At 43.9% G+C, this 72089-nt stretch overlaps 1 protein-coding gene and 1 long non-coding RNA gene across 8 annotated transcripts; one reads left to right on the plus strand and one right to left on the minus strand.

The window, feature by feature from the left end:
* Positions 1-12145: 12145 nt before the first annotated feature.
* LOC130206530 (uncharacterized) lies at positions 12146-13301 on the minus strand. Its single transcript, XR_008834138.1, has 3 exons — positions 13233-13301; positions 12874-13021; positions 12146-12491 (listed from the first exon to the last, which is right to left on the minus strand). It is a non-coding gene; the product is annotated as an uncharacterized LOC130206530 (long non-coding RNA).
* A 2361-nt stretch (positions 13302-15662) lies between these two features.
* On the plus strand, positions 15663-42235 carry vegfaa (vascular endothelial growth factor Aa). Of its 7 annotated transcripts, XM_056433642.1 has the most exons (8): positions 15663-16217; positions 17650-17692; positions 33292-33488; positions 34105-34181; positions 34265-34297; positions 36405-36536; positions 36747-36825; positions 37287-42235. In XM_056433642.1, the coding sequence occupies exons 1-7, from the start codon at positions 16152-16154 to the stop codon at positions 36778-36780; spliced, it is 582 nt and encodes a 193-aa protein (XP_056289617.1). In that variant the 5' UTR covers positions 15663-16151; the 3' UTR covers positions 36781-36825; positions 37287-42235. The 7 variants fall into 7 exon arrangements, 5 of the variants coding, with proteins under 5 accessions (XP_056289617.1, XP_056289618.1, XP_056289621.1 ...); XR_008834013.1 differs by having other exon boundaries at positions 36405-36825; positions 37287-37306; XM_056433643.1 differs by lacking the exon at positions 36747-36825.
* Positions 42236-72089: the final 29854 nt, after the last annotated feature.

Genomic DNA, 72089 nt, shown 5'->3' on the forward strand with positions numbered 1-72089 from the left:
GTACCATCTGCATAACAATGAAAGTGTATGGAATTTTTCCTGGTTCCGATATGAGGGTGAGGAAAAGTTAGTGATGCTGGATTTTGGGCTAAACAAAATACAATGAATTTATTATTAACATTAACAGTCTGATGAGAATACAGTAACTGAAATAACTTTAAAATGCTTCAAGTTTTAAGTTGGGTCACAAACTGACAGTTTAGATAAATGGGACAGGACAACTAAAGTTTTTCTTCTCATATACTTTGGTGTTGTGAAATACTGGACACTCTATGGTACTTCTTCTCGGTGCTGGATGCACAGAAATGGCGCCGTGCCAACGGCTGCTTGTTTCAGTAGTGGCGTTTTGCTTTTATTTTATTGTCTTTTTTTGCACTTTTCCTCTTTGCTTTTTCTTTTCTTTTCTTTCACGTTTGTCTTAGTTACGGTCGGACACTGGACCATAACTACTTTTTTCGAAACTTCTACTGTGGCTTTTGTTCACTTTGTCGTGTGTATCGGAGAGCCACAGCAAAACAATGACGGGGACTGTCGCTCACTGCTCGTGCTCAGCTGATCGCGCTGTGCAGGCCGCAGCTTCTGCCTGGAGACAGACCTGTGATGCCTCTGGAGCTACGGAGAAGGGCTCGCGGCTGCAGATCGGGTGTCAAGCAGAGGGCTAAAACGAGGAGATACAAACCCTCGGTACCGTCGATCATAACGGGGAACGTGAGGTCTTTGGCGAATAAGACGGATGAGCTCGGCGCGCTGGTAATGACTGAGAGGATCTTCCGTGAGAGCAGTCTCTTGTGTTTTACTGAGACGTGGCTGCACGCGGACTTTCCGGATCACAGCGCGTCTGTGCCCGGCTTCAGAACTGTTCAGGCTGACAGAGACGCTACACAGAGCGGTAAGAAGAGGGGGGGCGGGATCGCTGTTTATGTGAATGAACGGTGGTGCCATCCGGACCATGTGTGCGTGAAGGAGCGCTTCTGTAGCCCGAACATTGAACTGTTGGCCGTGGGGATGCGCCCGTACTATATGCCGAGAGAGTTCACGTCCGCCATTGTGGTTGTCGTGTACGTGCCACCATCAGCTGACGCTGAGGAAGCTGTGGACACCATCCACTCCACTGTGTCTGCTCTGCTGAATCATCAGCCTGGAGCATTCATGGCTATCACTGGTGACTTTAACCACACCACATTGGATAAAGCTCTGCCAACCTTCCATCAATACATAGACTGCCCAACAAGGAACAATAAAACTCTGGACTTGCTGTATACTAATACTAAGGATGCATACAGTGCCACTGCCCTCCCCCCCCTCGGCAGGTCTGATCATGACCTGGTCCGGCTGACACCCAGGTATGTTCCTCTGGTGAAGAGGCTGCCGGTGACCACCAGGACTGTGAGGAGGTGGTCTCTGGAGGCTAACGACGCTCTACAGGACTGCTTTGAGTCAACGGACTGGGATGTGCTGTGTGGACCGCATGGGGAGGACATCAACAGGATGACCGACTGCATCACGGAATACATCAAGTTCTGTGAACACACCACCATCCCATCACGGACTGTGCGCTGCTTCCCCAACAACAAGCCCTGGATCACCAGGGACCTGAAGGCACTTCTTAACAAGAAGAAAGCTGCTTTCAGGTCTGGAGACAGGGATGAGCTGAGGAGAGTCCAGCACAACCTAAAGGTGAAGCTCAGGGAGGGCAAGGACTCCTACAGGAGGAAGCTGGAGGCCAAACTCCAGCTGAACAACACAAAGGAGGTGTGGACAGGAATGAAGCAGATAACTGGCTTCAAGGTGGGAGGGAGACAGCCAGGGGGCTCCCTGGAGAGGGCCAACGAGCTGAACTGTTTTTTCAATAGGTTCAGTTCACAGCCCTCTCCTGTCTCCTCCACACATCACACCTCCCAAACACCTCCCCCTCTGTCCCCCCTGCTGAGCTGCACATCCACCGAGCCCTCAACAACAATGGGCTCCTCCACCCTCCCCCTCTCTCTGTGACGACTGACCAGGTGAGAAGACAGCTGGAGAAACTACTCCAGCGCAGAGCTGAAGGTCCTGATGGCATCAGCCCCAGGGTCCTAAAGACCTGCGCCACCCAGCTGTCTGGTGTCCTGCAGCGCCTCTTCAACCTCAGCCTGAGGCTGGGGGAAGTCCCGGTGCTGTGGAAGACGTCGTGCCTGGTCCCTGTCCCAAAGAAGTCAGCACCATCTGGCCTCAATGACTACCGACCGGTCGCCCTCACCTCCCATGTGATGAAGGTGCTGGAGAGGCTGGTCTTGGCCCACCTCCGCCACAGGTGAAATCGTCGCTGGACCCTCTGCAATTTGCTTACCAGCCTCATGTGGGAGTGGACGACGCCATCATCTACCTGCTGCAACGAGCTCAGTCGCACCTGGATGGAACCGGTGTCTCTGTGAGAGTCACTTTTTGACTTCTCCAGTGCATTTAACACCATCCAGCCACTGCTGCTGAGTGAGAAGCTGCGGTGGTCGGTGTGGATGCGTCCACCATCTCCTGGATCACTGACTACCTCACAGGCAGACCACAGTTTGTCAGAATGGGCGTGTGCTGTCTGGAACGGTGGTCAGTGATGTTGAGCCCCACAGGGAACTGTTCTGTCTCCTTCCTCTTCACCCTGTACACCAGTGACTTCCAGTACAACACGGAGTCATGCCATCTGCAGAAGTACTCTGATGATTCTGCAGTGGTCGGGTGTATTAGGGATGGACGGGAGGAGGAGTACAGGGCAGTGGTGAGTGACTTTGTAAAGTGGGCCGATGAGAACCACCTGCGGCTGAACGTGGCCAAGACCAGAGAGATGGTGGTGGACTTCAGGAGGAAGGCGACAGCTCCGACACCTCTGAGTGTCCTGGGAGTGGACGTGGACATGGTGGAGGAGTACAAGTACCTGGGCGTCTCCATCGACAGCCGACTGAACTGGAAGGCCAACATCAACGCTGTGTACAAGAAGGGGATGAGTCGACTCTTTTTCCTGAGGAAGCTTCGATCCTTCAACGTGTGCAGCAAGATGTTGGAGTTATTCTACCAGTCGGTTGTGGCCAGTGTACTGCACTTTGCCATTGTCTGCTGGGGGAGCAGCATCGGAGCCGGTGACACCAGCCGTCTTAACAAACTGGTTAGGAAGGCTGGCTCCATCATCGGCTGCCAGCTGGAGCACCTGGAACAGGTGGTGGAGAGGAGGACGTTGAAGAAACTTGTGTCCATATTGGACAACCCGGACCACCCTCTCCACCACCTCCTACAGGGACAGAGGAGTACTTTCTCCAGACGTCTCTTCACGCTCCGCTGCCACAAGGACAGATACAGGAGAACATTCCTGCCGGCGGCTATGAGGCTCTACAACAGATCACCTCTTGCCAGATCATAGTGCAATAACTTCAACAATAACTGAATACTCACACTATGTTGATCTGCACTTCACACATCTCATTTGTTTGCACTACACACACACACATTTCATTTCATTTGCTCTGCACTCATACACACACTTTGCTTTTTGCACTCTGTCTATATTTAATATTTTTTTTATTTGATTTGTCAGTGTTGTTGTGTGTTGTGTATGCATGTGTGTTGTATATTTACATATATATTTTGTTTTGTGTTTTACTTTTATTTTACTTGAATACTTCTATATCTTTCATCCCTGTTTCTTATATTTTGTGTTTTGTTTTTATTCTTGTGTGTTGCTGCTACTGTCACGACAAATTTCCCCTTGGGGATTAATAAAGTATATATCTATCTATCTATCTATGCACCGATAAAGGATGTCCCTGAGGTTCTCCAATGGATTGAGGTCTGGGGAACATGAAGGCCAGTCAATGGCGTCAATACCTTCTATCCAATGTGAGGTCCTGGGACAGGGGTGATATATGTGTTGTGATGTCATCAGAGGAAGAGTGCTTAATGGGAGGTACATTCCCTCCCGGTGGTTGCAGCAGGGACTACAACCAGCCGGGGTGAAAGACTACAATTCCCACTCAGCAGTGCAGGCGGAAGAAGGCAGCCGCCCAGCTGAAAAGGATGAAGCTGATGAGCCGGCGGGGAACTGAAGAGAGTCCGGGACATTATGTTTGTTGTGTACACCGACGGGTGGTGGAGTTAAGTTTTGCCTTTTGTTTGATTTCGAAGAACCAAATTACAAAGACTTGGATTTAACGAAACCTTCGCCTGTCGTCTTGATTTGTGCACCCGCGCCTCACCCCACGATCCCGTCCTCTAAAGACATCACAGTGTACAGATGATAAAGCCCTGTGAGGAATATTTGTAATTTGTGATGTTGGCCGATACAAAATATACTGAATTGAATTACTAATCAAGTGCACTCAATGACACTGACAACTTTGAGTTTTGCACGGAACAAACGCAAGTTACGTATGTAACTATGGTTCTATGAATCCTGGATGACCGCCAGAGGCGGTGCTTAGCACTGGATATCTTCCGTCTTGCGCATAGCAGGTCGAGTATTAATAACGACAGTCACCCGTGACCTCGGATGACCCGCCCACCGGGTATAAGTTCCGGTGTCATCCCGAGATCAGTTCTACGGAATCTTCTCGCGAACTCACGAGATTCCGAGTGACCAAGAACTCTGGCGGTCATCCAGGATTCATAGAACCATAGTTACATACGTAACTTGCGTTCTATTTCATCCTTCCTGACCGCCAGAGGCGGTGCTTAGCACTGGATGACTTATATCAACAGAGTCACGAGGAATCCCAAGGAAACTACCTCATATGCCTCAAGCAGAGGATCTGGACGGAGAACCACCTGCAATGCATGGAGGGTGTTCCCGTTCACTCTGTAGTCTCTGGTGAATGTGCTCGTGATGCCTCTGAGGCTGTTGCATACATATGCACCTATATTCCCTCCGGGCATACCTCTCAGGGTCACCCGTGATGTGGGAACGCTGTTGGTAGAACAACACCCTGCTCTGGATGGCAGAGCACGGACGTTCACCACCTATGCACAGGCAATGGCCTCCACTATCTAGTGGAACAGGCACTGTTTTGCAATGGCATAGCCCTTCTTAGATCCACCCTAACTGACTAGTTATGGTGGTCAAGCTGTGCAGGCTGGACAGGCTGGTTGGGACCCAGCGTGCCAGCACCTTTGGGGAAGCCACTGCTTAGGCCGCAGTGTGACACCCGAGCCATCTGAGTTCCCCTCAGACAAGGCTCATTGACCGACAGGGCGTGTAGCTTGCCTACTTGCTCTGCCGCAGCTATGGCAAGGATGAAAGGTCTTTGCCGACAGCAACCACAGCTCTGCCTCTGCCAAGGGTTCGAAGGGAGGCGAGCATAGGGTGTCCAGTACCACGGGCGAGTCCCTGGAGGAGCCCTCGGGGGCTCAGGGGATAGTCACTGAGGCCCTCCTTATGAAGAGGGACACCAGCTTGTGGCTGTTCCGCATCATTGTCGGCTTTAGCATGCTGCCATGAAATGGCAGCTATGTAGGCCCTCAGGATAGAGGCAGACATGCCCTTAACTAGAAGGGATGATGGAGGCGTGAGTACCGTAGGCACGAGGCACCGTACTGGGTCCCTCCGTCCGCCGGTCGGGAAGCGGCTTCGGTCTGCACATGTCTTGTAGACGGATGGCACTCTGGCATTTAGAATAGTCCTTTGGACTGATTCTGTTCAGCTGCTTCTGCTCTCCTGCGGCCAAGCCCTTTGTTGGGCACGGCCAGGATTGGGATGGCAGGTCCCACCATCTAGCTGTGCTAGGGTCCCGCATGTCAGCGAGGCGTCGTCACAGCGAAGTCTGTGCAGCCAGGGGAACCAAGTCCTGGCTGGACGCAAGGGGGCCACCAGCAAAATTCGATGGCCCTGTTGAAGACCCGAGTAGTTGGCAAGATCAGCGGAAATGTGGGAACGCCTGGTTCCGTTCTCCTGGTCGATACCTCGCCCGACAATTGGTCAGGTGAAGGGTTACCGAGTAAGAAAGTCAGAAGGGCACGGGAGCTCCGTAGCAGCTCTGCAGCCCTAGAGACCCCTGGAGGTTCAAGCCAACACGTGGTTGAGGCGATGTCTCGCCCAACAAGTACATATTCCCTCCCAAGTATGGCAGGAACTGTATGAGCGCTAGGTGCATCGCTCCAGACCCAAGTGTCGCGAATAGACTGTCCTCTGGAAGTCCTGTACCACCAGACTGCGCCCCACCTTGAGAGGCGGGAGTCTGCTGTGGCGACCTCCCGGTGGGGCGGACTCCTTCCCTGGGGATACCCTCTGACGGTTATGCTCTCACCCTCTACGGGGATAGAGCTGAGGACACCACTGTGACACACATCTTGTGCCTGTGGCCCCTGGCGAAGGCTGTTAAGCCCTCCATGCGAAGGGCGCAGCGACAGCAGCCCAAGCATTTGCCCGATAGGCAAGGAAAAAAGGATAAAAGACCACTGCCTGCCCCCTCAGAGAGGGGAAGGCTGCGGAGGATGCCGTCCACCTGCTTGAGTGATGGGCAGGCCCGCTTACTGGCTGCATCTAGAGCTATACCAATGAAGGTTATGCTCCGAGAATGGCTCAGAAAACTCTTTATGTTCACGAAGGCCCAACCGGGCAGCGTGAGAAAAGAGTGTAAGACAGCTGATGCAGCTGCTAATTTACCCGATAGGCAAGAAGAGAGGATAAGAGACAGCCATCTGCCCCCTCAGAGAGGGGAAGGCTGCAGAGGATGCTGTCCACCTGTCTGAGTGACGGCCAGGCCCACTTAGTGGCTGAATCTAGAGCTACACCAATGAAGGTTATGCTCTGAGAATGGCTCAGACAGTTGTTTGTTCACGAAGGCCCAACCGGGCGGCGTGAGAGAGAGTGCAAGTAATGCACTGTGTGGCCCTAAATGGGTATGGCGCACATATCAGCCAGATCGTCCAGGATGGCAGTTTCCTCACGCCCTGGTGATTGCAGGGCGGCAGTAACGCCTTTTGTAAAATCTCCTGGGGAAGTCCATATGGAAGAAGCCTGGGAATAACGGCTTTGGAAAGCGAAACAGAGCAACCGTCTGTGAAGCATTCTAGGAACCTGACAAAAGGCCTCCCTTAAGTCGACAGACGTTAGCCGATCTCCTCTGGAGACCACACGAAGGATGTCTGCTGTGCTCAGCATGAGAAAGTCAAGACGTGGCGCCCCCGAGTCTGCGGGGTGTGGACACGGTCCTGAAGACCAGATAACTGCTGCCTGGTCTAACCGGCTTGCACCGCGCTGCTGCGCCTGTAGAGCAGGTCCCCTGATTTCACTGGGACAGTAGGGAGGTTGTTCCTACATGCCTCCGACAAGGGTGCCTGCGCCGCCACACAGCTGGTCTGAAATCTGGAGAGCAATTAGGCGCCCAGGTTCTCTTGTCGTAAGTGCAAACGCCTGCAGTGATGCATCACTGAGGCTGTAGTCAAGTATGACATAGGAGGGGAGTTGCCGTGTAGTAAGCACGGTAAAATGGTCACCTGAGAACCGACTGGGCCGAGGGCACCGGTCATCCGCCTCGGAGTCCCCTTGGAAAAAACCGATGGATGCGATAGTCAGCTCAATGGATGGCATGGGACGAAGGCCACATTTGGCCATGTCCTGCATGGACGCCAGGGTTCGGTGATCTGTCATAAGATGGTAACCCCTCAGTCTCTGGAGGGGAGACTGAAAAGGTGGCAGGGCCGGGAATGCCCCTGAAGAATGCACTAGCGTGCGTGGGGTTCCAGCTGCTGTATATCCAGCAGTTCCTGTGCCCTGCGAATGACGAACCCGATGGGGCCGTCGACTGCCCCCTACAAGGGGCTATGGCCTGAGGAATGGGAACCAGGCCCAGAAGCGTGCAGGGCCGCTTGTCCCCGTCCTCCAGTAAGGAGATTGGTGGACACTGCCACTGGGATGTCCTCCCTTGGGAATGGATCAGCCGTGGGTGGATCTGATGCTTCAGTCCTCCCTGCACTAGGGTGGCGACTTATCTGAGCTAGTTCTGCGGTCAGCAGACCTACTCTATAAGCTAGCATGCCCGATTGAACTGCTAGGGTAGCCCCTGCGGCTCCTAGCCGGCGCTTGCAACTGGTCGGCTGGCCTGGAGCTGACCTGACCTGTCTGTTGGGGTCCTAGCAGTAGCCAGAGCGAGCGCACTCCGCTACTGCAGCCCAGGTCCTGTGGAGCAGGACGGAGACAGCCCGTCTAGTGAGGGTATCAGCCACCACTGGCCTCACTAGTACGGTAGCTGTAGCAGCTAGGGTCGCAGCAGTAGCACTCCGCTACTGTGGCCCAGGTCCTGTAGGACAGGACGGAGACAGCCCGTCTAGCGAGGGTCGAGCGCGGACGCTGGCCTCACCAGTACGGTAGCTGTAGCAGCTAGGGTCGCAGCAGTAGCACTCCGCTACTGTGGCCCAGGTCCTGTGGAGCAGGACGGAGACAGCCCGTCTAGCGAGGGTAGAGCGCGGACGCTGGCCTCGCTAGTACGGTAGCTGTAGCAGCTAGGGTCGCAGCAGTAGCACTCCGCTACTGTGGCCCAGGTCCTGTGGAGCAGGACGGAGACAGTCCGTCTAGTGAAGTGAGGGTGTCCCAAAACCACCGCTGTCCTCACTAGCACGGTAGCTGTGGCTGCTGGGGGTCGCAGCAGTAGCACTCAGCTACTGTGGCCCAGGTCCTGTGGAGCAGGACGGAGACAGCCCGTCTAGTGAGGGTAGAGCCACAACTGGCCTCACTAGTACGGTAGCTGTGGCAGCAAGGGTCGCAGCAGTAACACTCCGCTACTGTGGCCCAGGTCCTGTGGAGCAGGACGGAGACAGCCTGTCTAGTGAGGGTAGAGCCACCACTGGCCTCACTAGTACGGTAGCTGGAGCAGCTAGGGTCGCAGCAGTAGCACTCCGCTACTGTGGCCCAGGTCCTGTCGAGCAGGACGGAGACAAGAGCGAGGACACCTCTTCAATACAGTAGCTTCAATTACAAGCATCCCACGAGTAGCCTGGGCGAAAGCCTGTGCTACGGGGGAGCAGGTCCTGTGAAAACAGTCGTAGTGAGAGGGCAGGTCTCTTCGAGGACCCTCTCCACTAGTATGACCACTGTACTTACTGGTGTCCTCCCAGTAAGCCTGAGCGAGAGCTCTGCGCTACTGTAGACGCTGATCCCGTGAGCACGGGTCAGAAAACAGCATGTCTAATGAGAGAGTGAGGACACACTTCACTCGTCTGGTAGCTGTCAGCATTAACGTGGCATTAGTTAGCCTGAGTGGAGACGCTCTGCTAGCTGCAACAGCAGCGATGTCATGGAGGTACATGTGCACGTATGCATCAGTATCGACTTATAGCCTCCTTAGCGTCCCACCGGTGAGCCTGAGCGGGACGCTCTGCTCACTGGAAGCCGGTCGCGGTGTAGCAGTGTGGCATCCAGCCGCAACGAGCGGACGCGCTCTCGTTAGCGCTGTAATCGCCCAACAGTAGCCTGCGCGAGAGCACTCCGCTACTTGGGCCGAGGTCCTGTGCAACAGGAGGTAGCTGTCGGATTTAGCGTAGGCTCCATTAGCCTGAGTGGACACACTGCTAGCTATGCACGGCGGCAATGCTACCAAAGTCAACACACACGCTATCCCAATCGCTACAGAGAGCCGGTCGCGCCGGTGTAGCAGCCTGGCGACACCGAGCGGACGCGCTCTCGTTAGCACACAGTTAGCAGGAACGAGAGCTCTGCTCCTGTGGGATATGCCATCATAGACAACAATTGTATTCGATCTCACCCGATTGAAGCTTCGCGGTGAAGGTGCTCTGGTGAAGACCGAGAAAGACCCGTCCGTTCTCCGGTCCGCCTCGACGGTCCGCCGTAGAGAAACGCAACGTCCTCCTCCTCAGAGGAGAGCTCGTCGCAGCCTCTGGAGGGCGACGGATCGCAACTCCGACCATTTGGTCACAAGGCTCCCCGCGACGAGCTTCAGTTAAACTTCAGCTTTAGCTGATGCTAACGTAGTAATTCCGTTAGCCTGCGTTTGCGAGAAGATGAAAAAGAACTGATCTCGGGATGACACCGGAACTTATACCCGGTGGGCGGGTCATCCGAGGTCACGGGTGACTTTGTCGTTATTAATACTCGACCTGCTATGCGCAAGACGGAAGATATCCAGTGCTAAGCACCGCCTCTGGCGGTCAGGAAGGATGAAATAGAACAGTGGCCCTGGATGAAAGTCCTGTATTTGTTTGAGTGGTTCTGATTAGGTAGTGTACCAAAACACCAAAGCGAGCTGAAAGATTAGTAGGGTTAGTAACAATTCTGTTGATTTGCAAAAAAATATATATAACAGTGATGAATTATATACGATGAGGTACATTTTTCCTTCATTTATTTGTTTTGATATTAATCAAGGGTAACTTGTTCAAAAAGAAATGATATAATGAAAATGAATTCTAACTATTAATAGAAAATCTATTTGTTAACTACACAGTAAAATTGGCTGAGTAAATTGTACTCAAATTGAATAAAATGTTACTCTAAAAAAGACAACATTTGGTCCCAGTCCAAATAGAGTAAAAGTTACTCTTATGACAGAGTTAAACTTTCAGAGTTAAATTTACTCTATTTAGTGCAAGAATTTTACTCTACCTGATGATAATTCACTCCGTGTAGCATAAAATAAAAACAACTCTACCCTAGTTTTACTCTGTATAGAACTGAATTGTACTCTACCTGATGATAATTCACTCCGTGTAGCATAAAATAAAAACAACTCTACCCTAGTTTTACTCTGTAAAGAACTGAATTTTACTCTACCTGATGATAATTCACTCCATTTAGCATAATATAGAAACAACTCTACCCTAGTTTTACTCTGTATAGAACTGAATTTTACTCTACCTGATGATAATTCACTCCATTTAGCATAAAATAGAAACAACTCTACCCTAGTTTTACTCTGTAAAGAACTGAATTTTACTCAATACAGAAATCAAAATTATAAAAGGTACATAATTTTACTCCAAATAGAATTTATTATGAAGTGAATGTTACTCTAAAGAGTTTAACTTTATTATGAATAGAACAGAATTTTACTCGCTATATAACTTTTTACACTCAGTCATTATACACTGCAAAAATGTTAAAAAGGTGAAATAAATAGATCAGAACCCAATACCTTAACTGACACCTTTACTTTATTAAGTGTTCACAGGAAACAGTATGGCACAATATAAAAACTGGAGTCATGATGACTGCAAGACACCTGTAAATCGAATGCTTTGTGACAGAAAAGATCATTGACAAACACAATATGAGGTCCGTCTGTTGTGTACAAAACTTGAAATGTATTAAAATGCTCGTTGAGATACACCGTTTGAAGTGATAAAAAAGTAGCAAAAAACAATGTCTCATCCTTCACAACAACATGGTGGATCTTATGAAAAACTAGCATGTCACAATGAATTTGAACACATACAACTAAATTAGCATTTGTCTGGGAGTTCTTACAAATGAAACACAATATTTCAGAATACCTCAGAAAAAGACAAAAATCTACTCAACGCAGCATCCGAGCCCTCAACTCTGCAACTCTAGGATTCACCTTGGTTGTATCAATATCGATTTCATAAATGGTTGTCTGAAGGAAGTTGTACACATTGACGAGATCGTGGTTGTACGAAGTGCCAAAGACAAAGTGAGCTTTGAAAAGCTCATCAAAACAAGCAGGAGAGCCAGATGACTTACAAGATATTACATGTTTGTCAATGACAATGAAGTACTTGTGAATCACATTCCTCTGAGTTCCCACTGCAAGCAGGTATGGTTGAAGGCTGTCTGCGATTCCATCGAGATGCCCCTGGATGCTGGTCCCTGTCTGTGACAGAAGAAAAAGTTTGAGAAAACATCTTCTTTTTTTTTTAAACAACAAAAGAATGTGATGTGATATAGCTAGTGATGTTTCCCGAATGGCAGCCTTGCCTTGATGAACTTCGCAAGATTCTCACTGGCTTGTCTGGCGGGGAGCTTTCCTGGTCTCTTGCGGCCAAGAGGTGACGGCAGCAGCAGGTGCACAAGGATCAAAATGGAAGACATGTCACTGTCCCATCCTACAAGACTTCTATGTAGAGCTGCAACAATTAATCAAACAAAAATTAATCAACTATTTTGATAATCGAATAATCGGTTTGAGTAGGGTTTTTTGAAAGAAAAAAAAACTTTTAAGATTTCAGCTTCTTAAATGTTAATATTTCTGGTTTCTTTGTTCCTTTATGACAATGGACTCAATATCCCTTTGGTTTGTGGACAAAACCAGACATTTGAGGACGTCATCTTGCGGTTTGGGAAACTGACATTTTATTGACCAAACAACAAATCGATTAATTGTTTAAAATGTAAACTTTCTGAAAGCGTGTAGTGCAATCGGCATTGCTTACTTTGGCAAGAGAGGTGTTTTCAGCTCTCTGTCTTGTGGCAGGACTGCACTGCAATATTACGGTGTCATCAGAGTCCCCTTCAATATCCCCACTGGAGCTGGTAAAGGAGCTGCTTGCAGGGGAACTCAGGCAATCTGTCAAACCATGTAAACATTCAGCTGGTGTGATTAACACTAAAACCATACAATTGCCAAAAGTATTACAGTAACTACCAAAAAAATATCACACAAACAAAGATTATTGGAACTATAATGAACAAACAATTCAGCAGATGTATCTGCTTGTCATAAATAGAACATGTTTGGCTCGCCAAGACTCAAAGAATGAATGACACTGGTGTGCTCAGTGGCTACGTGGTTAAGCACATGGTCCATGTTGGCAATGCCCAATGCAGTGATCATGATCAATTCCTGACTGTACTGATCATCATTCCCCCAATCTCTCTCCCTTTCACTATCCACTCTACACTACCCTGCTCATTAAAAAAGAAAAAATGAATGACACTAAGAAACTTACCATCTAGATTTGGACCTTGTGCGAGACAAATCTCGAGCACACCAGGTTTTGTTTTTTCATAAGGAAATCAAAGACCTCTTCATCAACCTCAGTCTTTGTGTCATCAACGACTCTTTGTCCAAGGTTGGGATGCTGAACTTCTTGGAAGCTGTGAACATAAAAAAAAAAAAAAATGCACTTCAAATTTAATATAAACTCCAGAACAAGAGACATTTAATAAATTAAGCAATATAAACCTCAACAGTTAAGGTATATATTCTCCTTAGTAATAGTTCATTAATATTTGCACCATGCCCCCAAACTGACAGCTTCAGTATGTTTACTGTGTTAGACTGAAATTCATTAGGTTTTCCACTCACCACTTTCCAAAAACAATGTGTAGGTAACTTGGCCCTCAAAACAGATATTTTTGTTGATCACTGTATTTCACTCGAACAGCCTGCATCCTACATGACATGAAAAGGTTATTTTTATTAGCTTTTGCACATCTATTTCCAAAGTCATTCATTAACATTCATAATCCATTGTCCACCTTGACTTATTCCATTTGTATTGTACACATGTTGTCTATGCTGCTCTGATAAGTAAATCGGGTGAACAAAATAATGGCCAACTCTATAGCAGCAACAAGTTACGTAAATGACAGGTCTATAAGGTTTGTATGATGCTAGTCCAACACACTGGCCCTGAAGGAATGTCAGTAGAAGTATATACCTGCGAACCAAACTGCAGATCAAAATAGAAGTAAAACACTCAAGCTTGCTAATCGAACAGCAGAGCGAAAACGGTCAATGTACAGGACTCAATTCAGAGTAAAACACATGTGTTTGCTAACCAAATAGCAGGTGTAACAAAACAGACATCATTACTAACTGGGAAGCAGGTGAATTAAAATACCACATGCTAACTAACCGGACAGCAAGTTAAATAAAACGCCACTCGCCGTGAGCGCTGCGCGTGCAGACATCATTTAACGGAGCGGGGCAGCGCGTGCGCACTGATCGTGTGCTCTTTTAATGAAGTATCGATACTAAAAATATGCTAAATCACATTGTTTTTAACCTACGGGTACTCTGTTAGTATCGATACACCGTGCAGCGTGACAGCAGTAAATGTAGCGGGCTAACATTCAAGCTAACCTAACTTCCCAAACGCTGTCGACATCTGAACGCTGATTGGCCGAGACGCGACACGTCCCATCAAAGATGTTTTATTGCGAAGAGCACCACTTCACATTTTCTCCGAGTCTCACTGCAATCTCAACGGCAGCGGGCCAGGTGAAAAAAATAAATAAATCGGAACGCGTCTCTGGTATTGTTCAGGGGGCCGGGCCAAATGTGGAGGCGGGCCGGAGTTTGGGGACAACTGAATTGTACACCATTCAATTTAGAGTAAAACACATGTGCTTGCTAACCGAACAACGTGAGAAAATGACCCTAACCCACAAATTCGCGAGCTATCATGTAACTCACAGGCTTTACTTTTCAAATAAGCTAACAAAAAATTCTGATGACATTTTATCCTATTGTAACGTCTCGGACGTTATGGCACTGATGACACGGAGACGGGACGACGTTATTACTCCTCCTTTATTGGGCATCCACCAACACAGACAGCGTGCTCCTCTCAACAACAACGGTTCCCGTCAACCACCCTTAACTCCCCTTTTCCGACAGGTTAACCCCGCCTCCCCTCTACTCCGCCAATCACAGGCCCGCCCCCTCGAGCAGCATGCACGGTGCCACACTGTGATTGCCAGCCACTTCACAGGGTCGCTACACTATTAAAATCGATATGTAGTACTTTGCAGACTTACCTGGCTCACTGCCGTCTACCGCTGCCACTCACCTCGACCTTGCACTGCGGGATTAGAAAATTCCGGCAGAAACGAAACTTAACAAACATTAGTGGGCGTGTTCTTAATATTACTCCAATACGATTTACTCTGTTTTTTTACTCCCATTCTAGTGGTCATCGGAAATAATTACACTCTGAACTGAATAAAAATTACTCTTTCAGAGGAAAAAAATATTAACTCTGGAAAAATTACTCTCTCGTTTTTCCTGTGTATTCATTATTGTATTTTCATTATTGTATGTGTTTTAATAATAAGGAATACATAAAAGAGTAATTTGTACAAATAAACTTGCTATAATGACAGAAAAGAGAACATTATAATATAAACTTATAATCGAAGATGCATGTGTTAACTATTCTGTATGATAGTAAGCAAATGAGTGAATACGTTATGCTCCACACCACACTGTATATCTTTTTAGTTTTCAGTCACTACTCTAGTGAATGATTGTTGAGGGAAATGCATTATGAGGCTTTTGTGTCTTTGTACCTTGTAATGATAATCTTCAATGTCTTAAAATATTAATTGTGTGTTTAGTTATTATCATTATTATAATACTAATTTGAATTGACAGTATAAACATAGCAATTGAACAAAATAACTCCATGCTCAACCAAGAAATAGCCAAGATGTTTAAAGGAAACTACATTTAATGATATAAGGCTTTTGGAAGCCTCAACCGTGTGTGTGCGTGTGCGTGCGTGTGTGCGTGTGTCTACGCGCGCCCGTGTTTTTAATGTGCGTGTGAGAGAGAGAGTGAACAGCAGATACAGATCAATGCCCGCCCCCTCGCTGCCATTGGTTTCTCATAGCCGCCCCGCCTCCAGATACAGGACTGGCGGCTTCTGATACCCCACCATTATTAACTCTTGAACTGTAGCAGCAGCAGCCAAGAGGAGATAGAACGCAAGAGACTGGTGCTGCTGCCGAGCCGGGTACAAGCCGCTCTCGATGCTCCCACAGAGATCTTTAGAGAGAAGAGAAGCCGCGGAACAGACAGGGGCGGACCGTCAATAAGAACCACGAGAAGGGTGATGACTTTATACCGGCAGACAGTGGTACTCAGACACAGCTTAATGTTGTGGGATGTGTGAAGAAAGACAGTCTCCCTCTTCCCGCTTCCACACTCAACATTATTACAGTGTTTTTTGAAAGATCGCTCTGTTTCTGAGGTCCTGGTTCAAGAACCTTTCATCGTGTCTTTGTTTGTGGACAAGCACGGCTTGTTGGATGGTAATGTTTCCAGCAGAAGTACCACATGCCGGTGGAAAATATGGATTTTACTTTGCTGTAGCTCCGGGTTTTTTAAATACGTATTTTTCATTTTTCACTGTATGCGTGTTGTTTTGTTGATATTGTCAGATTTTGAACCCTTAAACAACCGCAGAGATTTCAACACCCATTGCGCGGAATTCTAACCATGAACTTTGTTGTCAGTTTTGTACACATCCTTTTGGCTGCGGTTCTTCAACTATGCACTGTTAAGGTGAGTCTTGGACTTTATTTGTTAAGTCTTATTATTCATCTTCATTATTTAGTATCAGACAGGGATATCTGTTCCCGTCACACGTCCTTTTAAAGCTTAACAGCTGTATCTATCCTCAATTACGTTTGATGTTGTTACTGCTGTTTTCCAATGAGCATAACCTGGAATGTAGGTGATTAATTAATATAGTTTGTGTTGGCCAACAAGCTAGTTTTAGGCATATATGTCCAGATTACCTCTTTTTGTGAATTCCTTTTTGCTAAAACCTTCTTTTATTTGTTTGCAAAGCCAGACTTTGTTCAAATCGGATATGTTTTAACCAAAGTAACAAGAGACACGCTTCAAAAAGTAACGGTCTTGACTCGTGACTGTCTAGATTCTTTTAAGACAATTATTTAGTTTTATGTTTTTCTCATAACTAGTAGGCTACTTAGTAGAATCGAATTAAAGCCTCATGGCAGGCTTCGGCTCAATACAGTGGGTGGAATGACGTTGGGTATACGTCATCAAGTTATTAAATGAATGCTGTTTGCCGGATAACATCTATGCCGAAAGGGAATAGTAACTGTTATGAAGTGCATTACACCAGGAAATTTCTGAATAGAGTGTATTATATATGTAAAGTCAGTCCTCTGACCATTCAGCCACAGGGTTTAGTCCCAGATACCCAGAACAATTCTGATATATAGTTGAGACCCGGTTCCTCCTGTGCTGGCGCCCTGCAAGTTGCCCATCTCGTTCCCACACAGGCCGATCCGCTTTCTCACGCAATATCTACGCTGGTTACACAGCCACATAAGGTGAACAGAGGTCTGTCAGAGATGCCGGTTCGTCACGTCATCTTTTTACAATCAAAACAGTGAGCGGTTCCTGTTGCTGCTTTCAAAATAAAACTCAGACAAGCAATTTGAAGAGTTGGAGTGACGCATTTAACGCTATGTAGCCGACTCTCCTTTTATCTGTAAAGAAAGTCAATCTGTTGATGAAAAAGTGTACCGGCTCTTTGCATAATTTGTTTTAACAGTTTGAACATATGGACGCATGGAATTAAAACCAGTAGAATACTTTACTTATTCCAAATGATCTTTGGGCCAATATCTATAACATTAAAACTTGACACGCTGCTGCGCTTTTATTTTGAAGGTAAATTAGCCTTGTTCCCTAGCTGCATGTTTGTAACTTGACATGGCTGATGAGTGACTTCACTTGTTAACGGCAGTGACAGAATGGAGAGTAAGTACTTTACAACAATTCTGATATCAGTCTTTATAAAATGAATCAGATTGCTGATCTAGCTTATTTAATGAAGTGTATTGGGCTCAGATAAAAACCTTTCCATACTTCCTTGTAGGGGCCTACTAAGTTGTAAAATCTTTTTATAGATGAGAAATATATAATATTTATCCCCTGGTCTGATGTGCATCTCTTCCAGACTGCCAGCATTAACAAGGGAGTGGAGAAGAGTACAAATGAGGGTAAGTGTTATGTCTGTTACAGACTTCTTCCTTTCCTCTGTTTGCAGACCAAATGTCTGAAGGGCCACCTAGTGGACATGTGATGGACATTTGTATCTCTGCCTCAGACTGACTTTGTTTCTGTAAAAGTTTGACATGAGTAGCGGGGATTGTTTAGTGCGAGTTAAGGATTTATGTTCTATACACAGCAGACAGGAATCAACCTTTCCAGTGGTGTAAGGTCTGACTCTAGATTTTAGAGTTGTCTTAAAAGTAGGGCAAATAAGAAAAATAAAAAAAAGTTAGTCTGGGAGAAAATGCAGAAATCATTAGCAGTGTTAATTTTGTTGTGTTTCTGTTGTGGTTGGAAGAACACAGTCAATACATGAACAGACAGACAGTCAGCATTGGTTCAATGCAAAGGTTGGACCTGTTGGCTGGAGACACATATGAGTCACTCCAACATCATCAATGGGCAGGTTCTGTGGTTGTTGTAAGTGTTTGTAAAGTAGCAGGATGTCTGCCATTGGCATGCTTCAGATCTTCACACAGCCACACTGTCGTAGATGCTTGGGGATCTAACTGGAGGGCTCAGAGGGTTCACCTAAGCTGTCATCAAGATTTAAATTTTTTTTCATCAACGACACATCCTCCAAAAAGATACAAATTTACAGTGTGTCTATAGTCTTACAACTATCGGACAGTTCTACCCTGATTGTGAGGATTTGCAGTGCTCTCTCCTTCTGTTCCCCTTTGTTTTGTGTTTGTTATTGTCTATCTGTCTTCCGGGCTGGGCGTGGCTGACCCACTTTTGATTCCCACCAACTCTCCTCCTCAGCTGCTGCTCATCCTCCTGATTACTACTCACCTCCACCTGCATATATACCCGGTTCCTTCATCCAGTATTTACCAGTTCGTCGTTTCACCACGCTGGTAAATCGACTCGGTAAAACGTAGTTAGCAGTACCTTGTACTCTCAGTATCTGTCCAGTACCCCCGTGCCTGCTCCTCTGCCTGCCACGTCCAGCCACCATTCTTCCGTCTGGGTTCCTCCGTGCTTCCACGCACACCTGCCCCAGCCTACCAGCTCACGTCAGCTCTGGAACCCCGGCATCGGACCTCCGCTCCTCCTCTCCTCCGTGCTTCCACGCACACCTGTCTTAGCCTGCTAGCTCTAGTCAGCTCTGGATCCCCGGCTTCAGTCCTCCACTTCCACCTCGGAGGAGACTCGCTGCTGGTCCGGGACTTTGTGGATTATCAGTTCCCCTGTCGTCAGTGTAACCGGTTTTTGGAGGAATAAACCTGTTTCCCTTCATAAATTCTGTCTCCTCGCTATAGTGTTCAGTATTGTGGGTTCACTCCTGGAGCTCTCGGAGAGCGTAACAGTACGAACTGGTCAATATGAACCCCTCTGACACTGGATCGGATCCCGCCGCTGTCCAGCACGCCCTGTCTCATCAGGGAGGTCTTCTGGGCCAACATGAGCAGATGATCCGAGCCTTAGTTGATTGCCATCAGTCCATGGCACAACACATCTCGAACCTTGCTGCTCAAGTCACAACCCTGACGTCTTCTGTTGCATTTCCTGCCCCCTCCACTCCATGCCGGGATTTCCCCATTGCCGACCCTGAGCCTTTCCATGGAGAGGTGGAGAGATGCAGAGGATTTATTTTCAATGCAGCAAGGTATTTCGCCAGCGCCCCTTGTCCTTTGCTTCTGATGTGACAAGAATTAACTATGTGTTGAGTTTGCTTCGTGGCAAGGCATTAACTTGGGCTGAAGCATTGAGTTCCGCTGTGGACTATGACTCTCTTTCCTTTGGAGATTTTTCTGAACATTTGTCCGATGTTTTTGATCACCCCGACTACTCTGGCTCAGCTGCAAATTGTCTGCTAAATGTGCAACAAGGGACTCGTACAGTGGCCGACTACTCTATCGAGTTTCGCACACTGGCGGCAGAGGCCCGCTGGGACGAAGCGGCGCTAAAGTCAGTGTTTGTTAAGGGGTTGAGGGATCAACTGAAGGATGAGCTGGCTGCACGAGACGAGCCGGCCGACCTTCAATCATTAATCACCTTGGTATCTCGTCTCGACAGCCGTCTGCGAGAGCGCCATGCGGAGCGAACGCAGCGGTCTTCATTTACGTTGCCAAGCCAGTCAAACTACTCACCCAAGTTTGCCCCCTCTGAATCCAGACCGGCGGGCGTTACCTTGCCACCTCGCGTGCCCACCGTTGCTAAGGAGGAAGCGATGCAGTTGGGACGTGCCGGACTATCCCGGGAGGAACGTCTTCGACGTATAAAGTCTGGAGATTGCCTGTACTGTGGCAGATTGGGGCATATCCTGGCTGGCTGTCCGGTCCGCCCAAACGCAAGAGCTCGTCAGTGAATTTGGGGGTCCTGACGAGTCCACATCCTACTACTATTGTAGCCCCAACCTTGCGCCGTTTTCTCATCCCTGCCAGACTTGGTTCTAACTCTCAGTCTTTGCCCCTCTCGGCCCTCATTGACTCTGGAGCAGAGGACAGTTTTGTGGACCTGGAACTAGCCAAACAACTGGGTCTCCACTTGGAAACATTACCGGACCCTATGACTGCTTATGCCTTAAATGGTCAAAGGATTTCTAAGGTAATACAGCAAACACAACCCGTAACCCTGATTATTTCTGGTAATCACAGAGAATTAATTCAATTAAAGGTTATTTCTGCCCCAGCTACCCCTTTGGTTCTTGGTTACCCTTGGCTTCGCACCCACAATCCACATATCGATTGGGCTGGAGGTAGAATCATTGAATGGAATCAGTTGTGTCACCTTAACTGTTTGCAGTCTGCGGTGCCTCCCGTCTCTGATCTCCCATGGTCTGCTCCTTGTGTCTCAGCTGTCATAGATGTATCCGGCGTTCCTGAGGTCTACCACAACCTGAGTGGGGTCTTCAGCAAGGATAAGGCTCTCTCTCTCTCCCTCCTCATCGTCCTTATGATTGTCCCATCGATCTTCTTCCTGGGTCTCCTTTACCTACCAGCAGGCTCTATAACCTGTCCCGGCCTGAGAGACAGGCTATGGAGAGATATATAAGTGACTCCCTGGCTTCAGGTATCATTCGTCCTTCCTCCTCCCCTCTGGGTGCTGGGTTTTTCTTCTTGGGCAAGAGAGACAAATCACTCCGGCCCTGTATTGACTTTCGTGGGTTAAATAACATCACAGTTAAAAACAAGTACCCACTTCCCCTGATAAACTCCGCTTTTGAGCCTCTTCAAGGTGCCACCATCTTCTCAAAACTCGACCTCAGAAATGCTTACCACCTGGTTCGTATCCGCCAAGGAGATGAGTGGAAAACTGCCTTTAACACCCCACTTGGTCACTTTGAATATCTAGTCATGCCTTTTGGACTCACTAACGCCCCAGCTGTTTTTCAGGTCCTAGTTAATGATGTCTTGCGAGATTTTCTCAATCAGTTTGTTTTTGTGTACCTTGACGACATTTTGATCTTTTCCAAGAGCCTGGAGGAACATCAGAACCACGTCAGCCAGGTTCTTCAGAGGCTGCTTGAGAACAAACTGTACGTCAAATCTGAGAAGTGTGAGTTTCACCAGGAACGGATAGGCTTCCTGGGATACATCATCAAGCAAGGCAGGTTGGAGGCAGATCCTGGAAAGATTAGAGCTGTTACTGAGTGGCCAGTCCCCACTACTCGGAGAGAGTTGCAGAGGTTTCTGGGTTTCGTAAACTTCTATCGCCGGTTCATTAAGAACTATAGCAAGGTTGCAGCTCCACTCTCCAGTCTCACTTCAACCAAAGTCAAGTTCTCCTGGACCACTGATGCTAACGATGCTTTTCTGAGACTAAAATCACTGTTCACTTTGGCCCCCATTCTCATCCAGCCAGACTCAAGCAAGCAGTTTGTGGTTGAGGTAGATGCATCAGACATCGGGGTTGGCGCTGTTCTGTCCCAGACAATAAACTTCATCCTTGTGCTTTCTTCTCACGCAGTCTTTCCCCAGCTGAGAGAAACTATGATGTGGGCGACCGGGAGCTGCTGGCGGTGAAGATGGCGTTGGAGGAGTGGCGACACTGGCTCGAGGGCAGCGAACTGCCATTCCTACTTTGGACGGACCACAAGAACCTCAAATACATCCAGTCAGCTAAACGGCTAAACTCCCGACAAGCCAGATGGGCTCTCTTCTTTGGTCGTTTCAACTTCTCTCTAACCTATCGCCCTGGTTCCAAAAATACCAAACCTGATGCCCTGTCCAGGGCGTTCACTTCGGTGGGACCAGTTACCTCTTTGGACTCTATTCTCCCTCAGAGTTGTGTTGTGGGTGCCCTCACTTGGGAGATCAGTAACTCGATCCGAGAGGCGCTTTTGGAGCAACCTGACCCTGGTAGCGGTCCGCCTAATCGTCAGTTTGTCCCCAACTCTGTCCGTTCCCAAGTTCTTCAGTGGGTCCACAGCTCCCGTTTCGCCAATCACCCAGGTGCCAACCGCACACTCTCCCTTCTCCGGAGACATTTTTGGTCGCCAACAATGGACAAGGACACTAAGGAGTACGTTGCTGCCTGTACTACATGTGCCAGGAACAAGGCCTCTCATCAGAAACCTGCAGGATTGCTTCAGCCCCTTCCAATCCCTAGTCGACCCTGGTCACACATAGCACTGGACTTTGTCACCGGCCTACCGCCTCACAAGGAAACAATACTGTTCTAACCATTATTGACCGTTTCTCCAAATGTGCCCATTTTGTAGCTCTGCCGAAGCTCCCCTCAGCCCTGGAGACCTCCCAACTTCTCACCCAGCATGTTTTCCGCCTGCATGGAATCCCGGCTGACATCGTCTCCGACCGTGGCCCTCAGTTCATCTCTCAGGTCTGGAAGAATTTCTGTCATGCACTTGGTGCGTCTGTCAGTTTAACCTCTGGTTATCATCCCCAGTCAAACGGTCAAACTGAAAGGGCCAATCAAGACCTGGAATCTACTCTCCGCTGTGTTGCCAATCGCAATCAATCTACCTGGAGCTCCCTGCTACCCTGGGTTGAGTATTCCTTCAATTCACTCACGTCCTCCGCTACTGGTCTCTCACCTTCAAGCCTCCTTGGGGTACCAACCTCCCCTGTTGCCTGAGGAGGAGAGTGAATTGGCAGTTCCGTCCGTCCAGCAACACATTCGACGGTGCCGTAAGATTTGGAGGGACACCCGCTCTGAACTCCTCCGGACGTCTGCCAGAAATCAACGGTCAGCCAACCTTCACAGACATGCCGCTCCCCCTTACACCCCTGGACAATCAGTTTGGTTGTCTTCCAGAAACATCTCCCTCCTCACCGAGTCTAAAAAGCTGTCTCCTCGGTTTCTTGGCCCCTTCCTCATTGAGCGAATCATTAACCCCTCTGCTGTCCGCTTGAAGCTCCCCAGAACCATGAAGATTCATCCCACGAGTCATGTGTCCCAGATCAAGCCAGTCCACACCAGTGACCTGTGCCCTCCGCCAGCTTCCCCTCCTCCCCCCCGGGTCATTGATGATCATCCTGCCTACACCTGCGTCGGCTCATGGATGTCAGGCGCCGGGCAGGGCTTTCAATACCTGGTTGATTGGGAGGGTTACAACCTGGAGGAACGTTGCTGGGTGCCTCGGTCACGCATCTTGGACCCGGTCATGTTGAGGGAGTTCCACAGGGCAAACCCTGACAAGCCTGGTGGTCGCCAGGAGGCTCCCATTGAAGGGGGGGTACTGTGGGGATTTGCAGTGCTCTCTCCTTCTGTTCCCCTTTGTTTTGTGTTTGTTATTGTCTATCTGTCTTCCGGGCTGGGCGTGGCTGACCCACTTGATTCCCACCAACTCTCCTCCTCAGCTGCTGCTCATCCTCCTGATTACTACTCACCTCCACCTGCATATATACCCGGTTCCTTCATCCAGTATTTACCAGTTCGTCGTTTCACCACGCTGGTAAATCGACTCGGTAAAACGTAGTTAGCAGTACCTTGTACTCTCAGTATCTCTGTCCAGTACCCCCCTGCCTGCTCCTCTGCCTGCCACGTCCAGCCACCATTCTTCCGTCTGGGTTCCTCCGTGCTTCCACGGACACCTGCCCCAGCCTACCAGCTCACGTCAGCTCTGGAACCCCGGCATCGGACCTCCGCTCCTCCTCTCCTCCGTGCTTCCACGCACACCTGTCTTAGCCTGCTAGCTCTAGTCAGCTCTGGATCCCCGGCTTCAGTCCTCCACTTCCACCTCGGAGGAGACTCGCTGCTGGTCCGGGACTTTGTGGATTATCAGTTCCCCTGTCGTCAGTGTAACCGGTTTTTGGAGGAATAAACCTGTTTCCCTTCATAAGTTCTGTCTCCTCGCTATAGTGTTCAGTATTGTGGGTTCACTCCTGGAGCTCTCGGAGAGCGTAACACTGATGATGTAAATCTTGAAAATCAACTCACAAATAGAAATTATTATTTGTGAGGATTTGGGGAAGCAGGATGGTGTGTTAATTGAGTCCAAATTAACTATAGTGTGACAATTCTTCTTCATAGAGCTTTCAACCACATCTCATGGTTTTCATGATGAGTTTACTCAGTTTTCATGCCTCATCTGCTGATTTGAGATTTGTTCACAATAAGAAACACCCTATCCTTGGTAAGAGGGTAGAAGCTGTTGAGTGTCTTGCCACTGAGGCTGCTATTGTAACTGTTCATGTCTGCTGTTGTGGATGCCCATGTCTGTTGTTGTCACTGCTCATATCTGTTGTTGTAGCTGGTCATTTCTGGTGTTGCAATTCCCTATGTCAGTTGTTCATGTCTGTTGTAACTGATCATGTCTGCCATTGAAACTGTGCATGTCTATTGTTGCTCATGCCTGCTGTTGTAACTGCTTATGTCTGATTGTTTGTTGTTGTAACTGCTCAAGTCTGTTATAGCTGCTTATGTCTGTTGTACCTGGCCTGCCCATGTCTGTTGTTGATCGTGTCTGTTGTAACTGCTCATTACTGCTGTTGTAGCTGCTCATGTTTGTTGTTGCAGCTGCCTATGTCTGCTGTCGTAACTGTTAATGTATGCTGTTATAGCTGCTAATGTGTGTTGTTGCTGAGTCTAGTCTGTTGTTTTAGCTGCTCATGTTTGTTGTTGTAGCTGCCCATGCCTGTTGTTTCAGATACTCATGTCTGTTGTTGTAACTGCTAATGTATGCTGTTGCTCGCTGTTGTTGTAGGTGCTCATGTCTGTTGTATCTGCTTCTGTCTTTTGTTGTAGCTGCTCATGTCTGTTGTAACTGCTCATGCCTGCTGTTGTAGCTGCTCTTGTCAGTTATTGTATCTGCTTCTGTCTGTTGTTTTAGCTGCTCATGCCACCTCATATCTGTTGTTGTAACTGCTCATGCCTGTTGCTGTAGTTGCCCATGTTACATTACATTACATGTCATTTAGCAGACGCTTTTATCCAAAGCGACTTACAATAAGTGCATTTCAACCTAGAGTACAAACTAAGAACAACAAGAATACAGGAAGTAACATTTCCTCAACATAGTCGAACTACAAAAGTACCATAAGTAAGTGCCACTGAAGTGCTAATCTGTGTTTTAATCCAGATATAGTCGGAAAAGGTGTGTTTTCAGTCTCCATGTCTAGTGTACATGCTCCTGTATGTTGTTGTAGCTGTTCCTGTCTGTAGTCGCTCATGTCTGTTGTTGTGGCTGCTTAAGTCTGTTCTAACTTCTTATGTCTGCTTTTGTAACTGCTTATATCTTCTGTTGTAGCTCCTCATGTGTTGTAGCTGCTGTCTGTTGACTCTCAGAGACCTGAGTGATACTTGGTGCTGCAATTGTCACATGCAGTCTTTTAACTAAGTAAGATTCCCTCTGACCACAAACGATCAATATGTTATTAGGGCCAGAGACCCGAATTTGGTCGAGGACCTATTGTTATTCTAATGTATTTTAGTCCGAGTGACTTACGAATTCAGTCTGAGAGGACCCTATTGTGTTTGTTAGAATTATTATGATTTTTCTTATTCTGCTCTTTATTTTAGAACATTGGGAGCATATTGGGGGTACTTGGCATACCCCAAAATTCACCAAGCTTGTCAGGCTTGGTAAAAACAGAGGTATGATATAGATGTCAAATTTGGGTCTAAAAATATATTTTTTCGAAGTTTGACCATGGATGACCCAGGATGTCCTATTGACTTGAAATACGCTCTGTCTCCTTCAAAAACACATAATTGGCCATTTCTTCTACACGCTGGGTCCGATTCATACAAAACTTTCTGTGGATCATGATTCAAACTATATCAACTGGACATAAACAGCTTTTTTATATCTCATTTTGTTAAGATTATATGGCTCAATGAACCTCTTAGGGGGGTGTCTTGTTTTTTAATGCTCATAACTTCAACATTATTGGTACTAATCACTAAAAACGTAGTATATGTGCACATTGCATCCCGTAACATACACAGGAAATTGTGTGTGATTTGAACACACACGAGGGGACCCTACAATAATCCACCCAATTTGGGTGTATTTTGCCTGTTTTTGTCATTTTTCGCCATTATACAGTTAACCCCCTTATCCAATCGACTTCAATCTTGTTCAAGGATAAAAGCAGCGGTGTCAAACAAATTTTCACCGTGGGCCACATCAGCCTCATTGGCTGCCCTCAAAGGGCCAGTTGTCACTGTAACACAGTATAATTGTAACTACTCCAGAATATATTGTTAACCCTCCTGATGCCTTCGGGTCAATTTGACCCGATTCAATGTTTAATGTCGGTGTTCTTTCGGTAGTCAACAAACAAACATAAAGTACCTCACACTTAAACTTGGAAAACAATATTAATTCTAATAATTTTCTGGAGATTTTAATACCTGGAGTCATATTGACCCCAAGGGTAAAATATGTCAGTAAATATAAAGGTAACAGGAGGGTTAAACATTGAATCAGGTCAAATTGACCCGAAGGCATCAGGAGGGATAACTGTCTTTGCATTTTTTTATTGTTTATTTAAGTGTACTTATATAAATGTATAAATATATATGCAAATGTATTTAATATTATAAAATAAATCTATTATATTTATGTTAACCCATATTACTTTATCAAAGATCAAACACACATTATTACATTAACTTTGTTCAAAGCTTTTTGGGCACAGTTGAGACAGTTGCTTCGCCACTGGTCTGGGGCAGTGGTTCTCCACTGGTCTGGCTGTGGGACGCGCTATCACCCCTGAATAACAAGCTGAGATCTAAATCGAGGAACATTGTCATCTTCTCAAATGTATTAATGAAAAGATGGTGCAGTTTGAACCTGAGATAGTTCAGAATATCACAGTATGCATAACAAAACTAGTTAGTAATATTCCCTTTTACAGTCAATTATAAACCAACAAGTGAATGTTAAGGACACAAGGTAATACAACATAAATAACTTTCAGTAATTTCAGACTTAAAACAATACTAAACAGTGATTTCATGCACAAACATGAAATAAAAAAGTCTGGTGAGAAGTAGTTTTAAGAAGTCTTAAAAGATGTAATTTATGGCTCATTCAATTCAGTTTATTTGTATAGCCCATTTTTCACAAATTACGAATTTGTCTCAGAGTGCTTTACAATCTACATATAGACATCCCTGTCCCAAAACCTCACATCGGATCAGGAAAAACTCCCAAATAACCCTTCACGGGGGAAAAACTTTCAGAAGAGCAACATAGGAGGATCCCTCTCCAGGATGGACAGGTGCAATAGATGTCATGTGTACAGAAGGACAGATTTAGAGTTAAAACACATTCAATGAATATGACAGTGTATGAATAGTTCGTAGTTGGCATATTCCACGATGGAGACCTCCACGATCCATCAGGCAGAGATGGGCGGAGTCTCAACAGGGCAATGGCATAGTTGGTAGTAGTAGGCATATTCTACGATCCAGACCTCGATGATCCATCAGGCAGATGGGATCTATGAAGTCTCATTTCGGGTCCGATGACCCTATGAGACGTGAAGTCAAAAGGACTCCGGCGAGAAAGCAGAGTTAGTAATTTGCAATAGAGAGATAAAAACTCATCCATAAGGAGAGAGAAAAGAGGAGATGGGTGCTCAGTGTATCCTAAAACGTACCCCAGCAGCCTATAAGTCTATAGCAGCATATCAAGGGGCTGATACAAGGCAAACCTGATTCAGCCATAACTATAAGCTCTGTCAAAGAGGAAAGTCTTAAGTCTAAATGAGGTGACTGAATCTAATGACAGCGACCAGAACTAAGTTACAGAGCAGACGTAACAAACACATGTCGGGTGTAGTTGTCTCCCATCAGAGGCTCGTTGCAGATAAACAAGTAATTTGGCGTAATGGTGACTTGTACTTTTGCACTTTATGCCAGTCGTATCATTTTATTACGTCATATTTATGTGGCCGGTCCGCGGAAAAAATTTCTCACACGAAACGGGTCTGTGGTCTGTGGGGACCGCTGCTCTAAACCGTGATGGAAGTCGGACATTTTTATTTCTGTGTGATTTTTTTCTCATGCTTTTGTCTAGCCCAGTCCTATGCAAATCATTGGATAGGCTTCAAAAGTGGGCAGTACAATCTAAAAACCAAATTGATTAAAGGTTTTCAAAATCTTGATCTTTCGTGAAAGGCTGTTGCCGTGGCAACGTACTCTTTGACATGAGTACGCTGTATGCCCTGGTGTATATTTGGAGGGCTTTTCTCCCATCAACCGTGACCAATTATCTTCAACGGTTTCTACTTCGAACACGTCTACCTGTCTCTTGGACCCCATCCTGACGAGGCTGCTTAAAGACGTTTTGCCTTTAATTGGCGGCTCTCTATTAGATATTATCAATGTGTCTCTGCTAACAGGCCACGCATCACACCTTCTCAAAAGTGGCTGTTATAACCTCTCCTGAAGAAGCCCCACTCTGGATCCAGTGTGTTTTAACTACAGACCTCTCTCAACCTTCTCCCTCCTCTCCCTTGAGAAGAAAAAAGAAAAAAATCAGTTGAACGACTTTCACATCATAATAGTTTATTTGAGAAATTTCAATCAGGATTTAGAAAACACCACAGCACCGAGACAGCACTGGTGAAAATTACAAATGACCTCTTAATGGCAGCAGATAAAGGACTCCTCTCTGTCCTGGTCTTGTTAGACCTTAGTGCTGCATTCGACACCATTGACCATGACATCCTGTTACAGAGACTGGAGCAGTCGATTGGCATTTCAGGCACGGCACTAATTTGGTTTAAATCCTATTTATCAGATCGATCTCAGTTTGTATTTGTAAACGATGACTCCTCGATAACCACCAACGTTAATCACGGAGTTCCACAAGGTTCTGTGCTTGGACCAATTTTATTTACGTTATACATGCTTCCTTTGGGCAATATTATCAGGAAACACTCCATAAACTTTCATTGTTATGCAGATGATACTCAACTATATTTATCGATAAAACCAGAGGAGAGCAACCAACTCGGTAAAATTCAAGCATGTCTTAAAGACATAAAAACATGGATGACCTGCAACTTCTTGATGTTAAACTCAGACAAAACAGAAGAAATTTTAATCGGCCCTGAGCACCTCAGAGATCAATTATCTGGTGATGTGGTTTCTGTAGACGGCATTGCCCTAGCATCCAACACCACTGTAAAGAATCTTGGCGTTATCTTTGATCGGGACTTGTCCTTTAACTCCCACGTAAAGCAAATCTCAAGGACTGCATTCTTTCATCTATGTAATATTTCAAAAATCAGGCACATCTTGTCTCAAAAAGATGCAGAAAAATTGGTTCACGCGTTCACTTGAGACTGGATTACTGCAACTCCTTATTATCAGGCTGCTCTAATAAATCTCTTAGGTCCCTCCAGTTGATCCAGAATGCTGCAGCTCGTGTTCTCACTAAAACTAAGAAAAGAGATCACATCACTCCTGCACTAGCTGCTCTGCACTGGCTCCCAGTAAAATCAAGAATCACTTTTAAAATTCTTCTCTTAACGTACAAAGCCTTGATTGGTGATGCACCATCATATCTTAAGGAGCTTGTAGTACCATATTGCCCAACTAGAGAGCTACTCTCACTAAATGCGGGACTACTTGTAGTTCCTAGAGTCTTAAAAAGTAGAATGGGAGCCAGACCTTATAGTTAGGGCTGAATCAGGTTTGCCCTGGTCCAGCCCCTTGATATGCTGCTATAGGCTTATAGCTGCCGGGGGACGTTTTAGGATGCACTGAGCACCTATCTCCTCTTTTATCTCTCCTTAAGGATGAATTTTCATCTCTCAATCACACGTTACTAACTCTGCTTTCTCCCCGGAGTCCTTGTGACTTCACGTCTCATGGGGTCATCGGACCCTATGAGACGGCATAGATCCTATCTGCCTGATGGATCATCGAGGTCTGGGTCGTGGAATTCCTGCTCCTGACTACGCCACTGTCCTGTTGAGACTCCGCCCACTGTTGAGACTCCGCCCACTCCTCCTCCCCACCGCCATCTGCCTGATGGATCGTGGAGGTCTCCATCGTGGAATATGCCTACTATGAACTATTCATACACTCTGTCATATTCATTGAATGTATTTTAACTCTAAATCTGTCCTTCTGTACACATTACATCTATTGCATCTGTCCATCCTGGAGAGGGATCCTCCTCTGTTGCTCTCCTGCAGGTTTCTTCCCTTTTTTTCCCCCTGAAGGGTTATTTGGGAGTTTTTCCTGGTCCGATGTGAGGTTTTGGGGCAGGGATGTCTATGTGTACAGATTGTAAAGCACTCCGAGACAAATTTGTAATTTGTGAAATTGGGCTATACAAATAAACTGAATTGAATTGAATTGAATGAAGGCAAAGATGTTTTGGGGGGCTAAAAATGCTTAAAACACACGCAAACTTAGCACACACATTTACTGTCTTAATTATAGTTGTTTGGTATGATTTGAATCCTTCAAAATGGCGGTTTAGGTCGATGGCGCCCCTTCAAAATTTCAACAAACCTTTGACAAATTTCGACAAAACAGCCCTCACAGTAGGTTTGAGATAGGAATCCAAAACTTGATAGGCATATGTAGCACATGGAAATTTAATAATAACTATCCTGGGATCATGCTCTAAACCTTACCGGAAGTCGGACATTTTAACTTTAGTGTGATTTTTACATACATTTTTTCATGCTTTAAAATAACAAACTGCTCCGAGGTAAATCATGGAATAGAATTCAAATTTGGTCAGTACAATCTAAACACCTTCGTGATTAACAGTTATTAAACGAAGATGCTTTTCCAGCATCAATCCATGCAGGAAGAAAAAGTCTAACTCGTGGACACTCGATCCGACGGTTGCAGACATTCTTGGCCGTGTGAACCACCGTCCAACGAGCGTGAATTTGCGAGGGCCCGATCAATGCTGCTTTTAGATTTTATTATTATTATAATTATTATATCTGATGTCTCATGAGAAGATTGGATTCTACAGTCTGTAATTGCAACTTGCCTCCCCTAAAGTGATGGGATCTCCAGGGGCCGGTATTTCAAAATGATCCACCAGGATTGGATTAAATCCTGATCAGATCCCAAAAACGGGTATTTCAAAGCAAATCTGATCCTGAAGATTCGGATTTGGTAATCCAATCCTACCTTTTAACCGGATTAAACACTGCTGTTGAGTATTTCAAAACTTTGGTGGGAAATCAGGATCAGTTTGATCCTAAAAATCAGGATTACCCTGATCCCACCTCAGAGGTGGATTTGAGGGAGATTACATGAAAAGGTTGGACCAGCCGAAGTGTAACTGCTCCCAAAGTTCATTGTTTGATACACATATAGCTAGACTGCTATTTGATCAATGTTTATTTTCTTTGCACGTTCCTTTCTTTTTCAGAAAACACATTGAAAAATTGAAGTAAAAAAAAAAATACAACGTATTCGTTGAAAATCAGTCAAATGTATTTATTAACATGCATTCAGCACACACACTTAATGCTCATAGCCAAAGCTTAAACGGTTAGGCCTATGGTATTTGGAGCAGCTCTGTGTTAACTGTCTGTCTTCTCTTTCCACAAACATCTATAAAGAAAACGCATATTAAGGTTTTATCTCTTGTTGACAACTGTTTCTTAAAAATGCAACTTAATTGAGTTCATTTTGTGTAGCCCATTATCACAAATTACACATTTGCCTCAGAGGGCTTTACAAACTGCACACATAGACATCCCTGTCCGAGGACCTCACATCGGAGATATGTACAACACATTTTAAAATCTACACACAATGTATTGCGACTAAATGCATTAAAATGCGGACCGCGACATACAGACACTAGCCTCTTTACTAGCTTGCTAGCTCCTTAACACGGAAGTCAATGGAGTAGCGTTAGCTCGCGTTAGCGCAAACTCAGCTTTATTTGACTTCGCCGAGCTATTCTTTCAACGTTGTGCGGATTTACGTAATTTGTTAACTCAATATAGTGATTGCCTTTCATCTTGTTTTAAGATGCATCAACACTGACCAATATTATACTTAGATTTAGAGACAACAGTAGTGCCAGCTTCTCCTTTTTTCTGTAAAATGTTCACTTCGTTTCCGGGTTCTTTTCTGATCCAGGGGGCGGGGACGGATTTGGAAATCCCAATCTGCCGGTATCAGGATCACTCTGATCCAATCCCGCAAAATGTTGAAATACCGGGATGGATCAGCTTGATCTGTGGCTGAGGAAAGGGGGATTTGGTTATCTGGATCATTCTGATCTGGATTACAAGTTTTGAAATACCGGCCCCTGGAGACAGAATGATAGACATTCTGTGAAAAATAAACTTCTCAAGGATTCATCTGTGTATATCATTTGAACACATAATCATAAAGCTCACACAGTCCACTGACGGCAGCAGTTCGGACTTCCCGAGGTCTCAGTTCAGAGGTGGACCCTGGCGCCACAGTGCCCGAGGTCACGGCTGCTCTGACAGATCAGGGGTCAGGAGTTATCGAGGGTCGCTGGGAGCGAGTGTGATGGACTGTGGGATGGATTATTCTGGGCTGCTCGGGGAACGGAAATAGAGAGGGCCAGCAGGTCACTCCGCTGGGTTAGGGCTCTATCTGACACTAGTAGGAAACTTCCTATTCTTCATTGACAGATATTATATGATGCTTGTATTTCATGTTACATTTTGCATATTGGAAATCAAAATAACTGATGGTCGTATATCTCATCAATCCACCTGCAGTTTATATAATTGTATTCCAATTAATGTGATAACGTATAGCGTCGATATACCAGCTCAGAGAAGATGGCATATTTCTGTGCAGCTGCTTTATTGTAATCGGACCCACTGAAATAATCACTATTGTCTATTACATGGCCATACAGCCGGAGTCATCTATTCGTCTTGGAATCTAACCTTTTCTACTTCTGCACCCATTACTGGGAGTTTACAAGAGCTGGTTGGTAGGCTGTTTTCATCCATTTCAGTTTGAAACTGAATCATTAACAAAAAACAAAAAGATGTCATTGTTGCTCCTCAGACCACAGATATATGATTTTGATTTGATAAGTATTTATTATTACATAAAGCTTTTCTATTCACTTATTCGCTGTCAATTAAAGATGATGACAGTGATTACGATGATGAAAAGATAATCAATCTTCTTGTCTCTTCAGTCATTCTTCTCCCAGATGTCATCACCAAGAGTATGTGTCAGCCCAGGGAGGTGTTGTTGGACATCTTCCAGGAGTATCCGGAGGATACAGAACACACCTACGTTCCTTCCTGCGTCGTGCTCAACCGCTGTGGAGGCTGCTGCAACGACGAAGCCATGGAGTGTATTCCCACAGAAACCTGCAATGTCACGTTGCAGGTGAGCCCAGGGTCAACTTCAATTTTCCTTTGTGGTTTTCAAGTTTTTCCTCCTGAACTTAACTGAGCTGGACAACATGGACACCTTAATCATCCATAGAAAACTATGGGACATCATGCGAGCACCTAAACACATACTATAACTCCACCAATACTGTTTGTCTGTGCACATTTTGAATTCATTCAAGTTTAATTGCTAAATAATTCAAGATATTTATACTTCTTGACATAGAAGTAGTACTTTGACAAATTAATTTGAACACAAGGTTACCTTGCATCTCATCGTCTTCATCAGTAGATGGACTTTGTCTTGTTGTTGTAGAGATGGCTCTGTTGTCATCACATGATCTATATATGTCAAGTTGTATGTCATCACGTGACTGAACTCGGTCACATTGTTATAACTGAGCTAAAACCACTCACTGATGGAGAACATGAAGGAGGCTTGTCTGACATGTTGTCTTCATGGATACACTGTGTTGACAGCCTTGTCACAACTGCAGAATCAGGAGAGACGGAGAGTGAGACAGACAGTTCAGAGCTGAGGAGTTTAGACTGTAGCCTGATGCTGTTTTAATCTCAACCTTGCCTTGTTCTGTCCTCTGTTTCTTCTCAAGGTGATGCGGTTTAGACCACTCGTAACGCAGCACACTATTCACTTAAGTTTCACAGAGCATCGAAAGTGTGATTGCAGGTAAGATACTGAAGCCCTTACACATAGTGACAATGTTGCAATAAAAGAAAAAAACTAAACTATCTTCCTCTTTTTCATTACAGACTAAAGCCAGATGTTCTTGCAAAGAAACAATAGTAAGTAGGTGTTGTGTTTTTTTCTCTGTTGGTCAATGGCTTTGTGGCTTAAGAGAGCAAATTGGTTGTCCACGAATCGTAGTGATATGACCACTAGAAAAGCGCAATGTGAGAGTTTGATGGCTTCTTGTTGTGGAGCAGAGAGTGATTTTGAGATGAACTTAGCTTCAGCTTTACATAAAGAAGTGTTGCAGTGATTGTCATTGTATTAAGACATTAGGATGCTTTTACTACCAAAACAATACTTCAAAATTATTTTTGTTTTCTTTAGTCCAAAACTCCAAAGGACTCAAATTACTTTTAGTCTAAACATGAGTCTAAACAATTACCAACCCCATTGAAGTGGAATGGCAATTCTGATCAAAGAATAAGAAAATGAATTAAATTTGAGCTGACACTGGATACCAGTTTTCAGTGCTATGGACATTTTGTGGACGATACAAAATGAAAAAGAACTTGCTTGTGCACGGATTTACAAAGAATATATTTTAGTTTGTGGCCCGTTAAATTCAGTTCAACAGAAAGTGAGCATGCTTGGTGATGCCACAGCTGAGGAAATCCTGTTTGCTGTAGATGGTAGAGGTAGAGCATCGGGCCTTCAGTCCTATCTTTACACTTTGAGCGAGCTATTTTTATGGCAACGGGTTTAGTACTTTATGGTACGGCCATAACAGCGTAGGTGACCACCCACTGCTGTCTGGGTTCTGACTCCAGTTGCACAAACCTGACCCTCGGCCCCTGGCTACTTCCCCAGTCTAATCATAGCAACAGGTGTCAAGCAGTAACCCTTTTTTATTTTTAGTGTTGTACATAGAGGATGAGCCTGGAGAGGAGCTGCAGAGTCTTCATTGATTAAAGTAACTTGCTCATTGTCACAGTTGACATAGGGCTGTGTGTGTTTACATGTGCATGCACATGCATGCACATGAACGTACCATGCTGATGCCTGGTTAGTGTGTGTCTACTCAGCAGTAGGTCAGCTGGTCAAATTTACGAGACTGTGGGTGAAATCCTGACAGCTTGGTGGAGGAGAGAGGTTGCAGAGCTGAATTGAGCTTGTTGATGTTTGCTTGTCACTGTGCACGCTGGTCATTCTGTGGCAGGGTGGATTGGGACTCAGACACACTCTCATACAGTTGGGCAGGCCCAATGTTGTTGGTTGATTACTTCCTGCATCTGCTCAGGTGTCTCTCTTTCTCCTGCCTCCTCCTCTGCTTGCCGACAGCAGCATTATCATTAAAGCGTGGCCCAATGGGGCAGTATGTGGCGTCAGCATGGCACGTTCAAAATGAACCTTTTGTTCCATGTGTTCCTGCATCCTTTTCTATATCCGCAACATTCCACTCCACATGTCTGTGGTCCTTTTTTTCGTTATGGCTGTCTGCTGGCCTGATAGCTGCTTGCTGCTACATTTTTCTGTCTGTTGCCATGTTTCATTTTTATTCTGATGATAGATGGCCACAACATCTACACCTGTTTCCTTTGTAGCCTTGAAAGCTTCAGAGATAACTGCTGCTTTTATAGAGGAGCTCTGGAAGGGAATACAGAATTCATCCTATGGTTTGGGTGTGTTGTACAAAGCAAGATCAGTTCTATGAAGCATAGTTACTTTTCCCCCCATAGCAATAGTGGTATATATCTAGTTATGTCCTTGTTGTCTCTCTTGTGTGACCTTCCATTGCATAAGCTGAGTACTGTGACAGATACTGCAACAACTATAGTGTCTAACTTGACATCAAACTATGACTTCCTCTCCTCATCATCACCTGCCTCCCCTGCAGGGACTGTCCTGTTGGCTTTGGCTCCATTAATGCCTGCCAACATGAAATCCCTTCATTTTTTTACAGCAAATGTATCACCCTTTCACCCCATTAATAAGATGTAGTTTGTGTCCTTTTTTAAATAGAATGTTTCAAAAAAGTCATGGGCCTTCAACACATAATGTATGTGTCATTCATGGAGCTCTGATTATTATTATTATTATTATTATTACACATCAAATGTGGGTGGGAGAGGGGCATTTGTTGCATGAGTATCTGCCCTTTCTGCAGAATTCACTCTAGCTTAGATCTGTCTCTCTCTCTCCCCCCTTTTGCTTCCCTTGCAGCCACTGTGTGCCTTGCTCAGAGAGAAGGAAGCGCTTGTTTGTGCAGGACCCTCTCACCTGTAAATGTTCCTGCAAATTCACACAATTAGACTGCATTTCCAGGCAACTTGAGTTAAACGAAATAACTTGCAGGTTTGTTTACATCATAAACCAGGTTTTTTCCTACCTTCCCATCGCTGTGCTTCCAGCAAAATTGTTTCCTGCTGAGAAATGCATGCTTCTTCCTGATTTTTGGTGTTGTATTTACGTGTTGGTGATCTTCTGTGTTCACATTGTCACATGCTAGTAATACTATATCGATCTACCTGTGAGATACGAGAATATCATCCTGCTTTGTTACAGACATGCTGGTCATTTTGAGACGATGGTGTTCTGATGAAAGGAGTTAAAGTGGTCTGTGTACACAACAAAGCTAATTAAGGTGGAGACCTCTCTTGCCCCCGAGAAACTCCCCATACTGCTTGGGATTCAGAGAGCCACACACTTCAAAAGCAAGAGTGGACCTAAGGGTAGTGTATGGGGCCTGTTCACCCCCACCAGTTCCAGATATAACCCATCGCCCTGAACCCTGAGAAAACTTAGAGACATGAGAACTTGATATGAAGGTTAAATAAAGTATTTTACCCAATATCAGAGTACATTTTGTATACAGCAGAGCAAGTACGAGTAGGTTGAAACTGACCCTCATCATCTCTCACCCATCCCCCAACATCCTCACTGTCCACTGCCTGCTACTTGTCTGCCTCTGTCTCTGAATAGTCCCTTTATCTGCATGGAGAGGTTCTGTGTGAGACATTAGCTCATCATATTCTGTGAGATGAGGTTGTACAAAATTAATTTTCTGCTCGTCACTTAACCAGATTATCATCTTGTCTTCCACAGATGTGATAAACCGAGGAGATGAGACTGGCAACACTGTTATGAAGGAATTATTTCTTGGCACAGCACTTTGAAACCTGAGAATGCATTCCCTGCAAGGATACGAAATGACAACGCAAGACAGGACATTCATGACGCAAATCTTGCCACAGTGTTTTTCCTAAATATATATATTTATGTACATATACTAAAAGTACATCGACAATGTGTATTGCTACTACATATAAAAACACTATTTAAAGCTAAACAAATGCGCCACTGGCGTGTAAACGGGAAATATTTCAGTGGCCTTCTGCTAATGGCAAGCTCTTTTTTGTAACACTTCACTGGATGCTGGTCTGCTGTGGATATGCATATCTCAAATATATATTGGTAACAAAAACTAGTTAGCACAACTTCAACGAAAGGTGCAGCAGAAACCCAACTCACCGCCGAAATCTGACAAAAGAGACTATTGGAGATGGAGGGAGGACGAGGAGGCGGAGGTGAAGTTGAAGGAACTGTTGTACTTGATCTGAACGGCAGGTCCAAATACTGTTTCCCTTTGTGACATGATGTGAAGTGTTGTCCCCACTGTATGGACTGACTGGTGTGAGAACATACGTTAAAAGTTTCCTGAAGTGACTGTGGATGCAGGTTATATGCCGAGGTGATGTATAATGTAAAGATGATGTTCTTCTCTCATGGAAGGGTTACATGATTATGGAAAAAACTGAAACAAAACTTGGCTATTGGTGATGTTTTAGCAAGTTAAAGGATTTTAGTCGAAGTTAAAATAAGATTAGGGTAGAGCCAAAGTGTTGACAAGTGACCAAAGTTGATATTGGTCTTACGGTTGACGTTTCCATGAGGGTTATGGGTAAGAAACGACAACCTTTCCCTGGTTCTTCCTCCCTCATGTAACCCTTCCCTCATGGAAAAACAGACTTCTCTTTGGGCATTATTATTATTTTATACATTTTGAGCTATTGTGTTCCTTTAACAAAATCTCTCAAGACCATGCTGTCTAAAGTTATATTACTGTAGGTATATGCTGAGACAAGAAGTGACTAGAAATGCTCATTATATATCAGATCAGCACCTCACTGTAGAAATCCACAACCTTCCAGTTCTCTTATTTAATATATTTTGTGTGTGTTCCAAAGAAAGCCAGGAATCCACAACAGCGTAGTTGATCATAAATGATCTGTATATACTCACTAGATATCCCTCTATCTATATCTAATTTATAGAATATGCTCAGTATTCTGATATTTATATGCAGTGTTAATGTCATTTTTTAAACTGTTTCAATCCATCTGGAGATTGAATGGAGAACACAAACTACTTTTTTTTGTGTGAAAAAGGACTGAAAGATGATGCTTTGACATTCCTGAAACTCAAGCTGTGTTTCTCACGAGCAGTGTTTCTCACCAGCTAGAGGGGGATCATGGAGGGCTGGTTGACCGATAGAAACCCCAACCACCATTATGTGCGTCAATGATGCGCCAACACAGGTGTTTTTCATTTTGGACTGGGGCGAGGGACATGTGGTTTTGCACTTGTTGGCCCAAAGGCATGTCATATGGAGGACTGAAGGAGTGTCGTTGCTGCTGCTCAGTTCGGAACTAATTTAGTGAAGACTGTCTATTCAGACTGAGGCCTCTGGTCTGACGGTGGTGAAATTGCACAGTTTTCTCTCTTACTCTAACATTACCTCCTCATTCCCAAGTATTACACTGTTGTAGGATACAGCCACATTTCAAACACACATTTTCTTTGATGCTAAACTGTTACCACATGAAAAAAAGACCTTCTATTACGATGAGGCCTTATAGAGACGTAATAAGATATATAGTTCATTAAAGGGATATTATTAATTGGTATGTGCCACCATATATGATGTATATTTTTTCATATAGGAGCTGAGCATTCACATCAGCTGATTGTATGATATGATTTGTCTAGAGGATGCTAGATCTCAACAGTTTGAACCATGTTTTCTCATGGTCTAAATTGATAATTTAGTTCTGACATTCATCTCATGTAGCCTGACATGTGTTGAGGTACTCTGCTGAACGAATTAGTCATTTGTGCTCTTGAATTAATAATGTGTGCCTTACAATTAGTATGTATGCCTTTGAAATAATAACTTGTGCTCAAATGTGGGATTTTAAGTTCAACACAACCCTGATGAATACCATAAAGGATGTCAAAAAGGTAGCATTGTTACTGTTAACATTACGAGCTAAAAACAAACGCATGAATTCATGAACCTTAGAAATCAATCTTTTCATTGTCCACTGTTTATTTCAGCTGTGCTGAAACGCCCATTGTAAACTGTTTTTCACGAGTGTTGACAGATGAAGATACATGGAATGATCACTATTTGAAGGAACATATGACTAATTTGTTTGCATGAATTCCTGAATATACTACCTGAGACAATGTGCAATATTGTCAGGAAGGGTCAGAAGATGGGTCCAGACTTAAAGTTAGTGATTCTGACTTTTTCCTCAATATAGTGACACATTTTGTTTCATGAGTCCTACCTGTGTTTCTAGAAGTGCCAGCTGTACCACTGCTGTTCATGTGAACTGACCTTCTGTGCTGCCACCCTCAAACATGAGGCCTAAGAGTGTGTTCACTGAGACGGGCTCTATGCCCACGCCTCGCCAGTCTTCTGATGACAACATTCTAAATTGTATTTAAATGACACGCTTTTTCTTGAGCCACATTGTTTCGTATATTTTCACATTAATATATTTATTGGTGCTGTAAAATGTTTTACAATATTAATACTCTTTCTTGTTTTTAGTGTAAGTATTAAACATATTTATTTTGAAAATACCATTTTTTTTTCATTGTCAATGAGTTATATTCAGTGTGAATATGATTGTATCAGATTCAGCTAACACATTTGTTATGTTTTATCTTCTGGTAGATCATTAACAGACATGTGGCGTCCATGTAGACCAGAGTTTCTGTGGTTTAAAGTCGCAGCTTCGGTTAGTATGACATCACAGACCTTTCATTCTTCAAATCAAAATCCACCTGTTCAGAACTGCTTTTAATGTGTGATTGTGTGCTTTACGTTCTTATTTGCTTTAATCTATTGTTTGTATTGTAATTGTTGTTATTTTTATTGTATAGCTTCTAGGATGTTTTAACTATGTGATGAAAAGCACCTTTGAGTTCTTTGAAAAGCGCTATAAAAATGTAATGTATTATAATTATTATTATCGCTTTCCCTGTATACAGTCAGGGCCATATGCATTTGGACTGTGACACCATTTTTCTTATTTTCCTCGACTCCAATGGATCTGAAATGACGCAGAAAATTAGACTTTCAGCTTTAATTCAATGGATATAACAAAACTATGGCACTAACCATTTAGGAATCGCAACCATTTGTACACAGTCCTCCCTTCATTTATTGGAATTCTGCCAGGAAAACTCTGGTATTGCTCAAGGTTTAAGAACCTGTGAACTTTGTTCCTGCTGCTGAATGACAGCTGACTGAAAAACATGAGTGTTCCTGTGACATGAGGTCCTGAGTCAGGGGTTATAAAAACAACGTGGGAGCACTTTGCCAGCTCAGGGGTGGCACAGCAAAATATTAGCATTAAGCACTTTAGAGTATCAGAATTCAGGCCAGTAAAAAAAAAGTGCAGCCCAGTAAAAGTGCTTGGTCCTGGTGCTGCTAAATACTCAGAAGAATTCTGCAAATCATTTGATCTGTAATTAAACAGGATTTCTTTTTTTAAATCAGGCCAACTTTGCCCTCATTATTTAGTGTGCCTGGACTTTGAACTGCTCCCTCATTGATGGGAACAGACAAAATGAGAACCTAGGAGCAAAATATCTGACACATCCTTCATTTGATTCAGAACTTCAAATAACATGCAGTATATTGTTAAGTGTTAGGGTAGCAGTTAGGGTGAAGATAAATCACAAGCATTATTCTTACTGTAACTGCTTCCTTTGTGTGCACTCCAACCCGTCTCAATTATACTTTAAGTTGGGGTTTGGTAAATAGGCTTTTAGTCTTCCGGACACTCTAGGTCACACACAATTTGAGGTTTGATTGAGGCTACATCCACAATACTACGTTTTTAAAAGACATTTATTTTGCTATACGTGTACACTATTCGATCTAATTGTACTTTTAAGATCCTGGCTGTTATAATCATATGTCTTAAACTAGGTGTACGATGCCACCCAACACGTACTAGACCCTTACATTCTTCTCCTCACCTAAAAGCCTTGATTGGTGACGCACCATCCCATCTTAAGGAGCATGTACCACCATATTGCCCCACTAGAAAGCTGAGCTCACTAAATGTGGGGCAACTTGTGATTCCTAGAGTTTTAAAAAGTAGGTAACTACTTCCTCCCCAGAGTCTTTGTGACTTCACGTCTCAAAGGGTCATTGGACCTGGCTGTGTCTGAAGCTGGTTCTGGGTCCTGCGTCCTTGCCTCTGCTTCCCACACCCAGCCTCTGGTCTAGACCTGGCCTCCTTCCCAATGGCCCTGCCTCCTTCTCTGTGCCTCCTGCCTCAAAGGCCAACCTAATTGGTCTGGCCTCTTTCGTGATGTCTCCTGCCTGGTTAGCTGGCCTCCTCTCCTGCCTGGTGGGACATGTGATGCTATCAAGTTAAGTTATGTTTTTGTTTTGTTTTGTTTCTCCTTGTTATGTAATCTCTCTTGTGGATATTGTTATTACTTCTATTGTTTGTTTTTACCATGTACAATTGGCCTCAGTACTTTTTTTAAACACTATACAAATCAAATGTATTATTATTATTATAAAATGTTTGTATGTTTTTTAATCCCGAGTGATTTTTTTTGGCTGCAATGGCTGGACCGGTGTCCTCGTATTGTATTTTGTATATTGTTGTTGTATTTGTGTTTGTTGTTTTATGGACCCATGAGTCTGGAATAAAGATATATATATATATATTATTAATCAACCTGGCTTCCAGCTGAAACAGTTTTTTCTTCTGTCTGTACCCTAATGGGAATTGCACGGGGCAGCACGGTGGCTCAGTGGTTAGCACTGTCGCCTCACAGCAAGAAGGCCCTGGGTTCGAATCCCGGTCGTCCCGGTCGTTCCAGGTCCTTTCTGTGTGGAGTTTGCATGTTCTCCTCGTGTCTGCGTGGGTTTACTCCGGGTACTCCGGTTTCCCCCACCATCATAAAGACATGCACCGCAGCCTCACCCCGGTTCGTATGGATGTGAATGAATGTTGGTGGTGGTCGGAGGGGCCGTAGGCGCTGATTGGCAGCCACGCTTCCGTCAGTCTGCCCCAGGGCAGCTGTGGCTACTGATGTAGCTTACCACCACCGGGATGACTGTGTGTGTGTATGACTACTGGACTCTGGACTGTAAAGCGACTTCGAGTGTCTTGAGAAGCGCTATATAAAATAAATTATTATTATTATTATTATTATTAATATCTCCACAAACATAATGACTGATGGGCAAAAATACTCACGTTCGAATGTTTGTTTTCCTTTTCACTCATAGCTATCAGCCCAACACACATGATGACTATGGTCAAACACATTCATATGTAGATCATAGTTATTTGTTGTTTCTTTGTTTTTTGAATACATAAGGCGTCAGTGAATTTTCACTGAGGACACAATTACACCGAGTGAAAAATGAAATTGAGTGAAATGTTACTTCATGCGGGTTTCTGCCTCTGTTGTATCAGTTCAACAGTGTGGTAAAACTCACATATCTACCAGCCTGGATTTAAACTCTTGCAACTGAAGTGTTAGTGTGTGCACGTGTTAATTCATGTACATATTTTAACTGTTAGAGGGTGGAGGAGGAGGGAAAGAGATTACAGGCAGCATTTTCCACTCCATCCCACAATATGGTCCACCTCTATAACCCGCCTCTGATTTTCCTGAGCAATTACTTAAGTGGAAAGTCAACGGTTGGGAAACTGTCCTGCTGACACGTTGCAGCAGACTTTTTTTTGTTACCTTTGAATAAGATACCGATTCTCCAGGACAAAAGGTCTTTCAAATTAGGTTACTTTGTCATGAAAAAATAACTATATTACTTTATTGGATGGACTGTTTAAGGCAGGGGTCCCCAAACTTTTTCCTGAGAGGGCCACATAACGTTTCCCTTGTCTGCTGGAGGGGGGGGGGGGGGTGCTAGTGAGAATGTGCTCACCTGTGCGCGTGCATCACGGCTGAGCGATGCGCGCGTCACTCGCTGTGAGCACTGCGCATGCAAACAGCATTTAACGGAGCGGAGCAGCGCGTGCGCTCTTATCGCTCTTTTAATGCAGTATCGATTCAAAAAATATGCGAAATCACATTGTTTTTAACGTACGGGTACTTTGTTAGTATCGCTACACCGTGCAACGTGACAGCAGCAGATGTAGCGGACTAACATTCAAGCTAACCTAACTTCCCAAACGCTGTCGATATCTGAACGCTGATTGGCCGAGACGCGACACGTCCCATCAAAGATGTTTTATTGCGAAGAGCACCACTTCACATTTTCTCCGCGTCTCACTGCAATCTCAACGGCAGCGGGCAGGGTGAAAAAAATAATAAATCGGAACGCGTCTCTGATATTGTTCAGGGGGCCGGTCCAAATGTGGAGGCGGGCCGTAGTTTGGGGACCACTGGTTTAAGGGGTGAATGACTGTCCAACTTAAAACATGAACTCCAACCAACTTTCTGGAATTTAACATTTTTTTATATTATTGTATGTATAATGGCAGATACGCTTATATATATTGTTAAGAGAGACGCGTACGTAAACCGATTCGGTCGCCTCGGGTGGGAGACGAAAAGAAAAGTCACGCCGCTTATTCTCGTGTAGGGGAAACGGGGAGGAAAGGAACGGGAGGGGGGACGACGGGAGAGGAGAGATGAGGAGAGGGGGGGGGGAAAGGTTTGAGGTGCGAGTCGGCTCACACCGGGTACTTTATTGAGGGAAATAATCGTGCTCTAAGGACAGACGGTAGCAAACTGTCGTAAAGCACGTCGGCGGCGCCCAGGCGCAGCGCCACCGCTGCTAACCTGTCGCACTGGAGAGGACGCGGGTCCACGGGTCACGATGCCCGTCCTCTCTTCTGACGACCGCCCGGTCACGGTATCCTCGCCTGCTCGAGGGGAGAGGGAAACTGAGCGAGGGCGAAGACCGAGTTAAGGGGAAGGAGGCGGAGATCAGTAACTCCTCTATATGATTCTGCGATCGTCGGGCCTGATGAGCGACGCGTGCACCTCGACAGTGGTTGCTGTTTGGCTCGCGCGACACCCTAGATGTCAGATCGATCTCCATGAGAGAAACGCTGTTTCTTCAATTATCGGGTCTCACCCCAACACGCCGAGGGTACCAGGCTCAGAGCGGCGGGACACTTAGTAATATTCTATTTTTAGGACAACCTCCGCGACTAGGACTTGGTGTTACGAGTCCCTCTCTTGGTCCCAGGACCAACCACGGCTCGGCCGAGAGACGGAGGTCTACCGGCTGCAGCGATATCTCTCTTTAGTACAAAATGTCAGTTACAAGTGTGTGAGGAATCAGTATGTGCCCTGGGTAACGGAGGTCAGTGGGTGTAGCCGTGCAGATGTCGCTCAGACTCACCTCGGGCGGCGGGGTCCGCCTCGGTCTCCGCCTTTGGTCTCCTCGGTGGGTCGACAGGTGAAGAAATAGGTCTCACAAAAAAGTAGGTCCACAAACCGAATGTAAAGTTTAAGACTGCAAGGCAGCCAAGTATTTTATTCAAAAAAAAGAAGAAAGAAATAAACAAAGTACAACTACAAGTGAGTTCCCGCACGGGAGCCTGACGCAAAAGTCAAAAAAACTAAAAAACTCTCTTTCTCTCGACCCTTTCAGAAAAAAAAAAGAAAAATAGACAATGTACGTCAGGCGTCCGTGAGTTCTTCACGGACGCCTGACGCAAACCACAACCCATGAAAAAAACTCTTTTCTCAACAAAAACTCATTTTCAAAAAGCCTCCCTTGTTTCCTCTGTTCGTCACCTTTATACCCTCGGCTCCTCCCACTTTTACCGGATATCCGTCCCTCTTTGGGGTGCTGATGGGGGGTTCATCCCCCCCCCCCCCCTCTCTTCCTGCGAGGTTCTGGAGAGACTCTCTGTCCCACATCAAAGAGGAGGACCGTTGTCTTAGCTGGTTTAGATGAGCTCGGTCACCTCGGTGACCTGTCTCCGGGTGTCTCCTCTTATCTCTCAGGCACTTAGGGTACCCTCTTTATGATGCTTTCAGACCTGGTGAGACTTCCCGTGGGCAGTGACACAGAACACACTCTAACCGGGGGTCAGTATACAGAACAGATGGGAGACATAGGTTACATTATCATATCAAAGACCATTGATCTACAGGCAGGTTAACACACATGAATTCAGGTTTGTGTTTATTCACTCCGCAATACATCCTCCTGGGCCCATATGGTGCGGATATGGGCTCCGAACACACAATCAACCAGGTCTTCATTTGAATATCACCAGAGGTGCAATGTTTACATCTGGTGTCGGCGTGGGGCCCCTGAGTGAGTTCAGACAGAGGGTCACCGGTTGTAAACGCCAAAGATGACCATTCAGGACCCGTGTTCTGTCACACCTGGCCCTCTGCTTATCGTCCCAGCGATGGCCTCGACGCTTTCATTTGATCTTACAGCCACTCTCCCTGTCGGCCGGCCTGATGGATGCCTTGTTGCTTTCCTGTTGTTGTAGTCTAATGGAACTGGGGTCCCCTTTGATCTGTTTTATTACTCACATTCCGCATTCGCTTTTCCCCGGCCTGGTCTACGGCTCCTCTTGCTAATCCCAGAAAAATTCGCATTTATTTGTCCCACTTCTAACACCCTCTCTTGTGAATTTTGATAAACCAAGCCTCTTTAATATTCCAATTACTTTTATGCAAATGGTACTTAATTTGTTTCCCTTATTATCAGTTATCTGTGTTAACCCGACTACTCCTCACAATATATATATATTTATACATTCATGCTAAATATATTGCTAAAGTCAACAGCCTGGCAATAGTGATATAAACAGTGTTAAGTCCAGAACAAAAGTAAAAACTTTCATGGAATGAGGAAGGGCTAATTCATTGCTTTGTTACAGGGGCATCTAAATATAAATACGCTCAAGTTTAGGACCGATAGCTGCGAGTTAAGGGCCCCAAAAACAGGTCCAAAGGGAGAAATGATGTAACATGTCAGAGTTTAGCTTTTTTCCCAGGTTGTAGCCACTCCCAAATGGGGTAGAATACAATTGAGATGTTTCATATATTACACACATTTGAGGAGTTGTGAACCTTTGAATGAGTGAATTTTGTTTCCACACGGTTTTTAAATCCCTCCCAAGCAGGGATGCTAAGCAGTGGCGGTTCGTCCATAGGGGGCGCTAGGGCGCCGCCCCTCTTAAAATTTGGAGATGAAAAAAAAAGAAGAAGAAGAAAAACATTATATGCCAAATCATTTAAATAGTAAATATACCGTGTTGACGCGCTAAATGTGTGTGGGAGACCGTAAGCCCCTGTCAACAACCACTTAAGTTAATGTGAAAAATATAATATATCGCCATTATCACAGAGAGAAGCCTCCCTTTTCGGGCGCTGGTCTAACGTGTGTGTACGGCATCGATACAACATTTCAGTCGTTTGGCAAAGACCGGCTTCACATTGGCGGATGAAACTGAATCTTGGGCGCATAAATGTGCGCACGATTGGATTATTCGCAGATCAGAGACCAGATGTTCCTCAGCCCATAGAGCAGTGTTGCCAGGTCCGCGGTTTTCCTCATGGAATCGGGCCACTTTTGAAGTGTTGCGCGGTTGAATTTTTTTGTCCTTGGTTCTGTAGACCTATTTTGCATGCAAATTACATGAATATCTTTAAATAAAAATCCATATTTTAAATGAAATAATTTATTCATACCCAAATCCTACCAAACTGACTCCAGATCAGCACGCACACACATTTTATTTATGATAATATACTGTATCTAATTACACAAGGCCATTTTAGGACATAGGGGAAATAACTGTTTAGGGAAAACTGCTTTTAATGCTGGCAAACTAAACATATGTTGTTACTTTGTAGATATTACAATATATTTGGCAATGATAGCAATGCTGTTGGACTTTAAAAGCAGTGTATATGGTTTGGCACGGGCATATTTTGAGTTCTGATATTGGGCTGTTTTTGGGCTGGTTTTGATTGGCCATTGGGCTGGTTTTGTCACACAGACCTGGCAACCCTGCTCACAATGGTTTTATATTGCTGAGGGTGAGTTGAGTGAAAACGATGTTGCACTATTTTGGCTATATTCTTTATAAAATTAACCGCTTATGTTACATACAGTAATGGTCGCAAATACGATCACGGCGCCCAGCTGTCGTGTCATTTAGACCGCCAACATATACGCTTGGTGGCGGTCTCATTGAGCCACTTTTGGCACCGCTTGTTTAGCTCGATATCTCTCCTTGTACAAAATGTGTTTTCTTCTCTTTTCTCATTTTCTTGTTTCCTCTGTTTTGTCTTATTTAGATGGTGACCTGTCTATGAATTCAGGTTTGTGTTTATTCTGCAATGTTTACATCTGGTGTCGTGAGTTCAGACAGAATTTATTTGTCTAACAAACCAACTTTAATATTCCAATTACTTTTATGCAAATGGTACTTAATTTGTTTCCCTTATTATCAGTTATCTGTGTTAACCTATTGCCAAAGTCAACAACCTGTTGATAGTTGTTATAAACAGTGTTAAGTCCAGAACCTTTCATGGAATGAGGAAGCTTTGCTTTGTTACAATCTAAATATAAATTCAAGTTTAGGACCGATAGCTGCGAGTTAAGGGCCCCAACAACACAAAAAATCCCTCCCAAGCAGGGATGCTAAGTGCTATATATTGCCAGCCTACATGTTGGGCCCCATTTGAGAGTGGCTAGAACCTGGAAAAGAAAGCTAAGCTCTGACATGTTTAGAAGAAAAAAAGCTAAAATCAGCCCAAATTTACAACAGGGTCTCAGATTTGCTAAATTACACACCCTCTTCAAGTCCTGTATTTCAGACAACCAATTACAGTTTTTTCCGATTGCTAAACGACAGCGGGCACAACTGGAGTCACATGTGCAAAACTCTAACTACAGTCTGCACACCAGCAGTTCATGTGGACCAAACTCTAGTTTGTTTTTCATTGCTTGAACACAGTTTTCAAAACTCTAACACTTTTCCCATGACTTGAACCACAACCTGCACAACACTGAGGATCTACAGCACTTTGTTCAAATGCTAACACACTGCTGTCAAAACTATGAACCACACATTCAAACCGGAATACATTTCAGCCTTGTGCCTTTCAAACACTGCTGATTGCAATTTCAGCTGAAAGGCTAAGCAGGTGTCTTCTTTTAGACTTGTTAGTGAACACACACACAAGTCTAAATAATTTGGGAATTGTTTATAAAACATGATTTACCCTTCAACTTCCACTGATATGCATGCAAACTAATACATCGCTTCACACACACACACACACACACACACTGACAGAATGTTATATTAGTTTGCATGCATATCAGTGGAAGTTGAAGGGTAAATCATGTTTTATTAACAATTCCCAAATTATTTCCCAGATTTTTCCGGGTACCTGCTCTTTTTGTTTGATGAGAAGTAAAAACGCCTGTAAATAACGCCATGAAGGGTTTATTGTTTTGAATTGTTTGACTGTTTAGCATTTTCCTTATTGATTTTGATGTATGCCTTTTATATTGTATTGTTTGAATAAATATAGACGTTTTATTCTACTTCCGCTTAACAGATAAATCGGACTTTTATTTTGAAAGGTTAAAAGGAAGCGCACTTTTTTTTAGGTTAAAATGCTAACTTTATGGTTTAGATTACGGACAGATGCGCATTTTATAACAAGTTTAATCGTTGATTCGACCGGTATGGGGCTAATTCTGTTAAGGTGGTGATAGTTTACGAGTTTTAATTAATGTATTGTCATCTAAAGAAAGAAAATAATGAAGAGTCACCAGCAGTAAGTCTTCACGCCAATTCATATGATCCGTTACAAAGCTTATTGCTGTCATAATACGCAGGCGAAACATATAACATAATAATAAATAAGACTAGAGGACGCTTTTTACAATTCATAACAGCATTGTAGAAAAGAGAAATAACAAACGGCAAAGATACGTTGATCAGAGACGTATTTGTAATTATAATACGTCAAATACAAACGTAATCTGGAGAGAAATACGTTTCAGTCAAACGTAATTTGGAGAGAAATACGTTTCAGTCAAACGTAACTGCAAATTGCATTTTAGGTCTGGGGGAACGTAATTTTTGAGATACAGGGTTGGTGTGTCTGTATGTGTGTTTGTGTCTGTGTGTGGATGTGAGTGTGTGTGTCTTAGTGTGTGTCTGTGTGTGTGAGTGCGTCTGTGTGAATGTGTATATGTGTGTGTGTGCATGTGTCTTTGTGTGTGTATGTGTGAGTGTGTGTCTTTGTGTGTGTGTGTGTGTGTGTGCTTGAGTGTGTATTTCTGTGTGGATGTGTGTGTCTGAGTGTTTGTGTGGGAGTGTGTCTGTGTGAGTGTGTATCTGTGTGTGTGTGTGCATGCGTCTTTGTGTGTGTATGTGCATGTATGAGTGTATGTGGGTGTCTTTGTGTGTGTGTCTGTGTGAGTGTGTATCCGTGTGTGTGCATGTGTCTTTGTGTGTGCATGTGTGAGAGTGTGTGTGTGTGTGTTTGTGTAACCACATTTACTTTGTTTTAACAAACATCCCCAGTTCCCCCATTATAAATTCCTCCATCAGGTCTAATGTGAGTGGTGCAATAAGGTTGAAATGAGTGCTGCTTCATGTTTTTTAGTATTTATAATATAGGCAGAAGAAAAGGTAATGTTGAGTTTGTGAAACTTTTTTAATTACACTTTTTGTTTAATTTATTTAGAGTTTGTGGATAAAAGCTGCTTCTCAAGACACTGACTTTTAGAGCAACATTATATGTCATAGATTCAGTGAGTGAGCCATAAATTACATCTTTTGAGGCTTTTTAAAACTACTTCTCATCAGCCTTTTTTTATTTCATGTTTGTGCATGAAAGCACTGTTTAGTACTTTAGTCTGAAGTTACTGAAAAGTTATTTGTTGTATTACCTTGTGTCCTTAAGATTCACTTGTTGGTTGACTGTAAAATGGAATATTACGAACGAGATTTGTTGTGCATACTGTGATATTATTTATCTCAGTTTCAAACTGCACCATCTTTTCATTAAATACATTTGCGAAGATGAAAATGTTCCTCGATTTATGTCTCAGCTTGTCATTCAGGGTGTCCCACAGCCAGACCAGTGGAGAACCACTGACCTAGACCAGTTGAGAAGCAACTGTCTCAACTGTGACAAAAAAGCGTTGAACAAAGTTAATGTAATAATGTGTGTTTGATCTTTGATAAATTAATGTGGGTTAAAATAAATATAATTAAATTAAATGGATTTATTTTATAATATTGAATACATTTGCATATATATTTACACATTTATATAAGTACACTTAAATATACAATAAAAAATTGCAAAGACAGTTATTTAACAATATATTCTGGAATAGTTACAATTATACCGTGTGTTAGTGCCATTTTCCATATTGTAATTGTAATTGTAATTTAGACTCAGATTTAGATACTATATTATTTAGATTCATATTTAGATTTATTCGTTATAGTGATTGCATAATTGTATGTTATAATTTGCATTGTTTAGAATAATCAGAGGTGAGTTGTGACGTATTGAGCTCGCGCATTGATATATCAACGGGCGGACTTGTTTCACGTGCTCCAGAATTCAGTAAAAGGAACGGAGCGAACTCACTGTTTTCTAGCGTTGTTGAAACACATTACACGCGTAGACTCGTTCTTTCCGTCTAAGAGTGGTAAAAGTAATGGAAATGTCAAGAAACATCTACCGATGACACAAAGGGAGTTTTAGCCGCTACATTAAGTAGAAAACAGTCGCCGAGGGCGAGAGAAGATCATCGTGTTGCCGACGAAGGAAGCTAACCAGCTAAAGGGCAGCTAGCGCCGATGACAAGGCGGTGCTGCGGACGACGGGAGCTAGCGAGCTGCGGCGGTGACAACGCCGTGCTGCTAACGAAGGAAGCTAACCAGCTACAGGATTAGCTATCGCCGTCTACAACGCTGTGCAGCAGACCGGATATGCGGTCGGCTTCTACGATGATGGATGAGTACACAAAGAACAACATTGAATGAACAAATAAGATGTGCTACGAGACATTGGCCACACAGGACATTTGAAAAAAGTGCTATTGCTAGCTTGTCATATCTAGCCACGAAGAAGCTCGAGTTTATTCTGGAAATAAAGACAGCCCTGGAATCTTTTCTGGAAAGCATTCACATGTTTTGAGGTTAAAGGACTGTCGATCTGGCTTTCAGAAGTTTGCAAGAGCTTGCTATAATAAGAGACTTGTCTAACAATAATAGCCAATTGAAATGTCTGATTTGAATGAAACCAGGATGGAAGGCAATGTCGAGCTAGACATTAAAAGAAGGATCAAGTTGACCACAAAGGCCCTAGAAAATAAACTTGATGAACAGATGAAGCTCAGGAAATGTGCATTAGCACGTCTGGTCTCCAAAGCGGAGGAAATAGAAATTCTCATGATAAATGATTCCAATGCTCTCATCGTGGAAAAGGATCATCTCAGTGATTACTCCAAATTTCTGAATAGATTTACTGAAGTGAACAATGCAGTTAGTGAACTGTTATCTGACGATGAAAGGGAAGCTGACCAGCGGTATTGGAGTGAGCCAAACCTCATGAAGTATGAGAACTTTTTGACTAGTTTGGAGCAGTGGATAATAAAAGCAAGACGGCACGCCGGTGCCGATGGCGAACAGGCCGCTACTGAAAATGCGACCCCAAAGACTGGAGCGACGACACAGCAGGGTGAGTCCGACACTGAAGATGTGGATCCAGACGACAGTGCATCTGCTGTACAAGAAAATCATAGTTCAGTCACCGCACGAAGCATATGCAGCAGACACTCAAGGTCATCCAAAGCGTCATCTCACGCTTCGTCACTGCGTATAAACGAGGAAGCTAACCGTGCAGCCCTACTCGCACGCGCAGCCGCACTTAAGAAGAAACAGGCATTGCAGTTGGAAGAGGTCCAAATGAACGCTGAGCAGATTCAGTTGGAGGCTCAAATGAACGCTGAGCAGATTCAGTTGGAGGCTCAAATGAAAGCTAAGCAGATTCAGTTGGAGGCTCAAAGGAAAGCTAACCAGATTCAGTTGAAGGCTCAAATGGAGGAGCTAGATGTTGAGACTGCTATCGCAGAGTCCACAGCAAAGCTACAAGTTATGGAAGAGTATGATAACATGGACGACGATGGGATGAATTCCTACCTCATCAAGAACATGCCTACAGCAGCGACCATCGACCATTATGTTCCAGATGTCAGACCAAAGTTGACTAGCAGTCTTCGAGTTAGCCAACACAACAGTGCTTTTGACTGTCCACCTAGACACAAGTCTCATCATGTGCAAGTAAAGGATGAAAACAACAACACAAGTACAAATTCCAATGGAAGGCAGGTTGAACTCAGCGAAATGATATCGAACCAGAAGGATATCATAGATACGTTAGTCACACAACAAAGACTAGCTAATTTACCTCAACGAGAAGTCCCTGTATTCAGTGGCGATCCTTTCGACTTCCTGCCATTCCTGAAGGCTTTTGAGCACATCATCCACAGTCGTACAGACAACGATGAAGACCGCTTGTACTACCTAGAGCAATTCACCAGCAGTGAGCCAAAGGAACTTGTGAGAAGTTGCCAGCACATGAGCGCACAACAAGGCTACAATGAAGCAAGAAGGCTCTTGACCTATCACTATGGTAATGAGTATAAGATAGCTGTAGCCTATGTTGATAAGGCTCTCAAATGGCCTCAAGTCAAGCCGGAAGATGCAAAGTCACTTCACAGCTTCTCCATCTTTCTCACTGGATGTAACAATGTCATGAAGGACATGGAATATCTCGAGGAGATGAACAGCCCGTGCAACCTGCGGATCGTCCTCTCAAAGTTGCCTTTCAGACTTCGTGAAAGATGGAGAGTCATAGCTTTCGACATACAAGAAAGGGAAGGAAGAAGAGCAAAGTTCTCTGATCTCACGACGTACATCAACAGACAAGCTAGGATAGCTTCAGACCCACTGTTCGGTGATGTCAACGAGTACTCCGAAGCGAAAGAAAAAGGCAGGTCAAGCTTTAAATCTGCCCATGGAGGCGGACCGAAAAGAACCACTGGCTGTGCTACGAGTGTCAAGCCAGACGAAGGGGGCGCCTCAGAACCAAGAAAGAACAAGCAGACAAGCAATGCGTTTCAGGAGCCATGTCTGTACTGCAACAACAGACACACCCTGAGCGCATGTTACAAAATAAGATGTCTGCCAAACAAAGAAAGAATTGAGTTCATTAAAGGAAAAGGACTTTGTTTCGGGTGTCTGACCCAAGGGCACATGGCAAAAGACTGTAAAAAGAGAGCCACTTGTGAAATCTGCAGCAAGAAACACCCAAGCCTGCTTCACAGCAAAAGGGACGAGAACACTGACCAAGAGTACAGCAAGCCTGAGAAAGGTCAAAGCTCTACCAGCGGACACTCAGCTCCACAAGAAGACGCGTCAGTCAAGAGGGAAGTCACGGCAGTCACCGGGGCCGGAGGAAATGATTGTGTCCTGTCTATCGTGGCTGTGCGCATCAAATCCAAGAGGAGCAACACGACAATAGAGACGTATGCGTTCATGGACTCGGGTAGTTCCGCTACGTTTTGCTCCGAAAGGCTGATGAGACAGCTCGGCGTCCATGGTAAGAAGACTCAAGTGCTACTCCGTACTATGGGCCAGGAGAAGCCTGTGTCCTGCTACGTGCTCTCAGATCTGGAAGTGTGCGGTCTGACAGAGAACAAGTACATAAGCCTGCCAGACGTCTACACCCACACAGACATACCTGTAACGAAGGACAATATTCCTTCTGAGAAGGACTTGGAAAGATGGCCGTATCTGCGTAAAGAAGTACGGTTACCACAGATCGACGCAGATGTTGAGATACTGATTGGAATGAACGCTCACTCTGCGATGGAGCCGTGGAAGATAATCCACAGCCAAGGTGACGGGCCTTACGCAGTAAAGACGACTCTCGGGTGGGTCGTTAATGGCCCTCTCAAGAAACGTGACGATCACCACAAGTCAAGTCACTGCAGTCAAAGGGCTTCAGTCAACAGAATCTCAGTCAGTGGCGTGGACAGCATGCTGTTGCAGCAATACAACCACGACTTTCCGGAGCAAGCCTGCGAAGAGAAGTCAGAAATGTCACGAGAAGACGTTCAGTTCATGAAGTCTGTGACTGAGACAATCAAGAAAGTCAATGGGCACTACAGCATTGGGATGCCTCTCAGAAACAAATATGTGGTGATGCCAAACAACAGATGTGTTGCCGAGCAACGGGCATCAAACCTGAAAAGGAAACTCGCTAAGAACTCCAGCTTCCACGATGACTACAATACCTTCATGTCAGACCTGCTGAACAAAGGCTACGCAGTGGAAGTTCCTGAAGACGAGCGCAATCGCAACGACGGCAGAGTGTGGTACGTTCCACATCACGGCGTGATCCATCCACAAAAGGGAAAGCTGCGGGTTGTTTTCGATTGTGCCGCTTCATTTCAGGGGAAGTCACTGAACGAGGAACTGTTACAGGGTCCGGACCTCACTAATGGTCTGGTTGGAGTCTTGACAAGGTTTCGACACGAACACGTCGCACTCATCGCCGACATTGAAGCGATGTATCATCAAGTAAGAGTTCGTGATGAGGACTCCGATCTTCTACGATTCCTTTGGTGGCCACAGGGGGATCTGAGCCAGCCTCCGCGTGAGTACAAGATGGTGGTCCACTTGTTCGGGGCCAAGTCGAGCCCGAGTTGCGCCAACTATGCCTTACGACGGACTGTAGAGGATGGAAAAGACAGGTCATCACCTGAAGCAGTAACTACAGTCTTAGAGCACTTCTACGTCGACGACTGCCTGGTCTCGACGTCCAACGAGAAGAAGGCCACTGCCTTGGCCAAGGACCTCATTGCACTGTGTGAGACTGGAGGATTCCGCTTGACTAAGTGGTCAAGCAACAGCCGCGAAGTGCTGTCATCACTTCCCGAACAAGAAAGAGCAAAGGAGATCAAGAATCTAGACCTGGACAAGGATGAACTACCTATCGAAAGGGCCCTTGGAGTGGACTGGTGCATAGAATCAGATTCCTTCAAGTTCCGGATCCATGTGAAGAACATGCCCATCACCAGACGGGGTATTCTCTCGGTCGTAAGCTCAGTATACGACCCCCTTGGATTCCTGTCGCCGTTCATTCTTCTTGCAAAGACCATCGTCCAGGGTCTCTGTCGAATGAAACTTACCTGGGATGAAGAAATTCCAGAAGACATGGCAAACAGATGGCTCGCCTGGCTGTCCGATTTGAGCCAGTTCACCAGCTTTTCTGTCAGGAGGTGCATCAAGCCAGAGGGATTTGGTCCAGTGATGTCAGCACAGCTGCACCATTTCTCCGACGCTAGCGAGACGGGCTACGGCGTCGTCACGTACCTCCGCATCGAGAACAGCCACGGTCGAGTCCACTGCTCATTTCTTTTAGGGAAATCCAGAGTGAAGCCGCTTAAACCTGTCACAATCCCACGCCTCGAGCTCACCGCGGCTACCATTGCAGTGAAAATGGATAAGCTCATGAAGGAAGAGCTTGGATGGACCTCAAAGAGTCTGTGCTATGGACAGATAGCACCACCGTCCTCCGATACATCGACAACGACGACGCTGTTTCAAAACATTCGTAGCAAATAGAGTATCGACAATCAGAGAGAACACAAGGCCAGCACAGTGGAAGTATGTCAACACGGCTTCTAACCCAGCTGACTACACATCAAGAGGAATGAAGGCAGAGCACTTCATGAAGTGTCAGAGCTGGATTGAAGGTCCCGACTTCCTAAACAAGAGTGAGTCTCACTGGCCTGTCCTATCAGAGTTCTCAAGAGTGATAAGTGAAGAAGACGCTGAAGTGAAGCGTATGATCAGCGTGAACATCATCAAGACTGTAGATTCAAGCACAGACCCTCTCTTCAAGCTGATTCATCATTACTCCGACTGGCACAGCCTGAAGAAGGCTGTCGCCTGGATGTTGAGGCTGAAGGAACTGCTTCAAAGTCTGTGCGAAACAAGGAAGAAGTTTGGGTCTCAAGCCCAGTCTTCAGAAAGCCAAGACGCAAGAGTTAAGACAGTTGAAAACCACATGCAGAAATGGAAATCTACCCTGAAAGGAACCCATTTGACTGTCAAGGACGTCAGAAGGTCAGAAACTGCGATCATTCAGTTCCACCAAAGTCAAACCTTTCATGAGGAGCTTCACGCTCTGCAGAAAGGTGAAAAGATCAGGAGAAGCAGTTCTATCGTGAAGCTGCATCCCTTCCTTCAAGATGGGGTTCTCCGGGTTGGTGGAAGATTGCACCAGGCGGCCTTGCCAGAACACACAAAGCATCCAACTATCCTGGCCAAGGATCACCACATCACGACCCTGGTCATCAGGAACGCTCATAAGGAAATCGGACATGGAGGGAGAAACCATACCCTTGCTCGGCTGAGACAAAGGTTCTGGATATGCAAAGGAAATGCAGCGGTGAGAAATGTGCTTTCAAAGTGTGTGAAATGCCGCAAGAGTCAAGCTGCCATGAGTGAACAGAAGATGGCGAATCTACCGCCTGATCGTCTATTGCTTGACCATCCACCATTCACTAACGTCGGTGTAGACTATTTCGGCCCCTTCAAGCAAAGCGTGACGCTGCATGTAAAACGTTATGGAGTCCTGTTTACTTGCCTTACAGTCAGAGCAGTCCACATAGAAATCGCACACTCTCTCGACACCGACTCATGTATAAATGCATTGAGACATTTCATAGCCAGAAGAGGACAAGTCGAGATTATGAGATCCGATAATGGAACGAACCTGGTAGCTACAGAACACGAGATCCGCCGGGCGATGAAAGAATGGAACCAGTCCCAGATCTCTGAGACTCTACTGCAAAAAGGAGTCACTTGGATCTTCAACCCGCCTGCTGGGTCACACCACGGTGGTGTCTGGGAGCGACAGATAAGAACAGTCCGGAAGATACTCACCAACCTTCTGAAGCTACAGTCACTCGACGACGAATGTCTGCAAACTGTGATGTGTGAAGTTGAAGCAGTGATCAATAGCAGACCCCTAACCAAGTCATCTGATGACGTGGACGACCTTGAGCCACTAACGCCGAATCATCTTCTCCTTCTCAAGGGAAAACCAGCACTCCCTCCAGGTGTGTTTCAGAAGGAGGATCTATACACCAGACGACGATGGAGGCAAGTGCAGTACATCTCCGACATCTTCTGGAAGCGCTGGTCCAGAGAATACTTGCCCCTCCTACAAGAAAGGCAGAAGTGGCTGGAGAAGAAGAGGAATGTGAAAGAGGGAGACGTTGTGCTCATCGTGGACCAGAGGGCTCCAAGAGGGTCCTGGTTGATGGGAAAGGTGGAGAAGACAATCCCCGACGCCAAAGGGTTCGTCCGTCGGGTCCTTGTCAAAACGAAGACCAACACCATAGTGAGACCCATAACTAAGTTGTGTCTCCTGCTCGAGATGGAAGAACCCCATGGACAATAAAGGACATTGTTATTTAGGACATTATTACTTCTACAGTTGTCATTTTGTAGGCCTTAGAGAAATTTTTTAGAATATAGAATTGGATATGTTTAGTTAGGTAATTGTCATCCCCATGATGAGCAATTAGGGGCCGGAATGTTAGTGCCATTTTCCATATTGTAATTGTAATTGTAATTTAGACTCAGATTTAGATACTATATTATTTAGATTCATATTTAGATTTGTTCGTTATAGTGATTGCATAATTGTATGTTATAATTTGCATTGTTTAGAATAATCAGAGGTGAGTTGTGACGTATTGAGCTCGCGCATTGATATATCAATGGGCGGACTTGTTTCACGTGCTCCAGAATTCAGTAAAAGGAACGGAGCGAACTCACTGTTTTCTACCGTTGTTGAAACACATTACACGCGTAGACTCGTTCTTTCCGTCTAAGAGTGGTAAAACTAATGGAAATGTCAAGAAACATCTACCGATGACACGAAGGGAGTTTTAGCCGCTACACCATGTTACAGTTACAACCGGCCCTTTGAGGGCAGCCATGAGGCTGATGTGGCCCATGGTAAAAATGAGTTTGACACCCCTGCTCTAGCACCTTTCTCTCCTACTCACTTTTTCTTGATACATTTGGATTTAGCTCTTTCGAGTCAACCTCTTGCATTGCTGGTAAACCTAAGAATTATGAGGAGCTTATCCACTTTCTTGACCGTCCTTGTGTGTCCCTGGGCCTCTTCCGGAAACTTCCAGTTGAAAGACCAATGACTGAAAGTATGCACAAACAATAAATTGACTTCATCCAACAGTAAAGTGGGTGATATACAGAGTCCGGCGAGAGTTAGAGGGGGACTTAGCATGAGAAGTGAAACCTCACGGACCACTTTTATTTCATGTCCGATGTCCCATAGAATCTCTTTCTCCTTGAGGAGAATTGACCTTCTGTCCTCTCAGAATTCTAAATCGTTTCAAATATAAAAGTGTGTTAGATAATTGTAGCAGGTTCTATGCTGTCACCTGTAGGTTTCTCCCCGCCAAGCACAAGCACACTGAGTGGTATTTGGAAATATACTTTATTTGTATTGCAGACTGTGCCTCTGCTCTCATCTCTCATGCCTCCACCCCAATGCCACCCCATGAGTGAATGTCTGTGTGTTGTGCATGCTCACTTCAGGCAGGAAGTGAGTCATTTACGTGAAAGAGTTGCCGCATGCTATTTGTTGTTCTGTAAGTTTTAAAAGTGAGCATGGGAGAAGATGAACAGCCACTAAAGGGTCCTCGGTCCACATAAAGATCAAATTCTTTCTCCTGGGGAACAAAATCATATGTTTCAAAAGTATGGTTTTGAGATGTAATTTACAAAGTGACAATTTAGAAGCAATTGAAAACTTTCTCTCTGCTAAAGTTCACACGTTGTCTTTACTTCTTTGTTAAGTTTAGTCATGGTAACTAAGGAAATCTCATATCTGTGTTTAAGCTAAGATGTGATAAGGTGAGAAACACTTGAGAAAAACTCAGGAGATAGGCATGCAAGACTTAACCTGTCAGAGCATTCCTCTCATCAGGAAACAAGCTGCCATCCAGGGGGATTTCCACAAAAAAAACTTGCAGAAACAAACAGGAGGGTGTTGGAAATATGCCCGTGCAGCAAAGGAGTGGTGACAGTAAGTGATAATGAAAACTGTGTGTAAACAAAAGAGTATAATGTAGGAAAACAAGTGTGAAGTAGTCAGGAGTGAGAATAAGTTATGTTTTCTTTATTAAGAAATTAAGGCTGGGGGAATTAGAAGTTGGCGGTGTCAGCTTTGGTAAAATGTGTTGTCCAAAAAAACATTAGAATAAATACAGAATTAAATTTGACAATTGGATTTCACATGAATTCATATGCAGGAAAATACAATCTCAAACATTTACACAAAAGAATAATTAACAGTGGTGTCATGACGTCAACATGTCATGCATTAAACTCATCCCAGATCTGCAAAACCTCACACCCAGATAGCTGTAAACAGTACTCATTGAAATCTGTCAGTCTCCAGCTACAGCACACATCTATAGCCAGTTCCTGATTTCAACAGATAACATAGTTACAATTTTGATCGATTCTGATTTCATTCCTACAAAACTTAGATCCATTCTAAATTACATTTCGCAGGAGATGCATGTTTTACAGAATTATGTTTGTGTTTTACGTATAAATACATTTACAACGATCTTTACTGTTTTCTTGCTTTCCTACAATTACAATGCAGTTATTGATTTCAGACAATCATGATCTAGTGAGTCTATTATTATTTTTTCTTTTCTGAGGAGAACGGTGATTTAGAGAAGCAATGTTGGACGTTTGCCAAATGACTTGCGCTACATTTCTTTCCCCATATTATTTATTTTAATTAATGGATTCATTTAATTATTGCTTGTCTTCTATCTCTATTGCTTGTCTTGTATCTCTATTTGTCCATGTCAACTTCTTAAATATTGTCTACCATTCCAACGAGAAACTATTCATGTATTGAAAAAAGGGTGACTATGGGTCAGTGGATAGCAGATCCGTCTTTCAATCAGGGGGTTGGAGGTTCAATCCCCGCCCTAGTCGATGTGTCCTTGAGCAAGAAACGTAACCCTGAATTGGTCCCTGTAGCTGCGTCTACGGTGTATGAATGTAACAGGTTTGTAAGTCACTTTGGATGAAAACGACAGCTAAATGACATGTAATGTAAAAAAAAGAAGAACAATTAGCCTTGAGCTGCGTTCACACCAAAAGTGTTGCGAATGTTTAACGTTCAATCTTAAAAAGCCATGTCTGTAAAAAATATTCAAATATAAATCTCTATATTGGATGTTTTGCAAAATAAGTGCATGCATAAGTAAAGGATTGTGACTGTGGTTCTAGTAGCAGGTTCGTCCTTCAATCAGAGGATCAGTGGTTTAATACCCAGCTCCGCTAGTCCTCGGGCAAGACACGCAACCAAAATTGCTCCAGCAGGTTATTTATGCATTAAATTCAATTCTGTTTTTTTGTACAGCCCAGTCACAAATTACAAATTTGCCTCAGAGGGCTTTACAATCTGTACACATATGACATCCCTGTCCCGGGACCTCACATCAGATCAGGAAAAACTCCAGACCCATGAGACATGTGGCACGGTAAATGAGGCAGGGCCAATAAGACAGGAGGCCAGGCCCAGGTCAGGGTCAAGGGCAGGAGGCAGGGCCAAGGAGACAGGGGGCAGGTCCCAGGAGCCAGGACCAGCTACAGACATAGCCACGACCAATGAACACCTGTGAGGAGAGAAGGCCCAAAGACTCCAAGGAAGAAGTAGAATTAGTAATGTGCAAAAAAGAGACGTGAATTTCTCCAGAAGGAGAGAGCGAAGTGGAGAGAGAAGTTCAGTGTAACATAAGATGTCCCCCAGCAGTCTCGTCCATTTGCAGCATAACTACGGGCTGGACCAGGGCAGACCTGAGCCAGCTCTAACTATATATGAATGTGTATGAACGATGAGTTAGTCTTGATGGGCAGCTAGCACCTTACATGGTTGCCCCTGTCATCGGTTTATGAATGTGGTTGAATGATGATATGTAGAGTTAAAGGTATGAGGTATAGATATCCTTTAATTAATTGAGATTGAAGATTGTGGTAGAGAAAATCAGTGCCAGATCTGCTAAAAAAGCCCATCCTTATTTATATACTCAAACATAACATGACCTTTGTGAATTTCATTATACAACTTTCTGGGGGCAGACGTGCAAAGGAGTCTAGTCTACACTCATTGGACCTATTTATATGCTTCACCATGATTTTCACTGTTACCACAGACTCCTGTCTGAAGGGGAGTAAATACACTAATCAGGAAAAGTACTCTGAATAACAAGAGATTATTATCAGGGAAAACTTAAATTACATGCAAACGTTGGTCACATTGAATGAGAGTAATTCCCATTTATATTAGGAAGAGGAAAATTCCACACTTGACTAATATTATTTAAAATATGATGTAGTGAATACAGATTTATACAGTATGACTAATTTTTTTAATGGTTTTGTCTCAGTACTATTGTAAAATGCTTAAAAGTTGGTTTTAGTAATAGATCTTGGAGTTTTAAGGATTACCAGAAGACATGCACAATGCTTAACAATACAAAAAAGAAAGATTTTCGAGATTTTGAAAAGGAAGTTATCACAGCAACAACCACTGACAAAACAGACCATGACGAAACCATGAGCCCATGTACAACATACAATAATCTCATGGAACACCTCAGTTGTGTAAAAATAAATAAATTCTTTCAAACACTCAATAGGTCTGACTACTGTATAAAAGTAAGAACTGCAAAATAAAACACTAATAATTTGATAAATAAATATATTTCTAAAGTATATTGTAAGTGTCATTCATATCATATCATGTACCCTTAACATAAGTCATAAGCAGCTGTAAAGATATGTTTGCTGTTCAGAGAGACAGAGGCCTTTAAACCCCCATGCACGAAATAGCTTCGAGTAAATTGGGTAATATACTCAGTGCTAAGTAATAATGCATCGGAAGTTATGCAAGGTCATGAACTGTGCATTTACACATGTGTGGACGTGTTTAGACTGGTGTGAAAAGACCAATTATGCAAATCCTCTACCTCAATGAGCATGCTAACATAACACTATACCAAATGTTACATACACAACAAAAATAAGGACAATACAGCAATTTACTCAAATGTGTACATCTGACAAGTATAACATTATTCATTACAAATAGTGTGGGATTAAGAGATGTAGGTATATAATTTCTGGATATGAATAAGATGGACCTGACATAATGCTTTCATGCTTACTGTAAAATACAATTGTATAGAACTTTCTGCATCCTATCAACCGTGACCAATTATTTTCAACGGTTTCTACTTCGAACACGTCTACCTGTCTCTTGGACCCCATCCCGACGAGGCTGCTTAAAGACGTTTTGCCTTTAATTGGCGGCTCTCTATTAGATATTATCAATGTGTCTCTGCTAACAGGCCACGTACCACACTCCTTCAAGGTGGCTGTTATTAAACCTCTCCTGAAGAAGCCCACTCTGGATCCAGAGGTATTGGCTAACTACAGACCGATCTCTAACCTCCCCTTCCTCTCCAAGATCCTTGAGAAAGTGGTCGCAAATCAGTTGTGCGACTTTCTACATCATAATAGTTTATTTGAGAAATTTCAATCAGGATTTAGAAAACACCACAGCACCGAGACGGCACTGGTGAAAATTACAAATGACCTCTTAATGGCAGCAGATAAAGGACTCCTCTCTGTCCTGGTCTTGTTAGACCTTAGTGCTGCATTCGACACCATTGACCATGACATCCTGTTACAGAGACTGGAGCAGTCGATTGGCATTTCAGGCACGGCACTAATTTGGTTTAAATCCTATTTATCAGATCGATCTCAGTTTGTATTTGTAAACGATGACGCCTCGATAACCACCAACGTTAATCACGGAGTTCCACAAGGTTCTGTGCTTGGACCAATTTTATTTACCTTATACATGCTTCCTTTGGGCAATATTATCAGGAAACACTCCATAAACTTTCATTGTTATGCAGATGACACTCAACTATATTTATCGATAAAACCAGAGGAGAGCAACCAACTCTGTAAAATTCAAGCATGTCTTAAAGACATAAAAACATGGATGACCTGCAACTTCTTGATGTTAAACTCAGACAAAACCGAAGTAATTTTAATCGGCCCTGAGCACCTCAGAGATCAATTATCTGGTGATGTGGATTCTGTAGACGGCATTGCCCTGGCATCCAACACCACTGTAAAGAATCTTGGCGTTATCTTTGATCGGGACTTGTCCTTTAACTCCCACGTAAAGCAAATCTCAAGGACTGCATTCTTTCATCTACGTAATATTTCAAAGATCAGGCACATCTTGTCTCAAAAGATGCAGAAAAATTGGTTCACGTTCGTTACTTGAGACTGGATTACTGCAACTCCTTATTAGCAGGCTGCTCTAATAAATCTCTTAGGTCCCTCCAGTTGATCCAGAATGCTGCAGCTCGTGTTCTCACTAAAACTAAGAAAAGAGATCACATCACTCCTGCACTAGCTGCTCTGCACTGGCTCCCAGTAAAATCAAGAATCACTTTTAAAATTCTTCTCTTAACCTACAAAGCCTTGATTGGTGATGCTCCATCATATCTTAAGGAGCTTGTCGTACCATATTGCCCCACTAGAGCTACGCTCACTAAATGCGGGACTACTTGTAGTTCCTAGAGTCTTAAAAAGTAGAATGGGAGCCAGAGCCTTTAGTTATCAAGCTCCTCTTTTATGGAACCAGCTTCCAATTTCAGTCCGGGAGGCAGACACAGTCACCTCGTTTAAGAGTAGACTTAAGACCTTCCTCTTTGACAGAGCTTATAGTTAGGGCTGAATCAGGTTTGCCCTGGTCCAGCCCCTTGATATGCTGCTATAGGCTTATAGCTGCCGGGGACGTTTAGGATGCACTGAGTACCTATCTCCTCTTTTTTCTCTCCTTAAGGATGAATTTTCATCTCTCAATCACACGTTACTAACTCTGCTTTCTCCCGAAGTCCTTTTGACTTTCGTCTCATGGGGTCATCGGACCCTATGAGACGGCATAGATCCCATCTGCCTGATGGATCGTCTGGGTCGTGGAATTCCTGCTCATGACTACGCCACTGTCCTGTTGAGACTCCGCCCTCCTCCTCCCCACCGCCATCTGCCTGATGGATCGTGGAGGTCTCCATCGTGGAATATGCCTACTATGAACTATTCATACACTCTGTCATATTCATTGAATGTATTTTAACTCTAAATCTGTCCTTCTGTACACATTACATCTATTGCATCTGTCCATCCTAGGAGAGGGATCCTCCTCTGTTGCTCTCCTCCAGGTTTCTTCCCTTTTTTTCCCCCTGAAGGGTTATTTGGGAGTTTTTCCTGGTCCGATGTGAGGTTTTGGGGCAGGGATGTCTATGTGTACAGATTGTAAAGCACTCCGAGACAAATTTGTAATTTGTGAAATTGGGCTATACAAATAAACTGAATTGAATTGAATTGAATTTAAAAAATAACATTACACTACTTGAATGTGATCATTTTTGTTCAACATTGTCTTGAATATGACTGTTGGCCAGATAGTAATATAACAGCTTTTATGCAAATCCTTTCATGTATTTTTTAGATATTGTGCCAGACAAACAGATGAGATGAAATAAAGTCATTACCCTCGAATTCTGCCAAGTAATACACATCTAAATGTGTAAGGTTGTGCAACTTAAATGCATGTTAACTTCAAGGCCAAACGGCAAAAGTAAAACTTACACTGTGCAATACAAAATGTAAATATACCATTACACACACACACACAGTGCCAGTGCACAGTGGCGTTGCTATGATGTTTATGGATTGAGTGCCCAGGTCATATTCTCAGTGCGGTGTGGGAATCACATGCTCTGTGAGGTCACCAGCCAGCTGATCATGGAAAACCTCTCTGATGTCCAAATAAACTCAAGAGGGGACGTGAAGGGGTTGTTGCTGCACTGATACAACAGCACTGTCCACACACTGTGCCATCCTAATGAACAATGGTGAATTTCAATGTTAGTAGAACTCTTTTGATGCAATCATCAATTTTAATTACTTTAATTTTGGATTAATTTTGAATCAATGAATCAACGAAGGTTGTATGTGCTTTCATTGATTTTAGGGCTCTTCACCTAAGAAATTACTGATGAGTTTCATGGTATAATGTAGTATTTATACTAACAAACATGTGGTCTAAGCTATTACTCGACAAAGGTTACATTTATTAAACAACTCAACTCCAAATGAAGGTCACATTTACATTTACTTTACAATTGAATCAGAAAAAGCGAGCACAGATTCAATAGCTCAGCCCGATTACTTTATTTAACTCTTTTGTCACGGCAGGTGGTAGGTCCCCAACCTTTTTTAAGCCACGGACCGGTTCCGTCTCAGAAATTATTTTTTACGGACCGGCAATATAAATATGACGTCATAAAATTATACGACAGGCATAAAGTGCAAAAATTCAACTCATTACCAGTGTTGGGAGTAACGCGTTACAAAGTAACAAAGTAACGCGTTACTGTAATTCCACTACTTTTAGCGGTAACGAGCATGTAACGAAGTATTTTTTTTCATCAACTAACGCAGTTACAATTACTGAAATTTAAATGAGTTCGTTACTCGCGTTACTCTCTTTTGTGAAAAATGAACACTTGCAGACAAGAAGACAAGCTAGGCCTACTTTAGCTGCTTCTGATCTGACATCGCAGGACCTTGGTGGCGCAATGATATTGTAACGTCTCGGACGTTATGGCACTGATGACACGGAGACGGGACAACGTTATTATTCCTCACTTTATTGGGCATCCACCAACACAGACAGCGTGCTCCTCTCAGCTCAGCAGCTCGAACGTCAACAACAACGGTTCCCGTCAACCACCCTTAACTCCCGTTTTCCGACAGGTTAACCCCGCCTCCCCTCTACTCCGCCAATCACAGGCACGCCCCCTCGACCAGCACGCACGGTGCCACACTGTGATTGACAGCCACTTCCAGTGTTGCCAGGTCCGCGGTTTTCCCGCGGAATTGGGCTACTTTTGAAGTGTTGCCGCGGGTTGAATTTTTTTGTCCGCTGGTTCGGGTAGACCTATTTTGCATGCAAATTACATGAATATCTTGAAATAAAAATCCATAATTTAAATGAAATAATTTATTTATACCCACATCCTACCAAACTGACTCCAGATCAGCACGTACACGCCGACACATCCGCGCACACAGGTGAGCACACTCTCACTCGCCCCCCCCCCCCCCCCTCAATTATATGCAGCACCTCAAGGCACCTTTGTTTTCTCTTTTAATTAGTGTTAATACTGTAGGCCAATCACTTTTATTTCACTGGGCCTAATGTGGTACAAAAAACACTATTAAATGACTGAGACAGTTATTTTGTATTAAGTTAAGTATTAAAAGGGACTTTTGTACTACTGCTTGATTTGAAGGCCTGTTGCCCTGTTGATTGCAATAAATAGGTCTACAACATATGTTTATTGTGTTTGACTGTTCAGTACTGTTCATTACATTAAAAAAGCAGACATAAAAGTAACTTAAAAGTTACTTTCCCTAGTAACTAATTACTTTTGATATACATTAACTAGTAAAGTAATTAAATTACTTTTAAAAGAAGTAACTAGTAACTGTAACTACTTACTAATTTTCAGTAACTTGCCCAACACTGATCATTACGCAGAATGAGTGTGAGCCCTGCGCATGTTTACCTGCAACGAGCCGCTGATGGGTGACAGCGACACCGACGTGTGTTTGTTATGTCTGCTCCGTAACTTTGTTCCTGATGGCTATCACTGCAGAACATCGGCAGAGTTATTGCATGAAATGTCACTTTAGGACACCGCCATTTACCATCTCGAGCCTATTCTTCTGGCTCAGACGGGCTCGATTCACCGGGTGTGAGTTTACAAGTGGGTCGCGGGTCTAGAGAGCGTATTCACTCACGTGACCACAACAACCTTTGGCGGCCATGTTGGGGTCCATTCACGGCATTGTTTTGCTTTTTTTTATGCCGCTCTTCTTTAGAAATGACCATCATATCCTGAAGAAGACACAATTTCAGTTCAAAACGGTGTGCCTTGTGATTATGGTACTGTGCCTCATTGTTGGATGGGACTAATGATTCAGAATATGGGTTTATCAGCTCAACAAGACAGGCTATTACTTCAACTTGTCATGCATCTACTTCGGCTTGCAGTAATCCAGTCTAGAAGTAACGAACGCGTGAACCAATTTTTCTGCATCTTTTTGAAACAAGATGTACCTGATTTTTGAAATATTACGTAGATGAAAGAATGTAGTCCTTGAGATTTGCTTTACGTGGGAGTTAAAGGACTAATCCCGGTCAAAGATAACGCCGAGATTCTTTACAAATTGATGAGACCAGGAACAAAAAATGTAAGTGCAATATAAAAAGTAAATTATTTGTTAACCGCACACAATATGAACAAGAAAAAACACATTTCAATGAGCAGCTGGATGAACTACCAATATACACTACCGTTCAAAAGTTTGGGATCACTTTAAAATGACTTTAATTTTCAAAGAAAAGCACTGTTTTTTCAATAAAGATAACATTAAATTAATCAGAAATACACTCTCTACATTGTTAATGTGGTAAATGACTATTCTAGGTGGAAACGTCTGGTTTCTAATGAAATATCTCCATAGGTGTATAGAGGCCCATTTACAGCAACTATCACTCCAGTGTTCTAATGGTACATTGTGTTTGCTAATCGCCTCAGAAGACTAATGTCTAAATTGTCTGGGTGATCCCAAACTTTTGAACGGTAGTGTAAATGTTGTTTATCAACTGACGTTACAACACAACACTGACAGCATGATCAGTCAGTGCAACTCATGTAAATTCAGCTCTGTGTCATCACAATCCCACCAAATAATATGACTCAATTCAGTGTGATGGCTGTGACTGAACACTGTATGTGAGCTTGTAGTTAGTTCATAAGCACAGACAGCCAGTCTGAGGCAGTCTGTGAGCTGTCTGTCAGTAATCCGGCTTCTGGTCTTTGATTTTGTGATTTTCTCAACTCCACTGACGAGTTTTTCTGTGCAAATTTGGTATTCATGAAAGTTCATCTGGGATTCGTTGGTGATTACATTCACATGAACTCTACAGACATCCTCAGATTTAAATAATTATAATAATAATAAATATATGAGAATCACCATTTGTGACTCCTGCATCTGTGCTTTTTCAAATAATAGAATAAATACAATTGCAATCACTTTCAAGTTAACCAGATTGCTCCATCAGAACAGAAAAAAAGGTCAATGTTGAGCTTTTGTTTTGAAGAGCAACAGCAGAAACAACGTCGATCTTCCAGTCAGGAAGAAAACATTTCAGAAGACACTTCAATGTGTTTCTGAATTTATTTTCATTTTATCTTGGAGAGCGACAGGGAACGTCTCGCAGATCGACGGGTTGGTGACCACTGACGTAGACGGAACATAGGTCAATTTTAATCTATGGGCGAAAATCTTTTTTTCTTCTTCTAATCCACAAAATTAAGCAGCATTAGCTGACTGTAAAGCTATGAAGCAATTGATGTGGCTGTGTTCTTTGGTTCATATCTCCGTGATGCTTTGGTGCAGAACCTGTGTGGAGTCCTCTTGCTTTGTAAAATCTTGTTTTTTATGACAGCACGTAGCTACATGTCGCTAGTTCCGTAAACGTTCTGAATGGGCCGTCTACAACAGAATTATGATTATGATATTTTAATGATTGTTTTAGTTGGTGTTTGAGCTGTTTTGAAATGGCTTACTGAATAACATCAATATATCTGCTCATGTTTATTATAATGTTTTGACACGAAGTGTTTTAACTACAATGTCCAAAAAGTCCCCCAATTGGGGGGAGTTGGGGTTTAAAGGGAGCCTTATCCCCTCCGGTAGGTCGTTCCAAAGTTGAGGGGCTCTAATGGCAAAAGCACGGTCACCCTTTGATTTAAGTCTCGACTTTGGAACGGCCAGAAGGGCCCCACTGGAGGATCTAAGGCAGCGGGCTGGCTCATAAGGGGCTAACATTTTCAATGGTGTAGCATGGTGTTGCTTTAAAAGTGATAAGTAAAATCTTAAAATCAATTCTAAAACTAACAGGGAGCCAGTGGAGAGAGGCCAGGACTGGGATAATGTGATGCCGTCTGTTAAAACCAGTCAGAAGCCTACTGCTGCATTCTGGACTAGTTGGAGGCGGGAGATGGATTTTTGATTTTTGCCGGAAACGAGGGAGATGCAGTAGACCCGCCTGGAGAAAATTAGTGCATGAATTACTTTCTCCAGGTCTGACCGTGACAGTATGGGTTTTATATATGAAAATGTATTACCTGTCGTGCAGTTTAGCTACCATGCCATCTTGTTACTAGAACAGTTTCTTGGAACTGTGTCTCCATCTACTGGACTGGATGTGGAAGTGGAGTTTGACGTGGCTATTGTTTCAAGTTTCAAGTTTCAAGTTTTTATTGTCACATCCCCTTTTATACAAGTATAATCGGTTCGTGAAATTCTTATGTGCAAAACACCCGACAGCAGTAGCAGACTAAAAAAAGAATAAGAATGAGAATAAACTATACAATATCCACACACAAAAAAGAAGAAAGTATTAACAATATATATATAAAACAATGTAATAGAATATACATCATGGCAATATATATATATAAACAATGTAATAAAATATACACTTTTTGAGACTATATATATATATATATGTATATACATACAATATATATATACAATATATATATATATAAACAATGTAATAAAATATACACCATGGCCATAGATATTCACAGAATATGTTCTGGTGTGTAGTGTTAATGAGGGTCTCAGTCCTTGTTCAGCAGCCTGATGGCCTGACTGAAGAAGCTGTCCCTCAGTCTGTTTGTGCGGCACTTGATACTGCGGTATCGCCTGCCTGACGGTAGAAGGGTGAACAGTTTGTGGCCGGGTGGTTATTGTCTTTCATCATCCGTTTGGCCCTGGCCACGCACCGCTTGGTGTATATGTCCAGGATGGAGGAAGCTCACCTCCAACGATGTACTGTGCCGACCGCACCACCCTCTGTAGTGTCCTCGCTCCAGGGCGGTGCAGTTCCCGTACCAGACGGTGATGCAACCTGTCAGAACACTCTCGATGGTACTGGTGTAGAATGTTCTGAGGATGCGGGGGGCCATGTTGAATTTCCTCAGTCGCCTAAGGAAATACAGGCGTTGTTGGGCCCTTTTCACCACGTGAGTGGTGTGCGTGGTCCATGTGAGGTCCTCGGAGATGTGCACGCCGAGGAACTTGAAGCTGCTGACCCTCTCTACTGCAACTCCGTCTCTACTGCAACTCCGTCTATGCAGTTGTAGTGATGTATTGGTGTGTCTTACGGCGGCTGCCACATGCAAACAGGAAGTTCAATTAATTTGAATAAGAGCTGTTAGAATTCTCTAAATGCTTCAATGCTTCCTTTATTAGCTACTTTAGCATAGGAAACACTGGACCTTCCTTTACGAAAGGAAAGTAGAGCATTTTCCTTGCTGCGCCAACATTGATGCACTATTCGGCCGTTCACAAGAACAAACAATCATGACCGACAAATGCAGATTATCACCGTTGCTATAACTTGGAAATGCTTAGATGTTGTGAATTTTCAATAATCTGGCAAACCTGCTGGCAAACTACGAACATTACATTGTTATTGCTGAAATGTGCTGTAAAATAATCAAACTGACATATCTAATATTCTCTCTTTGGTGTTGTACTGCAGCCTCTGCCCTCATTTGACTTCAGTTAGAGAAGCTCTAATCTAATGTGATCTTGTGTCACATTACCATTTTAAAACACTTTCCTGTCACCACTCTTAGGTCACACTGTGTTGTGTGGTGTTTCATAAAATATTGTATGCATATTGTTTCTCATCAGATTATACTCTGCATATAAACCATAACAACAAAGAGGAATATCATGTTTGAAACTAAACCATGAAACAGTGTATGGCTTTGTACTCTTTGTGACAATCCCTTGGTTTCCCTTTTCATGTTCCTTTTTTCATTTCCATTCAAGTCTTGTTAATAAATTAATACTTTGAACTAGGTTGTTCATGTCATATCTTAGCTTGATAGCTGAAAGTTTTGAGCAACACAAAGTTGCTCACTTGACCTTTTGAAGTAACCCACTGTTCGTAAATGGATAGGTTACATCCAGAGGTCCAATTTCATATATGTGTGTCGCAATTCAAATCAGAAAAGTATATGTTGTACAATTGTAAAAATAATTACAAATGTTGTTTATTTCTGACATAAGCTTACACTGTGTCTCAAAGGTTTGGTGTCGCCTGCTACAAAAGCTTGATTAATAAAAGTAGGATATCTGAGTGGACTACTAAATATGTTTTAATTGTCTTTAATGCTTTAGGGTTGTACAAATCCCTCTTTACAAA

Source organism: Pseudoliparis swirei, chromosome 16, assembly GCF_029220125.1.
Source record: "Pseudoliparis swirei isolate HS2019 ecotype Mariana Trench chromosome 16, NWPU_hadal_v1, whole genome shotgun sequence".
In the NCBI taxonomy this organism is placed as follows: Eukaryota; Metazoa; Chordata; class Actinopteri; order Perciformes; family Liparidae; genus Pseudoliparis; species Pseudoliparis swirei.

What these genes read in the sequence shown, in the direction of transcription:
- vegfaa (XM_056433642.1), top strand. Translation starts at nt 16,152, where the DNA reads ATGAACTTTGTTGTCAGTTTTGTACACATCCTTTTGGCTGCGGTTCTT. An exon ending in CCTGCAATGTCACGTTGCAG is followed by an intron (nt 33,489 to 34,104) that starts GTGAGCCCAGGG and finishes TTTCTTCTCAAG; the next exon opens with GTGATGCGGTTTAGACCACT. An exon ending in CATCGAAAGTGTGATTGCAG is followed by an intron (nt 34,182 to 34,264) that starts GTAAGATACTGA and finishes TTTTCATTACAG; the next exon opens with ACTAAAGCCAGATGTTCTTG.